At 48.1% G+C, this 72,089-nt stretch overlaps 1 protein-coding gene across 1 annotated transcript; it reads right to left on the minus strand.

The window, feature by feature from the left end:
• Positions 1-382: 382 nt before the first annotated feature.
• On the minus strand, positions 383-36,837 carry SEMA3B (semaphorin 3B). The gene is made up of 18 exons (XM_073562556.1): positions 35,162-36,837; positions 29,997-30,114; positions 27,523-27,677; positions 27,243-27,305; positions 24,944-25,063; positions 24,654-24,747; positions 8,154-8,273; positions 7,770-7,912; positions 7,549-7,666; positions 7,006-7,075; positions 4,068-4,212; positions 3,768-3,987; positions 3,591-3,682; positions 3,358-3,399; positions 3,118-3,275; positions 2,928-2,983; positions 2,531-2,670; positions 383-2,210 (listed from the first exon to the last, which is right to left on the minus strand). The coding sequence occupies exons 2-18, from the start codon at positions 30,094-30,096 to the stop codon at positions 1,728-1,730; spliced, it is 2,319 nt and encodes a 772-aa protein (XP_073418657.1). The 5' UTR covers positions 30,097-30,114; positions 35,162-36,837; the 3' UTR covers positions 383-1,727.
• Between the last annotated feature and the right edge of the window lie 35,252 nt (positions 36,838-72,089).

Consider the following 72,089-nt stretch of genomic DNA (forward strand, 5'->3'; position numbering starts at 1 on the left):
GATCAGTAGGCTATTTAACCCTTACACTACAGGTAAGAGGATCAGTTTTATTTTTGGGATATGCCTGTAAACTCCACAGCATTTCAGGGGAACGCACGGCTTATTGCTACGAGGCCTCCTGTCATCATTTCATGCTCCTCTGGTTCCCTTTCTGGGGAATTCCTGCACAGAAACACTGCAGAATAATTAATATCAGTGGTGAGACTGTAAAGTTGTGGCCTCCGGCCGCCCGAAGCATCGCGTGAAGCATCGCATGTAGCATCGCATGTCGCATCACATGCAGCATCACATGCATGTAGCATCGCATGCAGCAACTGAAGAGCCAAGAAGTCGGAGCAGGTCCTTCCACTATCCACAGAGGGTCCACAATAATCCACGCGGCTCTAAATAATTGCTTTTATTGTGTTAACTTAATAGTTCATTTTCTGTCTCCAGTCCGCACACAATATTATCCAGTACGTCTCCCACCGTGCCAGTCCCCAGCCGGACTGGACTCTTAGACCTGTAGCAGCAGAAAGGGTTAATTTATATTTAAAGATATTTACACTAATAAAAATAATCTGAGAGTACTGGGGAGGGGTCTGGTGAGGGGATGGGGGTCTCCGTAATCTCACTGGACGCTGAGGAGTTGTGTGAAATGTAGCGGACCGTGCAATATATACTGTGCCGCGTCACGGACGGCCGGGCGTCAGGCACTGGCACTGACGGTGCCAGATAAATCATTGTATTTACAATAAAAAGAGGAGTTCTAGGCGCGCGGCGTCTCCAGAATTGTAACAACAGTGATGGACAGCTGTGTGCTGCGACAATGCGGACAACCCTCATCATTGTATAGGACGAGCAGAGACTGAGTCCGTGTAACAGTCCCGATACCCTGGGAGCACAAGGATGGCCCCCGGGGATGACGCCGGCCACTATCCAGGAGAACGGACCACGGCTTACACCTCTTTGTTCTCCTCTCATCACCTTTCCACATCGACAATGAACACATCTTAAGTTTTCTTCAAATATTTTAAAGTTTTTGAACTTTGGAGAAATTTGCTGTAATCCAAACACGGAGATGTCAGATATAACCTGAGATCAGATCTCTGACGTTATAAACGTCTTTCACGATGGAGACAGAGGAAATCGCGTGTCTCATGGATAATTTTCAGCGAGCTTCTACTTTGTCCTCACTTGTCCCATTGTCCCAGGCAGTGAGGGTCCAAGCACGGTCAGTGGTGGCAGATGGGTCAGGCATCAGTTTACTTGGCGGTGTAAATCGTATTGGTGCCGATCTATGGATTGGCTTTTGCGCCATGAGTGATTTGAGATTCTCTCTACAGAATAGTGGATTTCTCTAATAAACTTGGGTCCAGACTTGGAATGAATTAGCTGTCGTTCAGCTGCGGTCCTATCACATGGGGTCTGTATTCCACAAGTGCTGTCCAGCTCAGGGCCACAGCCCTTCGTCTGCATACTCAATGACATTGCGGCTTGCTGCCGTAGAATGATTGGAGTGCTCATAAATGGGGGGATCCGGAGTGTGACCCAAGGGCTGAGCTCGTATAGGACATATTCTGTATTCCCACCTTGACCAGCAGTTATGGGGCAATGAAGTCTTCACGCTGTTCCATCGCTCCGCATTACAGTGGTACAGCCCACCCTCCACCCCTCACAGGTTACCCCCTACCAGCTCTGGCACCATGTACAGTTTAGAGGTTCATAAGTCCATGAGATGTCACCATCTAACTTGGGGCACTTCTGGGTCCGCGTTCAGCCCTCTGGTGTTCATGTGTCCTGCGACTCCGCACGTTAATCTTTTCCTCCAGGTGCTTCCATTTTTGTGCTTTTGCCTTCATACTGAGTGGAGGCAGAGGCCTTCCGGGGACCTTTAAGCCTGGTGGTATCTGTGGTGCACCCTGGGGACCGGAAGGGTGGGTTGTGCGGCCCCTTCGAGCCCATAGCTCCTCACACATTTGCTCTCCTTTGGAGCCTGGCTGCTGAACAAGACGCATAAAGTCATGATACCATCTCATTTGTGATCCACGGTGGACACCCAGAGTCTCCTCGGCCCGAGAAGGTGGAATGACCTCGAGATCCAGCTGAAGAAGAAGCTGCGTAAACCCATGCTCTGAGGAATGGCAGAGATAACTCCCAGCATCACGCCTCATTACACTGCGCAGGAGGACACCACGCTCCGTCTTTATAACTCGCTCATCAAACTGCACCTGGAAAGAAACCAAAAATTACTTTGATGTAAAAGGAAAAAATAAAGTGACAGAGAGGGGTCCTGAGGGCTGACCCCTCATATGGATGTGACTGGATCATGAGACGGAAGTAAAACTAGTGCAACGTTCGTAAAGCAGAGATATATAACATTATATGGAGATTATATCATCATATGAGGACTATGGAGAAAGCAAGGGCTGTGCTGGCCGTGCAGACATCCAGCACGTGTAGACAACCAGCACGTGGAGCCACGTATCGCACGGAAGGTTTCATCAATTATCTACTTGGTAAAGGAAATATGGAGGATTGGAGTTCTTACCTCTTTTCTTGGCGTTTCTGGTGCCTTTTGGTGGATCCACGTGACTTGAGCTCGTAAAGATTTAGGGAGACACTCGAGGAAGACTGTGCTCCCCTCCACGCCGTACAGACGCTTCTTCTGGACGCTGAGCCTCTGCTGCTCTGTATGGAGAGATGGTGATGGAAGAACGGGAATCTGTCACAATAAACCTCACCTACAGTAGTAATAATACTGCAGTACGGCCGAGCGGTGACCCCAGTGTGGTGGCACACGGACACATCCGTCCCGTGTACAGGCTCAGCCCATGGCTGTCTATTGATCTGAGATAAACGATTGTTCAAGTCATATCCTGGAAATGCCAAAATCAGGTGACACTGAACCTGCGTACGAGGTGGAGAGAGTGGTGCGTAAAACTCACCTCCAGAACACAGCAAGTTGGGGTCTCCATTCCTGACGTCCTGACGACGAGACCTCCTGTGTGAGACATGACGAGCACATAGTTGTGATGGCGGCCCATCCACCCTGGCAGTGGTAGTTGCTATACACGTATGTTAGGGTGGAATTATTAATATTCTGGGGGGTGGTATAGTTTTGGTGTCAGGCTTTACCTCTTGGTGTTGGGCAGGTAACGGGTACAGCTGGCGCCATCCCAGGCACAATATGGATCCCTGGCCAAGCAGCACTCGGCACAAGCCTTCCCGTAGATCCCACAGCGATGCAGGGGCACCTGGGACACGCCGCTCGCTGACCCCACATACAGTTGTTGCTGTGGAGAAGGTAAAAGCAATGTAAATACGGCAGGAACAAACAGTGACCGAGAGAAGTGCAAACTGCGAAATCCTTCTTACCCGCTTAGATGAGAGCTGCATGCTGGTGACGGGGGACGCATCCTGCACCAAGGGAGGAACCATGTCAGGAGCAACCAACACAAGACTTTACCCCCCACACAATTAGTGACTATGTCTGCCTTACATTTATAGCCAACACCATCTGTCGTTATAGCACCACCAATAAGAGGGGCCCCCAAACTTGTGTGGTGGCATCGGACCACCTGAAACCCTTACGTCTTTGCAGCTCCTACCTTGAAGACATGAAGCTCCTCCAGCACCAGCTCTTCCCTCTCGTTCCAGCTCTGTTTCGGCACAGAAATCACTTTCAGTACGGTGCCCACATCTAGCAGAGCGAGAAAGCAAGGTGTGAGAGGTGGAGGCACCAGGGGACGTTACTGACCTCACAAGACGGCGGACTCAGCTGTCACCTGTGCCGATGAACATGACGTCATATTCTCCATCCGCTGCCGTCACTCTGTCCACAGCAAGCTGGGTGGAGGTGAAGTCGGCATGACTCTGCAGGAAGATCGGCTTCCCAGTGCCAGGCGTTACAGGGTTAAACATGAGCGGGTGATTCCGCGCAAACTGCAGCACGTCGTCCGGAAAGTTCTTTGTGGATTCAAAACTTCCGAAAGTTTTACTGGGACACTAGAAACAGTAGAGACCATTGAACACGACGCTGCAAAACATGCGCCCCAGAAATCATCAGTCTCCCTCTGATCACTCACCATCCCTGGGCGAGGATAGGGCACTCTGCCCTGATAGGACACCCACTGGTAGTTCGGTCCTTCCTTGTGTGCGAAGGGCCCCAGGAAAGCTCTGCGGACATCATTCATGGTGTAGACACAGATTGCCGAACCTCGAAATACAGAACTGAGGGCAAAATGCAGAACATAACTCAGGAGCCGTAATGTGTGCACACAGCGACCGCACCAGCAGAATAGTGAGTGCAGCTCTGGAGTATAATACAGGATGTAACTCCGGATCAGTAATGTAATGTGTGCACACAGTGCCTGCACCAGCAGAATAGTGAGTGCAGCTCTGGGGTATAATACAGGAGGTAACTCAGGAACAGTAATGTAATGTAAGTACACAGTGACTGCACCAGCAGAATAGTGAGTGCAGCTCTGGAGTATAATACAGGATGTAACTCTGGATCTGTAATGTATGTACACAGTGCCTGCACCAGCAGAATAGTGAGTGCAGCTCTGGAGTATAATACAGGATGTAACTCAGGATCTGTAATGTAATGTATGTATACAGTGACTGCACCAGCAGAATAGTGAGTGCAGCTCTGGAGTATAATACAGGATGTAACTCAGGATCTGTAATGTAATGTATGTATACAGTGACTGCACCAGCAGAATAGTGGGTGCCGCTCTGGAGTATAATACAGGAGGTAACTCAGGATCAGTAATGTAATGTAAGTACACAGTGACTGCACCAGCAGAATAGTGAGTGCAGCTCTGGAGTATAATACAGGATGTAACTCAGGATCAGTAATGTAATGTATGTACACAGTGACTGCACCAGTAGAATAGTGAGTGCAGCTCTGGAGTATAATACAGGATGTAACTCAGGATCAGTAATGTATGTACACAGTGACTGCACCAGCAGAATAGTGAGTGCAGCTCTGGGATATAATACAGGAGGTAACTCAGGATCAGTAATGTAATGTATGTATACAGAGACTGCACCAGCAGAATAGTGAGTGCCGCTCTGGAGTATAATACAGGAGGTAACTCAGGATCTGTAATGTAATGTATGTACACAGTGACTGCACCAGCAGAATAGTGAGTGCAGCTCTGGGGTATAATACAGGATGTAACTCAGGATCAGTAATGTAATGTATGTACACAGTGACTGCACCAGTAGAATAGTGAGTGCAGCTCTGGAGTATAATACAGGATGTAACTCAGGATCAGTAATGTAATGTAAGTACACAGTGACTGCACCAGCAGAATAGTGAGTGCAGCTCTGGAGTATAATACAGGAGGTAACTCAGGATCAGTAATGTAATGTAAGTACACAGTGACTGCACCAGCAGAATAGTGAGTGCAGCTCTGGAGTATAATACAGTATGTAACTCAGGATCAGTAATGTAATGTATGTACACAGTGACTGCACCAGCAGAATAGTGAGTGCAGCTCTGGAGTATAATACAGGATGTAACTCAGGATTAGTAATGTATGTACACAGTGACTGCACCAGCAGAATAGTGAGTGCAGCTCTGGGGTATAATACAGGAGGTAACTCAGGATCAGTAATGTAATGTATGTATACAGAGACTGCACCAGCAGAATAGTGAGTGCCGCTCTGGAGTATAATACAGGAGGTAACTCAGGATCTGTAATGTAATGTATGTACACAGTGACTGCACCAGCAGAATAGTGAGTGCAGCTCTGGGGTATAATACAGGATGTAACTCAGGATCAGTAATGTATGTACACAGTGACTGCACCAGCAGAATAGTGAGTGCCGCTCTGGAGTATAATACAGGAGGTAACTCAGGATCAGTAATGTAAGTACACAGTGACTGCACCAGCAGAATAGTGAGTGCAGCTCTGGAGTATAATACAGGATGTAATTCAGGATCAGTAATGTAATGTATGTACACAGTGACTGCACCAGCAGAATAGTGAGTGCAGCTCTGGAGTATAATACAGTATGTAACTCAGGATCAGTAATGTAATGTATGTACACAGTGACTGCACCAGCAGAATAGTGAGTGCCGCTCTGGAGTATAATACAGGAGGTAACTCAGGATCAGTAATGTAAGTACACAGTGACTGCACCAGCAGAATAGTGAGTGCAGCTCTGGAGTATAATACAGGATGTAACTCAGGATCAGTAATGTATGTACACAGTGACTGCACCAGCAGAATAGTGAGTGCAGCTCTGGGGTATAATACAGGAGGTAACTCAGGATCAGTAATGTAATGTATGTATACAGTGACTGCAGCAGCAGAATAGTGAGTGCCGCTCTGGAGTATAATACAGGAGGTAACTCAGGATCTGTAATGTAATGTATGTACACAGTGACTGCACCAGCAGAATAGTGAGTGCAGCTCTGGGGTATAATACAGGATGTAACTCAGGATCAGTAATGTATGTACACAGTGACTGCACCAGCAGAATAGTGAGTGCAGCTCTGGGGTATAATACAGGAGGTAACTCAGGATCAGTAATGTAATGTATGTATACAGTGACTGCACCAGCAGAATAGTGAGTGCAGCTCTGGGGTATAATACAGGAGGTAACTCAGGATCAGTAATGTAATGTATGTATACAGTGACTGCACCAGCAGAATAGTGAGTGCCGCTCTGGAGTATAATACAGGAGGTAACTCAGGATCAGTAATGTAATGTATGTACACAGTGACTGCACCAGCAGAATAGTGAGTGCAGCTCTGGAGTATAATACAGGAGGTAACTCAGGATCTGTAATGTAATGTATGTACACAGTGACTGCACCAGCAGAATAGTGAGTGCCGCTCTGGGGTATAATACAGGAGGTAACTCAGGATCAGTAATGTAATGTATGTAGACACAGTGACTGCACCAGCAGAATAGTGAGTGCAGCTCTGGAGTATAATACAGGATCAATAATCTATGGACACAGTATGTGGGTAATACCTGACCCCTTCCCGGGGTGGTGGCCTCTTACCTGGCGGTGGAGAACAGGGCATATATCAGTGGGTTCCTCCTGTCCCGCGTTTGCAGCAGGAATACATCCTCTATAGGAGATAAGCACAGGCCTCGGTCATTCCTACGATTTTGGGCTCTTTTCCGATTATTTTGCAGCAATATTAATGTCGCAGTGAATAATCCCTGTACTACGGAGGACGGGTGTTTTACACGTAGTATATTTTTTGCCTTTCTCGTGTCGTCTTTATGTTGTCATCATATATAACATCTGTGATTGCCGCTTCGCCTCAGCTTTATCTACTGCAGAGAAATCTGCCATGGCTTCTCTCCGTGTCCTTTATGACTATCCGGACACTACAAGTCCCAGCGTCGTGCTTGTCCAGTGAGCGGGGCTGTGACCTGTTGGGGTTATTGTGGGCGATGCCTTGTGTGTTATATTCTTACGTTATTTATGGAGCACATATAAGTAATGTTTAACCTCAGCGCCATAAAAGCCGTCAGCCGCGTCCTCACGACCTCATATTACACAGTTGCTGCCAACAAACCCCAAACAACAACTCACTCAGCTCGTCAAAGTAAGTGTCGCCCCCTGCCTCCTTCCCCGGCACACTGCACACGAGGCGCGCCTTCAGGAACGTGGTCCATTTATTCACAAGTGTCCGCTGGCCGCCCATGTCGTTCTGTAAGACACAATGGACCCCGACAAATGAGCAGTGCATTCCACGGAGCGGGGTGGCGAGCCGGCAGGTGAAAGATTAGCCATAGCTCACGTCTAGTAATTACCCGACAGATCTGCCCTATCCGGGCGTAGGACTGCTTCACCCCTCCCAGGCCCTCCACCGGGGTCTCCCGGAAAAAGAAGTAGATTTTATCATCATCTGGGTTCTCGCTCTCCGGAATCCAGAAAACTTTCACAAACTTTGGTTCTAGAAGGAGAAGGTTAGACAGGTCGTCTTACAGAAGAGTGCTGTGGCATGTAGTAATCACCTGATCGCTCCCAGACAGTCACATGCCCCCTCACATGGCACGCACTCAGTAGGGCCTCTCCAGCACCTACTCCACAGTGAGGCGCTCTCCACCACTGCGTCCTTCACATTCCACTGCACCACCGCCCCTAGATCTACCCTGGGGCCACGCTGCCTTCCCGGAGAAAAAATGACGGCTCACCGTTCAGCCAGCGCGAGTCGTGCTGCTCGGTGCGCAGAGGCGGCCTGCGGCCCAGGCTCCTGAATATGGTGAAATCTCGCCCCATAAGATCAGTGGCCACCCCAGAATATAGCTCATCTCCTATAGGGACCAAGAGTGGAAGAGAAATGGTTAAATCAGCTGAAAGTCCCAGGAATGCGGAAAAGATTAATGCGCCGACATGTTATCAGCAGTATATAGGGGATACAGTGCAGAGTATATATCATAGTCATGTGCTACATGTATATAGGGGATACAGTGCAGAGTATATATCATAGTCATGTGCTACATGTATATAGGGGATACAGTGCAGAGTATATATCATAGTCATGTGCTTCATGTATATAGGGGATACAGTGCAGAGTATATATCATAGTCATGTGCTTCATGTATATAGGGGATACAGTGCAGAGTATATATCATAGTCATGTGCTACATGTATATAGGGGATACAGTGCAGAGTATATATCATAGTCATGTGCTACATGTATATAGGGGATACAGTGCAGAGTATATATCATAGTCATGTGCTACATGTATATAGGGGATACAGTGCAGAGTATATATCATAGTCATGTGCTTCATGTATATAGGGGATACAGTGCAGAGTATATATCATAGTCATGTGCTACATGTATATAGGGGATACAGTGCAGAGTATATATCATAGTCATGTGCTACATGTATATAGGGGATACAGTGCAGAGTATATATCATAGTCATGTGCTACATGTATATAGGGGATACAGTGCAGAGTATATATCATAGTCATGTGCTTCATGTATATAGGGGATACAGTGCAGAGTATATATCATAGTCATGTGCTTCATGTATATAGGGGATACACTGCAGAGTATATATCATAGTCATGTGCTTCATGTATATAGGGGATACAGTGCAGAGTATATATCAGTCGTGCTACATGTATATAGGGGATACAGTGCAGAGTATATATCATAGTCATGTGCTACATGTATATAGGGGATACAGTGCAGAGTATATATCATAGTCATGTGCTTCATGTATATAGGGGATACAGTGCAGAGTATATATCATAGTCATGTGCTTCATGTATATAGGGGATACACTGCAGAGTATATATCATAGTCATGTGCTTCATGTATATAGGGGATAGAGTGCAGAGTATATATCAGTCGTGCTACATGTATATAGGGGATACAGTGCAGAGTATATATCATAGTCATGTGCTACATGTATATAGGGGATACAGTGCAGAGTATATATCATAGTCATGTGCTACATGTATATAGGGGATACAGTGCAGAGTATATATCATAGTCATGTGCTTCATGTATATAGGGGATACAGTGCAGAGTATATATCATAGTCATGTGCTACATGTATATAGGGGATACAGTGCAGAGTATATATCATAATCATGTGCTACATGTATATAGGGGATACAGTGCAGAGTATATATCATAGTCATGTGCTTCATGTATATAGGGGATACACTGCAGAGTATATATCATAGTCATGTGCTTCATGTATATAGGGGATACAGCGCAGAGTATATATCAGTCGTGCTACATGTATATAGGGGATACAGTGCAGAGTATATATCATAGTCATGTGCTTCATGTATATAGGGGATACAGTGCAGAGTATATATCATAGTCATGTGCTACATGTATATAGGGGATACAGTGCAGAGTATATATCATAGTCATGTGCTTCATATATATAGGGGATACAGTGCAGAGTATATATCATAGTCATGTGCTTCATGTATATAGGGGATACACTGCAGAGTATATATCATAGTCATGTGCTTCATGTATATAGGGGATACAGCGCAGAGTATATATCAGTCGTGCTACATGTATATAGGGGATACAGTGCAGAGTATATATCATAGTCATGTGCTACATGTATATAGGGGATACAGTGCAGAGTATATATTATAGTCATGTGCTACATGTATATAGGGGATACAGTGCAGAGTATATATCATAGTCATGTGCTTCATGTATATAGGGGATACAGTGCAGAGTATATATCATAGTCATGTGCTACATGTATATAGGGGATACAGTGCAGAGTATATATCATAGTCATGTGCTACATGTATATAGGGGATACAGCGCAGAGTATATATCAGTCATGTGCTTCATGTATATAGGGGATACAGTGCAGAGTATATATCATAGTCATGTGCTTCATGTATATAGGGGATACAGTGCAGAGTATATATCATAGTCATGTGCTACATGTATATAGGGGATACAGTGCAGAGTATATATTATAGTCATGTGCTACATGTATATAGGGGATACAGTGCAGAGTATATATCATAGTCATGTGCTTCATGTATATAGGGGATACAGTGCAGAGTATATATCATAGTCATGTGCTACATGTATATAGGGGATACAGTGCAGAGTATATATCATAGTCATGTGCTACATGTATATAGGGGATACACTGCAGAGTATATATCATAGTCATGTGCTTCATGTATATAGGGGATACAGCGCAGAGTATATATCAGTCGTGCTACATGTATATAGGGGATACAGTGCAGAGTATATATCATAGTCATGTGCTACATGTATATAGGGGATACAGTGCAGAGTATATATTATAGTCATGTGCTACATGTATATAGGGGATACAGTGCAGAGTATATATCAGTCATGTGCTTCATGTATATAGGGGATACAGTGCAGAGTATATATCATAGTCATGTGCTTCATGTATATAGGGGATACAGTGCAGAGTATATATCATAGTCATGTGCTACATGTATATAGGGGATACAGTGCAGAGTATATATTATAGTCATGTGCTACATGTATATAGGGGATACAGTGCAGAGTATATATCATAGTCATGTGCTTCATGTATATAGGGGATACAGTGCAGAGTATATATCATAGTCATGTGCTACATGTATATAGGGGATACAGTGCAGAGTATATATCATAGTCATGTGCTACATGTATATAGGGGATACAGTGCAGAGTATATATCATAGTCATGTGCTACATGTATATAGGGGATACAGTGCAGAGTATATATCATAGTCATGTGCTACATGTATATAGGGGATACAGTGCAGAGTATATATCAGTCATGTGCTACATGTATATAGGGGATACAGTGCAGAGTATATATCAGTCGTGCTACATGTATATAGGGGATACAGTGCAGAGTATATATTATAGTCATGTGCTACATGTATATAGGGGATACAGTGCAGAGTATATATCATAGTCATGTGCTTCATGTATATAGGGGATACAGTGCAGAGTATATATCATAGTCATGTGCTACATGTATATAGGGGATACAGTGCAGAGTATATATCATAGTCATGTGCTACATGTATATAGGGGATACAGTGCAGAGTATATATCATAGTCATGTGCTACATGTATATAGGGGATACAGTGCAGAGTATATATCAGTCATGTGCTACATGTATATAGGGGATACAGTGCAGAGTATATATCAGTCGTGCTACATGTATATAGGGGATACAGTGCAGAGTATATATTATAGTCATGTGCTACATGTATATAGGGGATACAGTGCAGAGTATATATCATAGTCATGTGCTTCATGTATATAGGGGATACAGTGCAGAGTATATATCATAGTCATGTGCTACATGTATATAGGGGATACAGTGCAGAGTATATATCATAGTCATGTGCTTCATGTATATAGGGGATACAGTGCAGAGTATATATCATAGTCATGTGCTACATGTATATAGGGGATACAGTGCAGAGTATATATCATAGTCATGTGCTACATGTATATAGGGGATACAGCGCAGAGTATATATCATAGTCATGTGCTTCATGTATATAGGGGATACAGTGCAGAGTATATATCATAGTCATGTGCTTCATGTATATAGGGGATACAGTGCAGAGTATATATTATAGTCATGTGCTACATGTATATAGGGGATACAGTGCAGAGTATATATCATAGTCATGTGCTTCATGTATATAGGGGATACAGTGCAGAGTATATATCATAGTCATGTGCTACATGTATATAGGGGATACAGTGCAGAGTATATATCATAGTCATGTGCTACATGTATATAGGGGATACAGTGCAGAGTATATATCATAGTCATGTGCTACATGTATATAGGGGATACAGTGCAGAGTATATATCAGTCATGTGCTACATGTATATAGGGGATACAGTGCAGAGTATATATCAGTCGTGCTACATGTATATAGGGGATACAGTGCAGAATATATATCATAGTCATGTGCTACATGTATATAGGGGATACAGTGCAGAGTATATATCATAGTCATGTGCTACATGTATATAGGGGATACAGTGCAGAGTATATATCATAGTCATGTGCTACATGTATATAGGGGATACAGCGCAGAGTATATATCATAGTCATGTGCTACATGTATATAGGGGATACAGTGCAGAGTATATATCATAGTCATGTGCTACATGTATATAGGGGATACAGCGCAGAGTATATATCATAGTCATGTGCTACATGTATATAGGGGATACAGCGCAGAGTATATATCATAGTCATGTGCTACATGTATATAGGGGATACAGCGCAGAGTATATATCATAGTCATGTGCTACATGTATATAGGGGATACAGTGCAGAGTATATATCATAGTCATGTGCTACATGTATATAGGGGATACAGTGCAGAATATATATCATAGTCATGTGCTACATGTATATAGGGGATACAGCGCAGAGTATATATCATAGTCATGTGCTACATGTATATAGGGGATACAGCGCAGAGTATATATCATAGTCATGTGCTACATGTATATAGGGGATACAGCGCAGAGTATATATCATAGTCATGTGCTACATGTATATAGGGGATACAGTGCAGAGTATATATCATAGTCATGTGCTTCATGTATATAGGGGATACAGTGCAGAGTATATATCATAGTCATGTGCTACATGTATATAGGGGATACAGTGCAGAGTATATATCATAGTCATGTGCTACATGTATATAGGGGATACAGTGCAGAGTATATATCATAGTCATGTGCTACATGTATATAGGGGATACAGTGCAGAGTATATATCATAGTCATGTGCTTCATGTATATAGGGGATACAGTGCAGAGTATATATCATAGTCATGTGCTTCATGTATATAGGGGATACAGTGCAGAGTATATATTATAGTCATGTGCTACATGTATATAGGGGATACAGTGCAGAGTATATATCATAGTCATGTGCTACATGTATATAGGGGATACAGTGCAGAGTATATATCATAGTCATGTGCTACATGTATATAGGGGATACAGTGCAGAGTATATATCATAGTCATGTGCTACATGTATATAGGGGATACAGTGCAGAATATATATCATAGTCATGTGCTTCATGTATATAGGGGATACAGTGCAGAGTATATATCATAGTCATGTGCTACATGTATATAGGGGATACAGTGCAGAGTATATATCATAGTCATGTGCTACGTGTATATAGGGGATACAGCGCAGAGTATATATCAGTCATGTGCTACGTGTATATAGGGGATACAGTGCAGAATATATATCATAGTCATGTGCTTCATGTATATAGGGGATACAGTGCAGAATATATATCATAGTCATGTGCTTCATGTATATAGGGGATACAGTGCAGAGTATATATCATAGTCATGTGCTACATGTATATAGGGGATACAGTGCAGAGTATATATCATAATCATGTGCTACGTGTATATAGGGGATACAGCGCAGAGTATATATCAGTCATGTGCTACGTGTATATAGGGGATACAGTGCAGAGTATATATCATAGTCATGTGCTACATGTATATAGGAGATACAGTGCAGAGTATATATCATAGTCATGTGCTACATGTATATAGGGGATACAGCGCAGAGTACATATCAATCATGTGCTACATGTATATAGGGGATACAGTGCAGAGTATATATCATAATCATGTGCTACATGTATATAGGGGATACAGCGCAGAGTATATATCAGTCATGTGCTACGTGTATATAGGGGATACAGTGCAGAGTATATATCATAGTCATGTGCTACATGTATATAGGAGATATAGTGCAGAGTATATATCATAGTCATGTGCTACATGTATATAGGGGATACAGTGCAGAATATATATCATAGTCATGTGCTTCATGTATATAGGGGATACAGTGCAGAATATATATCATAGTCATGTGCTTCATGTATATAGGGGATACAGTGCAGAGTATATATCATAGTCATGTGCTACATGTATATAGGGGATACAGTGCAGAGTATATATCATAATCATGTGCTACGTGTATATAGGGGATACAGCGCAGAGTATATATCAGTCATGTGCTACGTGTATATAGGGGATACAGTGCAGAGTATATATCATAGTCATGTGCTACATGTATATAGGAGATACAGTGCAGAGTATATATCATAGTCATGTGCTACATGTATATAGGGGATACAGCGCAGAGTACATATCAATCATGTGCTACATGTATATAGGGGATACAGTGCAGAGTATATATCATAATCATGTGCTACATGTATATAGGTGATACAGCGCAGAGTATATATCAGTCATGTGCTACGTGTATATAGGGGATACAGTGCAGAGTATATATCATAGTCATGTGCTACATGTATATAGGAGATATAGTGCAGAGTATATATCATAGTCATGTGCTACATGTATATAGGGGATACAGCGCAGAGTATATATCAGTCATGTGCTACATGTATATAGGGGATACAGTGCAGAGTATATATCATAATCATGTGCTACATGTATATAGGGGATACAGCGCAGAGTATATATCATAGTCATGTGCTACGTGTATATAGGGGATACAGTGCAGAGTATATATCATAGTCATGTGCTACGTGTATATAGGGGATACAGCGCAGAGTATATATCAGTCATGTGCTACTTGTATATAGGGGATACAGTGCAGAGTATATATCATAGTCATGTGCTTCATGTATATAGGGGATACAGTGCAGAGTATATATCATAGTCATGTGCTACATGTATATAGGGGATACAGCGCAGAGTATATATCAGTCATGTGCTACATGTATATAGGGGATACAGTGCAGAGTATATATCATAGTCATGTGCTACATGTATATAGGGGATACAGTGCAGAGCATATATTATAGTCATGTGCTACATGTATATAGGGGATACAGTGCAGAGCATATATTATAGTCATGTGCTACATGTATATAGGGGATACAGTGCAGAGTATATATCATAATCATATGCTACATGTATATAGGGGATACAGCGCAGAGTATATATCAGTCATGTGCTACGTGTATATAGGGGATACAGTGCAGATTATATATCATAGTCATGTGCTACATGTATATAGGGGATACAGCGCAGAGTATATATCAGTCATGTGCTACGTGTATATAGGGGATACAGTGCAGAGTATATATCATAGTCATGTGCTACATGTATATAGGGGATACAGCGCAGAGTATATATCAGTCATGTGCTACATGTATATAGGGGATACAGTGCAGAGTATATATTATAGTCATGTGCTACGTGTATATAGGGGATACAGTGCAGAGTATATATCATAGTCATGTGCTACATGTATATAGGGGATACAGCGCAGAGTATATATCAGTCATGTGCTACATGTATATAGGGGATACAGTGCAGAGTATATATCATAGTCATGTGCTACGTGTATATAGGGGATAAAGTGCAGAGTATATATCATAGTCATGTGCTACATGTATATAGGGGATACAGTGCAGAGTATATATCAGTCATGTGCTACATGTATATAGGGGATACAGCGCAGAGTATATATCAGTCATGTGCTACATGTATATAGGGGATACAGTGCAGAGTATATATCATAGTCATGTGCTACATGTATATAGGGGATACAGTGCAGAATATATATCATAGTCATGTGCTACATGTATATAGGGGATACAGTGCAGAGTATATATCATAGTCATGTGCTACATGTATATAGGGGATACAGTGCAGAGTATATATCATAGTCATGTGCTACATGTATATAGGGGATACAGTGCAGAGTATATATCATAGTCATGTGCTACATGTATATAGGGGATACAGTGCAGAGTATATATCATAGTCATGTGCTACATGTATATAGGGGATACAGTGCAGAGTATATATTATAGTCATGTGCTACATGTATATAGGGGATACAGTGCAGAGCATATATTATAGTCATGTGCTATATGTATATAGGGGATACAGTGCAGAGTATATATCATAATCATGTGCTACATGTATATAGGGGATACAGTGCAGAGTATATATCAGTCATGTGCTACATGTATATAGGGGATACAGTGCAGAGTATATATCATAATCATGTGCTACATGTATATAGGGGATACAGTGCAGAGTATATATCATAGTCATGTGCTACATGTATATAGGGGATACAGTGCAGAGTATATATTATAGTCATGTGCTACATGTATATAGGGGATACAGTGCAGAGTATATATCATAGTCATGTGCTACATGTATATAGGGGATACAGTGCAGAGTATATATCATAGTCATGTGCTACATGTATATAGGGGATACAGTGCAGAGTATATATCATAGTCATGTGCTACATGTATATAGGGGATACAGTGCAGAGTATATATCATAATCATGTGCTACATGTATATAGGGGATACAGTGCAGAGCATATATCATAGTCATGTGCTACATGTATATAGGGGATACAGCGCAGAGTATATATCAGTCATGTGCTACATGTATATAGGGGATACAGTGCAGAGTATATATTATAGTCATGTGCTACATTTATATAGGGGATACACTGCAGAGTATATATCATAGTCATGTGCTACATGTATATAGGGGATACAGTGCAGAGTATATATCATAATCATGTGCTACATGTATATAGGGGATACAGTGCAGAATATATATCATAGTCATGTGCTTCATGTATATAGGGGATACAATGCAGAGTATATATCATAATCATGTGCTACATGTATATAGGGGATACAGTGCAGAGTATATATCATAGTCATGTGCTACATGTATATAGGGGATACAGTGCAGAGTATATTCAAATTCAAAGAAGCTTTATTGGCAGGACTAAATTCATATTAGTTTTGCCAAAGCAAGTGTACAAAAGGGAATAGGGATAGGGACTGTAGGGATGTCGGGTAGGGGCTGTAGGAAAGGTGGATGGGGGCAGATCCAGGGTGGGGCTATAGAAGTCCATGGCATAGGGAAGGTGGATGGGGGGATGGGGCAGATGCAGGGTGGGGGCCATAGAAGTCCATGGCATAGGGAAGGTGAATGGGGGGATGGGGCAGATCCAGGGTGGGGGCCATAGAAGTCCATGGCATATGGAAGGTGAATGGGGGGATGGGGCAGATGCAGGGTGGGGGCCATAGAAGTCCATGGCATAGGGAAGGTGAATGGGGGGATGGGGCAGATCCAGGGTGGGGGCCATAGAAGTCCATGGCATAGGGAAGGTGAATGGGGGGGATGGGGCAGATCCAGGATGAGGCTATAGATGTCCATGGCATAGGGAAGGGGGATGGGGCAGATCCAGGGTGGGGGCTATAGAAGTCCATGGCATAGGGAAGGTGAATGGGGGGATGGGGCAGATGCAGGGTGGGGGCCATAGAAGTCCATGGCATAGGGAAGGTGAATGGGGGGATGGGGCAGATCCAGGGTGGGGGCCATAGAAGTCCATGGCATAGGGAAGGTGAATGGGGGGGATGGGGCAGATCCAGGATGAGGCTGTAGATGTCCATGGCATAGGGAAGGGAGATGGGGCAGATCCAGGGTGGGGGCTATAGAAGTCTATGGCATAGGGAAGGTGGATGGGGGGGATGGGGGCAGATCCAGTGTGGGGGCCATCGAAGTCCATGGCATAGGGAAGGCGAATGGGGGGGCATGGGGCAGATCCAGGATGGGGGCTATAGAAGTCCATGGCATAGGGAAGGTGAATGGGGGGATGGGGCAGATCCAGGATGGGGGCCATAGAAGTCCATGGCATAGGGAAGGTGAATGGGGGGATGGGGCAGATCCAGGGTGGGGGCTATTGAAGTCCATGGCATATGGGAGGTGAATGGGGGGATGGGGGCAGATCCAGGGTGGGGGCCATAAACGTCCATGGCATATGGGAGGTGAATGGGGGGATGGGGCAGATCCAGGGTGGGGGCTATAGAAGTCCATGGCATAGGGAAGGTGGATGAGGGGGATGGGGCAGATCCAGGATGGGGCTATAGAAGTCCATGGCATAGGGAAGGTGAATGGGGGGCATGGGGCAGATCCAGGGTGGGGGCTATAGAAGTCCATGGCATAGGGAAGGTGAATGGGGCAGATCTAGGGTGGGGGCTAGAGAAGTCCATGGCATAGGGAAGGTGAAGGGGGGGGATGGGGCAGATCCAGGATGGGGGCTATAGAAGTCCATGGCATATAGTTCTCTTTCTCAAATTCGCTCACATATTGTGCTGCTATCTCCACTGCTCTCTCGTCTTCCCCCAGCAGGATATAGGTTTTCTCTTCCTCCTTCATGGTGGTGAAATCCGGGAAGAGATGTGAGAGTCTCCTGAAGTGAGTGTCCCTCACTGCTGAGTATTTGGAGCAGTGTAGCAGGAAGTGGGTCTCATCCTCCTGGTCACAGTGTTGGCATAGTCTTTCCTCCCTGGGCTTGTAGCTCTGCCTGTGTCGGCCGGATTCGATGGCCAGACTGTGGGCACTGAGTCTATACCGGCTCAGGATCTTGCGGTCTCTGGGGTCCGGGAGTTTCTCCAGGTATGGGGCCAGTCTGTAGTCTCTCTGTAGACTCTGGTACATGGTCAGTTTCTGTGAGCTGATGATGTCGTTCTTCCAGTCACTTATGTACCTCTCCTGCCCCTCGTCTACCATCTTCCTGATTCCGGCTTTTGTCAGGTTGCTGTGATTGGTGGTCTGGTCAGGTATATATTATAGCCGTGTGCTACATGTATATAGGGGATACAGTGCACAGTATATATCATAGTAATGTACTACATGTACTGTTGTGCTCAAAAGTTTACATACCCCGGCAGAATTTTTGCTTTCTTTGCCTTTTTTTCAGAGAATATGAATGATAACACCAAAACTTTTTCTCCACTCATGGTTAGTGGTTGGGTGAAGCCATTTATTGTCAAACTACTGTGTTTTCTCTTTTTAAAATATAATGACAACCCAAAACATCCAAATGACCCTGTGCAAAAGTTCACATACCCTGGTGATTTTGGCCTGATAACATGCACAGAAGTTGACACAAATGGGTTTGAGTGGCTACTAAAGATAACATCCTCCCCTGTGACCTGTTTGCTTGTAATCAGTATGTGTGCATAAAAGCTGAGTGAGTTTCTGGGATCCAGACAGACTCTTGCATCTTTCATCCAGCCACTGACATTTCTGAATTGTGAGACATGGGGAAAGCAAAAGAATTGTCAACAGATCTACGGGAAAAGGTAGTTGAACTGTATAAAACAGGAAAGGGATACAAAAAGATATCCAAGGAATTAATAATGCCAGTCAGCAGCGTTCAAACTGTGATTAACAAATGGAAAATCAGGGGCTCTGTAAAAACAAGTCCACGGTCAAGTAGACCAACACAAATTTCATCCACAACTGCCAGGATAATTATTCGGGATGGAAAGAAAACTCCACAAATAACATCAGCTGAAATACTGGACTCACTGAAAACTAGCGGTGTGGCTGTTTCAAGATGCACAATAAAGAGGCACTTGAAGAAAAATGGGCTGCATGGTCGAGTTGCCAGAAGAAAGCCATTACTGTGTAAATGCCACAAAGTATCTCGTCTAAAATGCACAAAACAGCACAGAGACAAGCCTCAAAACTTCTGGAACAAGGAAAAATGGAGTGATGAGACCGAAATTGTACTTTTTGGCCACAAACGTGTTACATTTAGAGAGAGGTCAACAAGGCCTATGATGAAAGAAACACCATTCCTACTGTAAAGCACAGAGGTGGATCGCTGATGTTTTGGGGATGTGTGAGCTACAAAAGCACAGGAAACTTGGTCAAAATTAAAGGAATGATGAATGCAGCACGTTATCAGCAAATATTGGAGGCAAATTTGCAATCGTCAGCCCGGAAGCTGCGCATGGGACGTACTTGGACGTTCCAAAATGACATTGATCCAAAACACAAGGCCAAGTTTACCTGTCATTGGCTACAGCAGAACACAGTGAAGGCTCTGGAGTGGCCATCTCAGTCTCCTGACCTCAATATCATTGAGCCACGCTGGGGAGATCTCAAGCTGCAGTTCATGCTAGACAGTCCAGGAATTTACAGGAACTGGAGGCCTTTTGCCAAGAAGAGTGGGCAGCAATACCAGCTGAGAAAATAAAGAACCTCATCCACAACTACCACAAAAGACTTCAAGCTGTCATTGATGTTAGAGGGGGCAATACACAGTATTAAGGAATAGGGTATGTGAACTTTTGATCGGGGTCATTTGGATGTTTTGTGTTGCCATTATGATGCTTCACCCAACCACTGACCATGAGTGGAGAAAAAGGTTTGGTGCTATCAGTCATATTCTCTGAAAAAGGCCAAGAAAGCAAAAATTCTGCCGGGGTATGTAAACTTTTGAGCACAAATGTATATAGGGGATACAGTGCAGAGTGTGTGTGTATATATATATATATATATATATATATATATATATATATATATATATATATATATATATATATATTATAGTAATGTACTGCATGTATATAGGGGATACACTGCAGAGTGTGTAGAGATATATATATATATATATATAGATATATATTCGACACTGTGGATCATCAGCTCCTCCTCACTATGCTCCCCTCCATTGGCCTCAAGGACACCGTTCTCTCCTGGTTCTCCTCCTATCTCTCCGACCGCTCCTTTACTGTTTCTTTTGCCGGTTCCTCCTCCTCTCACCTTCCCCTTACTGTTGGGGTTCCTTAAAGATCGGTTCTAGGCCCCCTCCTCTTCTCCTTGTACACTGCCCCTATTGGTCAAACAATCAGTAGATTTGGTTTCCAGTACCATCTCTATGCTGATGACACCCAATTATACACTTCTTCTCCTGACATCACGCCAGCCTTTCTAGAAAACACTGGCGATTGTCTAAACGCTGTGTCTAATATCATGTCCTCACTATATCTGAAACTGAACCTGTCAAAGACTGAACTCCTTGTGTTTCCTCCCGCTACTAATGTACCTATACCCGACATTGCTATTTCTGTGTGTGGTTCCACTATTACTCCCCAGCAACATGCCCGCTGTCTTGGGGTCATACTTGATTCCGAGCTTTCCTTTGCCCCCCACATTCGATCACTGGCTCGCTCTTGTCATCTGCACCTCAAAAACATTTCTAGAATTCGACCTTTTCTTACTTTTGACTCTGCAAAAACTCTTACTGTTTCTCTTATTCATTCTCGTCTCGACTATTGTAACTCTCTTCTAATCGGTCTCCCTCTTACCAAACTCTCCCCTCTCCAATCTGTCTTGAATGCTGCAGCCAGGATCATATTCCTCACCAATCGTTACACCGATGCCTCTACCTTGTGCCAGTCATTACACTGGCTACCCATCCACTCCAGAATTCAGTCTAAACTTATTACCCTCACCCACAAAGCCCTCCATGGCTCAGCACCACCCTACATCTCCTCCCTTGTTTCAGTATACCACCCTACCCGCGCCCTCCGTTCTGCTGATGACCTGAGGTTAGTATCCTCAATAGTCAGAACCTCCCACTCCCGTCTCCAAGACTTTACACGTGCCGCGCCAATTCTTTGGAATGCACTTCCCAGGTCAATACGATTAGTCCCCAATCCCCACAATTTTAAGCATGTCCTGAAAACGCATTTATTCAGACTGGCCTATCGCCTCAACACATTAACCTAACCTATCCCTGTGTGGCAGAGCCAAAAGTTTTACCATAACCAGGTTCCCAGCATCATGTTCCCACATGCTTTATGCATCCATTAGCCCTCTGTGTCTGTACTGTTACACACTTAACATTATGGCTGGTCCATACAATCAGAGCAACTGTTACCACCCACCTTTCGTGTCTACCTCTTTCCTCATAGACTGTAAGCTTGCGAGCAGGGCCCTCACTCCTCTTGTTATTTGTTATAATCTACTGTATGTGATTATTGTTATGCTGTAATGTCTATTGTCTGTACAAATCCCCTCTGAAATGTAAAGTGCTGCGGAATATGTCGGCGCTATAAAAATAAAATTTATTATTATTATTATTATATATATATAAAATATGTGTGTGTAGTCCAACTGTTTCCTCTTAGCCATTCTTGGGTGTTTTTAGCTGTGTGTTTTGGGTCATTATCCTGTTGCAGGACCCATGACCTGTGACTGAGACCAAGCTTTCTGACACTGGGCAGCATATTTCTTTCTAGAATCCCTTGATAGTCTTGAGATTTCATTGTATCCTGCACAGATTCTAGACACCCTGTGCCAGATGCAGCAAAGCAGCTCCAGAACATAACAGAGCCTTCTCCATGTTTCACAGTAGGGACAGTGTTCTTTTCTTGATATGCTTCATTTTTCCATCTGTGAACATAGAGCTGATGTGGCTTGCCAAAAAGTTCCACTTTTGTCTCATCTGTCCATAGGACATTCTCCCAGAAGCTTTGTGGCTTGTCAACATGTAGTCTGGCTTTTTTTATGATTTTTTTCCAACAATGGTGTCCTCCTTGGTCGTCTCCTATGAAGTCCACTTTGGCTCATACAATGCCGGATGGTGCGATCTGACACTGATGTTCCTTGAGCTTGAAGTTCACCTTTAATCTGTTTAGAAGTTTTTCTGGGTTCTTCTGTTACCATTCGTATTATCCGTCTCTTTGATTTGTCATCAGTTTTCCTCCTGCGGCCACGTCCAGGGAGGTCGGCTACAGTCCCATGGAGCTTACACTTCTGAATAATATGTGCAGCTGTAGTCACAGGAACATCGAGCTGCTTGGAGATGGTCTTATAACTTTTACCTGTAACATGTTTGCCTATAATTTTCTTTCTACTCTCCTGAGACAACTCTTTCCTTCGCTTCCTCTGGTCCATGCTGAGTGTGATACACACCATGTCACCACACAGCAGAGTGAGGATCTGTAGCCTCTATACCGGCCGCTCACTGACTCCAGGATTGTAGACCCCTGTGATGATAATTAGTGGACACATCGCGATGTAACATGTCCCTTCTGTCACATTATTTTCAGGGGTGCCATCATTTCTGTCCAGGCCGATTTCATGAGTTTTACTTTATTAAAATTCTGTGGACGCATGGCTGAAAAGCAATGTCTGACTTTCACTTGTTCATTTTCATAGATTTTTGATTATTACTTTTGTCAGATTCAAATTATTTCTGTGACCACTGTGGGTGTTTGTCATTAAACGAGGGGTACCAACAATTTTGACCGTGTGTAGGGGATACAGTGCAGAGTGTATATATTATGTCTGTATACTTTGTACAGTTTTGCTTTATATATACTCTGCACTGTATCTGTGTATGTATTCTAGCAGAGCCAGGCAGGACAGGGTTAAGTCCTAGCTCTCCAGGAGTTTATCAGATGCACCTGCCCAGTTTTTTACTAGAACCAGGGCCTGTGGTCACTAGATGCCAGTCTGCTGGATGATGCAGGGTTAAGTGTGTTGAAGCTGGTGAGTGACCAGCTAAAATGTGAGCTGTAGCTGGGAGACATAGCGGAGTCACTCTGAATGGAGACTGCACGGGTCAGCTAGGAAAGATGAGCAGTCTGTGTGTGGAAACTGCAGCCTGTTCAGCGTGAGCTGTAGCCGGAGTTGAACACTTCTGTTTGGCGCTGAAGGTGATACAGATACTGGGGTTCTGCCTTTTCTGTGCATGAAGCCTGCTCTTGGAGAAAGGACTGTGCTCTGTTGGGATGATCTGCACTGATATATATATATATATATATATATATATATATATATATATATATATATGTGGTTATTGGCTGCGTTACCTTTGTGCCCAGAAGAGACTGGTTTTGTTTCTGTTTTGGTTTTGAATTCCTCATAGTTTTATGAAAGCAATAAAATCTGCACCTGTGTGAACACTGCCTAATGCCCACCTAAAAGCATGAATCAATGCTATGTATATACAGTATTTCTGTAGCGGGGGTTGTACATGGTGTATATAGCCTTACGCTGAATGTATATAATAGCAAGGTGCAGAGTATACGGGCGTGTACTGGCTGTATACAGGGAACGTATCATGTTACTGTATGTAGTGGGTTGGCTCGTATATGTGGGGGTGATCACACAATGTGTGGCCCTTCCTGCGGGGGTCCTGGGGGGCCAGGCACCATTCTGTGAGATATGGTCCGCAGTGCGTGCACCGTGTGGGGCTTTATAGATCATTACAGATGATAAATGACATTTCTGAGGAGTCAGATTAATTTCTTCTCACCCACAAGTATGGCGGCCGCAGCATGTTTGGGGTCATACGGGCAGCGTCCCTTCCCGTCCTCCAGCCTCTTGGTGTCCAGCTTAAACACTGCGTCCTGCAGAGAAGACGATGCACATTAACAGCGTCCACTGTAGCTGCACAGAACGGCGGCGCGGCCGTGGTCGTCCTTTGTCTCTTCTCCTTCTGGTGTTAATGCTACAAATGAATGTGGCTCCCAATGTCCTGGAGTAACACGTCTGCATCTCTTCATTACAGGCGCAGGCGCTGACTCCACAAATATGGCTACTTACATCAGCTCTTTGTCCCACGTGCAGGAAGCCACAGACCGGGTGAAACGCGCCCGTCCCACAGGTGAACAGGTGAGTGCGGTTATATAGCTGCAGGACTTTCACATAGTTCATACATTCCAGCTGCAAGAGGAAAAATGGAATGAGGCTGCAATGTCACAACTTGTAGAAAATGACAATTTACAGCCCAGAGAGCCAGCTGGTGCCATATAGAGCGAGCGCGTCCCTCCCACATGTCTTACAGATCACTGGCATAACTCACACATGGAAAGGACCTCACTGATTAAGAGAGGAGGGGGAGTCACACCTTCAAGCTGGAATGCACTAAATCACAGACACCCCCCCCCATACGTGACCTTGAATGCTCAGCCCATGCAGGGTGCTGAGGGCTTCTCTCCATACCAAGTACTACCTCCGGCATCGATGGAGGACGCTGGCATCGAGGGGGGACAAAGGCATCGAGGGGGGTGCCGGCATCGAGGGGGGGGGGACGCGGGCATTGAGGAGGGACACCGGCATCGAGGGGGAATGCCTATTCCTGGCGTTGCTTTGGCCATTGCCAGGGATGTGTAAGAGGCAGGAGCCATTGCCGCCCATAGCTTCTCCTATATCCAATCTAACCTCCGAGCTGGGACCTGCTGTCCTAGATGGGACTCACATCCTTCCATCGCCTGCACCTTTATTTAATCAAATGCACTTTAACCCACTGAACCCATTAATGGCCCAGAAAGTAAACAGACCGCCGAGCATGCTGGAAGATGGCGTGTGAGCCGCTCGGGTGGCAGCGCAGGACTTGATAAGTGTTGCCTCATATAACCTGGAGTTTAAATCTTTGTTACCGGCAAAAGTGGAGCAAAGGAGTTACGTGTAATGAGAAGCTCTGAAACCTTCAATGGGCATTTAGTTTCCATTACGTTTCAAGGTCTTCGCTTGCTGTCAGAGCCGGGTTATTGCAGAAAACTCAGGATCAGGACAGTTTTTAGCGTTTGGATATCAGCAATAATTGGTTCCTTGGGGTACCAGAAGGCTCGATCCTGGCCCCGTGTTTCAAGTGGGGTACCACAAGGCTCGATCCTGGCCCCGTGTTTCAAGTGGGGTACCACAAGGCTCTGTCCTGGCCCCAGTGTTCAACATTTTTATAAATGATCTAGATAAAGGAACTGAAGGTTAACTAATCAAATTTGCAGACGATGCAAAGCTAGGAGGGAGAGCTAACACTAGAGAAGACAGAGAGATGATTCAGAAGGACCTAGATAAGCTTTAAAAATGGGCAGCGACTAATAGAATGGTATTTAACAGGGAGAAATGCAAGATTCTACATCTGGGCAAGAAAAACAAAAATTACATGGAATGGGAGGAATAGAACTAAGCAACAGCACGTGTGAAAAAGACTTGGGTATACTAATAGATCACAGACAGAACATGAGTCAACAGTGTGATGCAGCAGCAAAAAAGGCAAATACAGTTCTGGGATGTATGAACAGAAGCATACAGTCTAAATCACGTGAAGTCATTATTGCCCTCTACTACTCTTTGGTCAGACCTCATCTGGAATATTGTGTCCAGTTTTGGGCACCACATTTTAAAAAAGACATCAACAAACTGGAGCAAGTTCAGAGAAGAGCAACGATGATGATAGGCGGACTGCGAAGTATGTCGTACGAGGAACGGTGAAAGGATCTGGGAATGTTTAGCTGCAAAAGAGAAGACTGAGAGGAGACTTAATAGCTGTCTACAAATATCTAAAGGGCTGTCACATTGTAGAAGGTTCAACTTTACTCTCATTTGCACAAGGAAAGACTAGAAGCAATGGGATGAAACTGAATGGGAGGAGACACAGACTAGATATTAGAAAAAACTTTTTGACAGTGAGGGTGATCAATGAGTGGAACAGGCTGCCACGAGAAGTGGTGAGTTCTCCTTCAATGGAAGTCTTCAAACAGAGGCTGGACAGACATCTGTCTGGGATGATTTAGTGACTCCTGCTTTGAGCAGGGGGTTGGACATGAGGACCCCGCGAGTCCCTTCCAACTCTACGATTCTATGATTCTGACAGCAGAGTCGTTGAAAACGGTGAAAACATCTTAATAAAAAAGTGCGAGGAAGTTGCAGAGCTTCATATGATCGGATGATTCAGCTTTATGTGCATAAATGGTAGACGTCTGATTCACCAGTGATGATACGGATACTAATATCTGGAGGGGGGGGGGGGGTTGACAGCGCTGAGTTATAGAAGATCCCACATCTGGTAACCCACAGAATATATTCTCCCAGTAGGGGGCGCCGATGCATGAGCACTCACATTAATGTCCTTTCCTGCCCAGTTGCACTCTTCCCTCCACTCTACGGGCGCGTGCCATGGAATCTGCGGGGAATGAAAGGTCACATTATTACACATCAGTGATGACCGCTGCAGCACATGTGCGATGAGCTGGGGAGTCTAACATCTGCCTCGGTCACACAGCGCTGTTCTCCAAACCGAGCAACACATGACATGGCGGCACAGCCGGCATCATATTGCCACATGTGGGGCATCTATACATTCATAGATCACTGGTAATAATGAAGCCAGTGGATCTTACCAGCAGCTCGTTCTGTGTGATGTTATCCAGACTCAGCGACACCAGGTAATTCTTACCCCCCACGAACAGGCGGCTGCGCTCCTCATCCAGCAGCAGCGCATCGAAGCAGCAGGAGCGATTGATGGTGTACGTGCGCAGACCGTGGAGAGACAGATCTGGGGGACACAGAAAATCACAGGGTTAATTATATCAGTGTACAAAGGCATCATGAGCCATGGGTCTGAGGGAATATTACTATACTCCAGTCACATCCAGAGCTGCAGTCACATCGGGTCTTATCCTACAGAGCTGCTGTTACATCACGGCTTATAATTCAGTCACCTCCAGAGCTGCACTCACTATTCTGCTGTTACATCATGTCTTATCCTCCAGTCACCTCCAGAGCTGCACTCACTATTCTGCTGTTACATCATGTCTTATCCTCCAGTCACCTCCAGAGCTGAGGTCACTATTCTGCTGTTACATCATGTCTTATCCTCCAGTCATCTCCAGAGCTGAGGTCACTATTCTGCTGTTACATCATGTCTTATCCTCCAGTCATCTCCAGAGCTGAGGTCACTATTCTGCTGTTACATCGTGTCTTATCCTCCAGTCACCTCCAGAGCTGCAGTCACCTCCAGGTCTGGATAGACCCTGATGCAGTCGCACCGGTTTCCTAGTCTGTGTTGCCGGATGGAGGAAGGAGAGCGGCCATTCTCCTCCATCCTAGCCGATACCTGGCAGAATACCACAAGATAAAGTAAGAAGTAGCGCAGCAGCTCCGTCCCACAAGGTGTCATCAAATAAACCTTCCCATTCCCCATCGTGCGGTATATTTTGTAGACCGGGGTCATCGCAGCCCCCATCTACATGGGGAGATCTTCCCGCATTTACAATAAATGCACCAGACAAATGGAGGATGTTTTTCCTACATTGCCTCTGTGGGGTCAGTGGATAACCAGGCGCCCGTCCCCGGCATCAGTGCCCAACCTCACAGGCAATAGTCTTTCCCCAAAAGTCATTTAAAGGTCAGAGGTCAAGTGTGCGTGGGCTGTGGGCAGAGTGTCTTTCATGATGGTGCTTTATATCCCCCTATTACTGCATCAGTGCTCTCAACAAGATGAATGGCGGACCTCCCTATACAGCCACTCACCCAAAGAGCAAACAGACAGACGTGATCCGCTAAGAGGGAGAGTAGAAAGGAAAATTCTAAAGGAAGTGTAAGTCCTGATGTCGCCCTCGTCTGGCGCACTGCTAAACCCTGGAAGAACCCGGAGACACCCGGCGTGACCAGCGTTGGCATTCCCACGGTCACCGACTTTCCCAGGGATAACTAAGAATGACGCATGTAGTGTGCAACAGTCACCGTACTCACTGTGATAGGACAGCTTCAGGCGCGGGGTCACCGTACTCACTGTGATAGGACAGCTTCAGGCACGGGGTCACCGTACTCACCGTGATAGGACAGCTTCAGGCACGGGGTCACCGTACTCACTGTGATAGGACAGCTTCAGGCGCGGGGTCACCGTACTCACCGTGATACGACGGCCTCAGGTGCGGAGTCACCGTACTCACCGTGATAGGACAGCTTCAGGCGCGAGGTCACCGTACTCACTGTGATAGGACAGCTTCAGGCGCGAGGTCACCGTACTCACTGTGATAGGACAGCTTCAGGCGCGAGGTCACCGTACTCACTGTGATAGGACAGCTTCAGGCGCAGGGTCACCGTACTCACTGTGATAGGACTGCCTCAGGTGCGGAGTCACCGTACTCACCGTGATAGGACAGCTTCAGGCGCGGGATCACTGTGCTCACCGTGATAGGACCGCTTCAGGCGCGGGATCACTGTGCTCACCCTTATAGGACCGCTTCAGGCGCAGGATCACTGTGCTCACCGTGATAGGACAGCTTCAGGCACGGGGTCACCGTACTCACCGTGATAAGACAGCTTCAGGCGTGGGATCCCCGTACTCACCGTGATAGGACAGCTTCAGGAGCGGGGTCACCGTACTCGCCGTGATAGGACCGCTTCAGGTGCGGGATCACCGTACTCACTGTGATAGGACAGCTTCAGGCGCGGGGTCACCGTACTCACCGTGATAGGACAGCTTCAGGCGCGGGGTCACCGTACTCACCGTGATAGGACAGCTTCAGGCGCGGGGTCACCGTACTCACCGTGATAAGACAGCTTCAGGTGCGGGGTCACCGTACTCACCGTGATAGGACAGCTTCAGGTGCGGGGTCACCGTACTCACCGTGATAGGACAGCTTCAGGCGCGGGGTCACCGTACTCACCGTGATAAGACAGCTTCAGGCGCGTGGTCACCGTACTCACCGTGATAGGACAGCTTCAGGCGCGGGGTCACTGTACTCTCCGTGATAGGACAGCTTCAGGCGCGGGATCACCGTACTCACCGTGATAGGACAGCTTCAGGCGCGGGGTCACCGTACACACCGTGATAGGACAGCTTCAGGCGCGGGGTCACCGTACTCACCGTGATAGGACAGCTTCAGGCGCGGGGTCACCGTACTGTTCCCTTTGACGCCCCAGCACAGTAAAGCGCTGATCAGCAGGTGACTGCAGAAAACTTTCATCTTGCAGGTGCAGGCAATCTGCAAGATATAAGACGGCCATCATCACAGAGCCAGAAGAGCATTGCTTCATTATTTCCTGCCAGAAGCCTCCCCCGCTATTACACCGTCTCCAGCACGAGCCTCTCGTATCTGCGTGTGGCCCCGAGCCAGGGTCCTCCTCATCACAACACATCCCTGGACACTCTCCAGCCAGGATTCCCCCGGGAACACAACATGGTCGTCGTCTTACTGGGGCGATCACCTGCTTCCCTACATACACCGATGTGCCAAAGCCATACCACACACGATGGGATCCACCGGACGAGCAGGAGTCCTCGCGATCCCACCGTCACCTGCAGGTTGCACCTCATGTGCCCACCATATAACATGAGGGCATTACTAACACAGCTGAAACTCCCAAAATCAAAACCGTCATACTTTACACTGCAGGCTGCAGCCGAGCTTATTTATAACCAGCTTTAGGCCCTATCACCCTTTTATTAATTAAACGTTTGGCATTTATGAATTTTTATTTTTGTGCCAGATACATTGTAATTTTTCACCAATTTTACGACTTTTTCTTTTTTTTTTTTTTGCTTTTTTATTCTCCAAATCAATTTTTTCGCTATTGAAGATTCATTTGCAACATTTTAAAATGTATTAAAACATTTGTGCAACACTTTACTCAAAGAAGATGCAAAAGAGCCGAAAAAAAAGAAAGCATCTGCTAGTTTGTAGCAAATTTATGAAATATTTTGCTCCATTTTGATGAATTTGGCACAGAAGGTGAGCCGGCAATGGTTGCCGCATGACCACAGGGTTCCTCTCAGAGGACGGCGGGCGTCAGGTGTAATGGACGGTACAAGATGAGCAGGTTCTGGGATTTATAGGGCGACCATGATAAAGGAACGTAGGTGTGCGGAGCCAATGACCAGCCGCCATTATATTCCACAAGCTACCGGGGAAGCTTGTATCATGGAGGCAGGTGGGAAACGACAGGACTGGGATCACAGGTATAAGGTGACACGGGCCCCTGCGGCGGGCGGGCGGGGGATGGGGAGATAGCCCGCCTACGTTTGGGATCCAGTAGCATAAAGACCAGTGTTTACTCCGCCACTTGCAGATAACGAGGGCGGCAGATGGAGAACTGCGGCTTTTGAAGAAATCTCAATATAAGTTTCAAAGTGAGATTCCCCTTTTGATGTCCTGGTGAAGTGTAGCGGGCGCTGGCGGCCATCCAGCCATTACTGTAACCCTTCTTTATTAGCACAATATAAAACACGATCAGTAAAAAGGAAAGATTAATGCGGAACAGAGAGCAGGGCCAGCGGACGAGCGCCATGATTAATGACAGGCGGTGGGGCGAAAGCAACCCAAAACACTGGAGACCATGGAGTAATGAGAGTGGCCACATGTATGCGGGGATAGGGGATAATGGGGTCCTGAGAGGGCACATGTATGGGAGGGATAGGGGATAATGAGGTCCTGGGTTCTATTCTATGTCTAGGGGAGATAACGGGGTCCTGAGGCCACATGTATAGTGGGGCATAGGGGATAACTGGGTCCTGAGAGGCCACATGTCTCCGGGGGATAGGGAATGACGAGGTCCTGAGTGGCCACATGTATGGGTGGGATAAGGGATAACGAGGTCCTGACTGACCACATGTATGGGGGAGGTGAGGGGATAATGGGGTCCAGGAGGCCACATGTCTGAGGGGCACATAGAGGTTAATGGGGTCCTGAAAGGCCACATGTCTAGGGGGATAACGGGGTCCTGAGAGGTCACATATCTAGGGGGATAGGGAATAACGGGGTCCTGAGAGGCCACATGTATGGGGGGGGATAGGGGATAATGGGGTCCTGAGAGTGGTCACATGTCCAGGAGGGGATAGGAGATAATGAGGTCCCAAGAGGCCACATGTATGAATGGGATAATGGGGTCGTGAGAGGCAACATGTATGGGGCCATAGGGGATAATGGGTTTCTAAGAGGCCACGTGTATGGGGATAGGGGATAACAGGGTCCAGAGAGGTCCCATGTCGTTGGAGGGGATAAGGGGGCCCTGAGAGTGGCCACATGTCTGAGGGGGGAATAGACGATAACGTGGTTTTGAGTGGCCACAATTACAGGTCTGGGGGGATAGAGGATAATGGGGTCCTGAGTGGCCACAATTACATGTCTGGGGGAGTAGAGGATATTGGGGTCCTGACAGTGGCCACAATTACAGGTATGGGGATAGAGGATAATGGGGTCCTGACAGTGGCCACCCTTACAGTTTTTTTGTTTGTTTCTCTCATTGTAACATAATATGGACAGATAATCTGTTGTGGATTTTGCAGTGAATTTGGTAGTAAGGCCGGGATCACACATGTGAGTGTAATGCGAGAAACTGGCGCGAGTCTCTTGCATCAATACCCAGCACTGCTGCCGGCACTTGAGACCGGAGGGTGCAGCTGCATAGAAATACATGCACACTCCGGTCCTGAGTGATGCAAGAGACATGCGCGAGTTTCTCGCATCACACTCGCAAGTGTGACTCCGACCTAAATCTGCATACAATTCTTATAAATTTGGCTTTGCTGCGGATTTTACTTTTTGCTTTATGAAGGGTAAAATCTGCAGAAACCACTGATTTGACATCTGCTGCGGCGCAGGTGACTTTTCCTGTTGATTATTCTGCAGTGTACAGATAGGATGTAACTTCTCGTGCGCTGTAGCAATGCTAGGTATGAACAGAGCCCTGCGCACTTTCTACAGGTGCTGAGGATCCAGCACATTTGTCCTGTCCCAGTGAAGGGCTTTTGTAGTGTGTTGTGCGCACAGCCGGCTCTGCTACATACACCATCACAATGATTGCTACGCAGCAGGCCTAATTCCCTCTGTCATCTGGTCCAGATTTCCGGATGATGCACGGACGAAGGTTTCAGCTTTTGTAATAACGCAGACTCTTATCTTGAGTAATTCGAGCATATAACGAGCTATTGTTGTTGGGTTCAGCCTACGTCACATACAACAACAGGGTCTTTGAGGATGAATTGGTGGTCACCCAGCACACACAGTATGTGACTCCGTGACCGCACATGAGAGCCCGCGCCGAGATCAGGAGAACAGTATTAGCTGCTAATTCCTACATCTCCATTATTTCAAGATTAGCATTGTCCAAGATTTTTTTTCCTTTCCTCGTAGCTCCACGGTTATGAAAATTCCAGAGATTGTAACCCTATGGATTAGAAGCTGGCCTGCCTAGAAGTGGCCCCTCCAGGCCACCGCACCTGAGAGAACCGAGGCGAACCACGACGTAAGGGGGATGAATCCGAGTGCAGCATCGTCTGAGACGGAGCCAGGTGATACACGACTACAGATAAAGGTATGCCTCCGAATAATGGCCGAGCGACGTCACGTGACCTGCAGGAACTGTAGCGCAAATGTCTTGGAGTCCAGTGGTCGATGCAGGAGCGGGGTGAGGGTGACACAAAGGTACTTTTTTTAAAATAAAAATTTTCTTTTTTATTGAGTCCTAATATTTTAGAAATCGGTTACACACGTGATGTAATATACTGGGAGCGCCCCTTGTCAGCGACGATTCCCACGCTGCAGATTTGGTACCAAACCAATGATTCTCGGTTGCAGGAACTCCCACCTCTGAATTTGGAGGTTTGGTTGTGATTGATGGGAAAGTCGTAGCACAAAATCCACAATGTGGGAATTCGCCGCTATGGTTTAACAAAGCGGATTTGCTGCTGAAATATAAACACGACTAAACATCATTATTGAGTTTCTAGAAATTCGGCTGCGGAAAAGATGACATACGAGTCCTTTACAGCATGTGCCATCACTTAGCTCCTGATGTGGCCTAAACTGCACACGGGCAAATCTGCGCCAACCCGTACTCTGTCCTCATAAATGGCACAAAATCTGCAGGTCCAAGAACCGACCACGGTGGGGTGGCCGCGATGCCCGACAGCAGAAACTTCACAGCACAAATTCATCTTCCACATTTTATCCTTTCTGAATAGAAAACATTGCACTCACTATAAATCAGTGTACATGTAGCATCCGTGCAGCGTCCATGCAACATCCGTGTAGTGTCAGTGCGGCATCGGTGTGGTGTACATTCATCATCTGTGTGGTGTTTGTGCAGTGTACATTCAACGTCCGTGTGGCGTCCGTGCAGTGTCCTTGCGGCATCGGTACAGAGACCATGCAGGTTCCATGCGGCGTCCGTGCAGTGTCAGTTCGGCATCTGTGCGGTGTCAGTTCAGCATCCTTGCAGTGTACATTCAGCATCCATGTGGTGTCAGTGCGGTGTCAGTACGGTGTCTGTGTGGTGTCCGTACGGTGTACGTGCAGTGACAATGCGGCATCTGTGCGGTGTCAGTTCAGCATCCTTGCAGTGTACATTCAGCATCCATGTGGTGTCAGTGCGGCGTCAGTACGGTGTCTGTGTGGTGTCCGTACGGTGTACGTGCAGTGACAGTGCGGCATCTGTGCGGTGTCAGTTCAGCATCCTTGCAGTGTACATTCAGCATCCATGTGGTGTCAGTGCGGCGTCAGTACGGTGTCTGTGTGGTGTCCGTACGGTGTACGTGCAGTGACAGTGCGGCATCCGTACAGTGTCCGTGTGGTGTCCATGCGGCAAACCTGCCGAGTATTTACAGAATGAGTGCAAGTTACGGCACGAACACTGGATCATTCACACCACGGCGCCGCCCGTGACGTCCATAACATGACAAACAAAACTCCCACAGATGTGCGGAGAAGAAGGACACGTCGTAAGGAGCCCATTATATAGCGTTAGGGGGCCAGCGCGATCACACACTAGGTATGATGGGGGTAGTAGTACACCCAGCTCTGTATAAACACACAGACTGGAGTAGATCGCAGTCTCCCCACCGCTCACATGTGAAGCAAAGGTCACATTATACACACAGCACAGTACAGCGCCACAGCCTCAGCATACGACACTGCACATATGCACCTGCACACCGAGTGCCCTCCTCTCCACACAACCATGCTAAGCACTGCTGTCCCCAAGAGCTGACAATCCCAGCATGGATCTCCAATGTCATCCCATAGCACAGCTTACCTGCTCCCACCACTCCAGGGGAAAGAAAGGGTTAAGCAGCAGATGGGATAGCGGTGGTCCTGTGCCCGCTGCTGTGGGGTCTGCCTGCCAGCCCTGAGGTGAGCACTTTACTTCTTCATCTGAGAGTCTCCCACTCCCCTCCCACTTGTACGTACCATTCCCAGCCCCAGCGAGACAGCGAGAGGGAGGAGAGACAGCAGTGGGGACATGAGAGTGCAGGATTGTGAGAAGTTCACTGTCCCAGCACCCGAGCCCACCGCCCTCCTGGGGTTAGAGGGTCCTGGTTTTATATAGATGGAGCACAATCGCTGTCTAACACGGTCACATTTGTGCCGTTTGCACCATTTCCAGGACCTCCTCTTCCCATCAGTGACTGGGAATGCTTCCGTACACCCCTGAGGTTGCGGACAGAATTGTGCGCCCGTATCACGGATGACGGGTCGGTCCCAACCGCAGGTCCAAGGATCTGAACCGGCCGCGTCATAGGGATCCTGCCGTAGTCAGTGTATGGGCATGTTCACACATGGCGGTTTTGCAGCAGGTTTTTTTTCCTTTTTGAACAGTGACAGAATCTGCACATTTGTCACATTTTTACTTGCGATTTTCAGTAAAAATTGATCTGCTGCATCTTGGTAAAAACACCGGAGGGCTCAATGGCGTGGGAGAAAACGTCATCAAGTGCCTGAGAGGTGCGGAATCTCTGTGATTGTGCTGGTCCTGTACTTTACATACCACATATACTGCGTAAAAAAACTCCACGTGTGAACGGGCTCCATCAGTCCCGGCCGACAAGAGACGAGCCCAGCCTGGACCCATGCTGCCGGATGTGTACCTCAGATAGATGAAGCAGGCTGGAGGCCGGGCTGATGGCCTGACCAATGTCCAGGCTGGATACACAGTAACAAACCCTCAGCTGTGGGAAGTAAGAGGTTAAGGGAAGAGTCTCTGCATTTGCATGGTCTGACATGTTGGCACTACTGATGTGGCACCGGGTAGATACCGGCACAACCCTCGCCAGCAGTGGCACCATGGACCCCCTGGAAGAGAGTCCTCTCTGTCCATTCTCTCCCCTGATGTCCGGGCCATGCACGAGACTCAGACCAGCTGCGCCAGACACATGGACGCCAGCCACAAATTCTCAGCATGCCCTCCATTCCCACAACGCCCACCGCCTGGCAGAATATGACGACACATTTGTGCACATTGCAAAAAAATTACCCAAAGAGTCAACTCCTAATACAAAGGACGTGGGGGCTAACAGTGGAGGCCACCCCCCATGTGCTGCAGAGCCCCAACAAGAGCCCGTCACTGACTGTCTACGCTGCCCGGTATCGCAGGAGGGGCGGGCCCGGTATCGCAGGAGGGGCAGGCCCGGTATTGCAGGAGGGGCAGGCCCGGCATCGCAGGAGGGACAGGCCTGGGATCACAGGAGAGGGGCAGGCCCGGTATCACAGGAGAAGGACAGGCCCGGTATCACAGGAGGGGCAGGCCCGGCGTCGCAGGAGGAGCAGGCCCGGTGTCGCAGAAGGGGCAGGCCCGGTATCGCAGGAGGGACAGGCCCGGCATCACAGGAGGAGCAGGCCCGGTGTCACAGAAGGGGCAGGCCCCGTATCGCAGGATGGACAGGCCCGGTATCACAGGAGAGGGGCAGGCCCGGCATCACAGGAGGAGCAGGCCCGGTGTCACAGAAGGGGCAGGCCCGGTATCGCAGGAGGGACAGGCCCGGCATCACAGGAGAGGGGCAGGCCCGGTATCACAGAAGGGGCAGGCCCGGCATCACAGGAGGGACAGGCCCGGTATCACAGGAGAGGGACAGGCCCGGTATCACAGGAGAGGGGCAGGCCCGGTATCACAGGAGAGGGACAGGCCCGGTATCACAGGAGGAGCAGGCCCGGTGTCACAGAAGGGGCAGGCTGGCACATGATCAGGGCGCAGCCCCCCACGCCCGTATGTAATGTGCATTCCTACATGCCCATGAGGGGGTCACACAACAGGCGACAGCGTCCACTGCACAGAAAGAGGCGCATTCCTGCCAGTGACAAGTGTGGGCACCATTCACCCCTAAACAAAGGGATCAAGCGAGGAGGACAAGAAATGAGAGGAGCCGACACTTACAAAGAAGGCCGGGAAGATGGAGAGTGGCAGGAAGTAATTAATGTGGAAGGAAAAACCAAAATCAACAGCAACTGAGGTGATAATTAGTAATAGACAAGGACCCCGAGGATGAAAAGATGGAAATAACAGCAGGGGAGAGGCTCCTTACTAAAGATGGCAGCAATTAATGTGCACAGGTCGCTGTGATGTACAGATTTCACTAGTAAATCCTGTGACTGGTCAGTCACTGCGCTCGTATATATGGTGGACGGCCACACGGTTTCCCAGCGTTCAGTTCTATAACGCCATAAACGCTGTGCAAGATGCTGATATTTACTGCATGCGTCTGAAGAATGTCAAACTAGACGCAAAGCATACGGAGGAAAAAGCACACAGAGGAAAGGCATAAGGAGCGTAGGGATTCATGATCTCAAGCATTAGGCAGTGTTCACACAGGCAATGCAGTTTTGTAAAATCAGGCGCAGTTTTATTGCTTTCATAAACGTCACAGCAAATAATCAGTTCACCCAGCAGCACACACACATATATATAGGCTTCATGCACAGAAGAGGCCGATCTTCCAGTATCGGCATCACCTCTAGCCCGAGCTCCAGCGCCAAACAGAAGTGTTCAACTCCGGCTACAGCTCACACTGAACAGGCTGCAGTTTCCACACACAGACTGCTCAGCTTTCCTAGCTGACCCGTGCAGTCTCCATTCAGAGTGACTCCGCTATGTCTCCCAGCTACAGCTCACATTTTAGCTGGTCACTCACCAGCTTCAACACACTTAACCCTGCGTCATCCAGCAGACTGGCATCTAGTGACCACAGGCCTTGGTTCTAGTAAAAAGCTGGGCAGGTGCATCTGATAAACTCCTGGAGAGCTAGGACTTAACCCTGTTCCGCCTGCCTTTGCTGTGGGAGGTATTGGCCCAATAGAGGCTTCCAGGGGACGTGAACAGCCAGCAAACCCACCTGTCACCCTGCCTTATATCTGCCTCACTGATGGACACAGAGGGCTGCAGTACAGAACATGAGAACCACTATGGTTCTGTTATCAGCCATTACTGGGGGAGGCTCACTGCTAGTCTAATGTCTCTGCTTGCTGTCAGTGAACAGTAACTGGTTGCATTCTGTCCTGAATACTAAAAGTTGGTTTTGGCCGGGGTATGGCGGCGGCTCATGTACCAGTCACATAGGGGCGCACAATCCTCTTCGGCCTGGTGGTCTCATGTACAGTGGGTACAGGGTACAGGTTTGGGGCGGAGGGCGTGGGGATAAGCAGGTGCATTAGTGTGGGGGAGGGGGGACGCTTACAGAGCATTTCCCCCCTCCTTGGACACAGGAGATATTAAGTGTCGCTCCTGGGTCAGAGGTAATTTACTGTGCATTTAGCACATTGTCACCCCAGTGACCCGCAGCGATGAGTGGGGTCAGAGGTGGCGGCTCCTGGTGACCCAGCCACTCTCCATCCGCAGGGAATGCACTGGGTGCAGGGGGTCGGCGGGCGCCTATTCTCTGCTGGGACATGATGAGAGGCATGAACACATTAAGGTGACAGTAATGCCCGGCTTGGCAGGTACCGCCGCCTCCAGAGCCTCGCTCACACAGTGTGTCCTCCGTCTCTGCCCGCAGCTGCCGCACACATGCCTGGATCTCCCCCAGCAACTTACAAAGAACATTCTTTTGATGCCTCGGATTTTCCAGCCTCTTTTTCCAGCAAGTGCAAAACCAGAAACAACCGAGCGTTCTCCATTCCCTGAAAGTCCCCCCTCCGGTGACAACACTGCATTCACCGTGAGCCCCCAGCCCTGCGGCAGCGCCCTTGTGTGCATGTCATCTGCGGGGGGCAAAGTGCAACTAATGAAAAAAGCGGGGGAGGCGGAAACGATGATTGTCACCATGATGTCACTGACCGACCTGTGACCTCGCTCCCGGGATGAGTGACGGGCCCTATGGATGTGATTCCTGCGGAGCCAAGGTCGGCCCCATCCACCTGTACAGTGCCGCAGAATATGCTGGCGCTATAGAAGTGTTATGGCTCTTTCTACATCGTATGGGACGAGGCGTCCGAGATTGGGGCAGCAGCGGGGTTGTGACCCCCCATCCTTGGTGCACCCCTCAGTGATTAGGTCACAGAAATGAGGGGATATGACTAAGGCGAGACCCTTAAGACAACGCAGTGTGGGCATCCATAGTACACCATCTCGTCCGATAATCGACTGATAGCGGCTCACAAACCCAAATAATCAGCGGATTGACGCGGGGCAGCGGCGGCTTCTCCTTGACATATACGTGTATGTATAAAACAATGTGTCCTCGGCTGTCTACGCCGCTCAGGGTCACGCTGCGTTAACTCCTTCCCTGCTCACGTTCAGGACAGTGCCGCGGAATATGCAGGCGCTATATAAGTTAGGACTAATCCAGCATCCTGAGAGTTAATGATCCCGCCAGTGTTCAGGCAACGATTGGGTTAAACTGTCAGTAGTGATGGCCATGGTCCGCACCGGACGCCACACATCTGCCAGGACCACATGGCCGCCTGCGGGCACCTAACCCTGCAAATGCCAGGACGGCCGCAGCTGAACGCTCTCATTGGCCCGGTGAACCTCGCGCCATTGGCAAGAATATGGTGCAAGCAAGTCTGGAAAATGGCGGCCGCACAATGCGGCAGATTTACTCTGCTAAATGCCACCAATTGTCAAACTGTTCTTCGGTCGGGCGCCAGATTCGAGTTTCCCGTGTGATGAAGCTTCGTCCCTGTGTCAGATCCACCATGTCTCTGTGGTTTTCTGGTGTCGGGCTAATTGCTCTGGTGTCGCCCCGCCGCACACTCATCATCACGCGGTGTCCCCAGACGTTTAACATCAGTTACATATTAATAAAATTAACAGCTAGTTCAAGAGCTGCGATCAATTACAGAAGCAGATCCCACGAGCCTCGTACACCACAGATCACAAGCCTCAGTCCTTCCTGTCCAATCCACACACTTGAATGGGGGCGAGAACCGTCTGCAACACCCTCCAAGACCCCCGATCATATCTCTACCTGGTGACAAGATCATACGGACCCCAACTAAGGAGACCGTGCAAATTCCCCAGCCTGGGATGGCTGATAACGGGGAGTAATAGATTGTAGTCTCCTGCCCTACAGTCTCCTCCCCCAGTAATGGCTGATAACAGGGAGTAATAGATTGTAGTCTCCTGTCCTACAGTCTCCTCCCCCAGTAATGGCTGATAACAGGGAGTAATAGATTGTAGGTCTTTTTTATTATTATAAAATCCTTCACGACGTTACAAATAAAACACAACAGAACAAACATAGAACAAAAACTCCAATCAGAAACAATATGACAAAATCAGACACAAACACAAAGAAATAAACAAGAAATGGAAACAATAAGGGAAATTCTCGACCTACAAAACGGGAAAAGAAAATTAAATTAAAGAAACAAGAAATTAAAAACTAAAAAAAAAAAAAAAAAAAAAAAAAAAAAAAAAAAAAACGAAAAAGGAACAAAATTACAATAATTACACCAGCACCCCCTTAAAATAATAAATAAATAAAATCATGTAAAACCCCCGACCCAGCTCCATTCACACTATTATATACACCCCATGAACTACATTTACACCGTCCTATATACAATACTATATACACTATATACAATATAAACATATGACACCAGTCCAAATATTGTACAAGACACACCTAATACCCTCTGGTCCCACTGCCTTACCTCACAGCCTCCCCCTTACACCGCCACATTCACACTTACGACAAACCTAATTACAAACATAGTATAGAAAATTAACAATATTTATATATTTTTTCCTTTTTTTTCCTTTTATTTATTTTTTTTTTATTTTTTCCTTTTTTTTGGGATTTTTTTTTTTTTTTTTTTTTTAACACTATATATAAAACACACATCTACTCTAACTATCCCACCACCCCTGATCCAGCTCTGGCCACAAAGTTCAGGATTTCTCCGAGCTAGGATCAGGCCCCAAAGTTTTTCCCCAGGCGGGGCCTGGACCAGGCCAGATCAGTCTCTTATCACCGCTGTTGAAAACCCCCCATCCCCCCAATCCCCCCACCCAACCTAACTAAGACCCTCTATTATACACAATATATACAATACACTATATACAATATATACATAAACCAACGTTACAGAACATAACCTACGTACTCACCACTTAAGGCTCAAGTTCGATGCTTGCAAACCTTCTATCCAGGAGACTGATATTCAAAACAAAACTCTAGAGTGAAAAGGCATCAGCCCACCACCAGGATATAGGAGTACTAACGGACTAAGGCACCCCGAAGGAGAAACCCCTCCAGAGATGGGCCGCCCTCCGGGCACCCAGTCTTTCATACTCCAGAGAACGGACCTTCACCAGGGCACCTAGGATGCTGCTATAAACTTCGTCTACACGGAGGATTTTACTCTGCGTCGAAACTAAAACTCGTGCGTTCCACGTGAAGTACCTGACCACTGCGCTGACTATAAATAAAGTGACTCTGTCCCTTCTCCCGAGGTCTCCAAACGCTCCATAGGCCCACTCGGCATAGGACAGAGTAGCCAGCCGCGGCCAACCAATGGAAGCTCCCACCCTGTTGTACACCTCTGTATTAAAGGGACAATGAAGCAGGAAGTGCTCCATGCTTTCCAGCATGTTAGCACAAGCCTCACGGGGGCAATTCCTGTCCTCGGAGCTCCTGTACTTCAGATTGTCCCTCACATACAACTTACCTTGGAAGCAGCGCCAAGTCAAGTCCCAGTACTTCTTGGGGATCCTATTAGAATTTAACAAACTCAACCCAACCTCTAGATCCCGACTTGGGCAGTCCTTGAGGACCAATGGACTCTGAAAATGCGAAAGCAAGACCCGCATGTCGAGGAGTTTCCTCGGGAGGGACCTCACTTCCCACATTCCCAGACCCCACCGGCGCATCATCTTCAGAACCGGGGTAACATAAGCCGGGAGATGCCCATGCGGTGTGCGAAGATCCTTCAATCTTCCCCCTGTCTCCCATTCCTGGAAGAAAGGCTGAAACCATCCCTTGCAGGAGAATACCCACGGAGGAGCCCTCTCTTTCCAGAGGTTTGCCACGTTGACCTTCAAAAAGGTGTTCACTAGGAACACCACGGGGTTCACCATATTCAACCCCCCTAGTCTCCTCGTGCGGTAAGTGACCTCCCTCTTGACTAGGTTCAGTCTATTCCCCCATAACATCTGAAAGAACAGACTGTAGACCCGAGTCCAGAGAGGCTCTGGCAAGACACAGACGCTGCCCAGGTAGATTAGTAAGGGGAGCAGGAAAGCTTTGCACAGGCCAACCCTTTCCCTCAGGGTCAAAGACCAACCCTTCCATTGGTCCACTTTTTGAGCGACACCTTTGATTCTGCCTTCCCAGTTTTTCGTGGGGTAATCACCCTGGCCAAATTCGATGCCTAGGACTTTGGCGTGTTCTTGGGGTTCGGGGAGGGTGTCCGGAAGATCAAACCCGGGATCCCCGCCTCCCAGCCAGAGACTCTCACACTTGTCCTGGTTGACCTTGGACCCGGAAGCCTCCGAGTAGCTCTCCACTTCTGACATCACCACCATCGCCTCCTCTCGCGAAGAAACAAAAACGGTGACATCGTCCGCGTAGGCCACTACCCTCAGGATAGCCTCTGGCACCACCCCGCCCATCCCCACCCCCGCCAACGGTCCACACTCGATCCTTCTGAGGAAGGGATCGATCGCAAACGCGTACAGCAATGGGCTAAGAGGGCAGCCCTGACGGACACCAGATCCTACCCCGAAAGGTTGTCCAATCCACCCATTTACCAGAGGGAAAGTCTCAGCCCCAGCGTATAAGGTCTTAAGCCAGTCCACAAACCCCCCAGGCAGACCGTACCTCAAAAGAGTGGACCAGAGGTACTCGTGGTCAACCCGGTCAAAAGCCTTTGCCTGATCCAGGGTCAGCAGGAACCCCTTCCAAAGGCCCGCCCTGCCTTGCTCCACGGCCTCTCGGACACCCAGAACAGCACTGAAAGTGCTACGGCCAGGAACGCAACAGTTCTGAGCCTCTGAAAGGAGCCGCGGCGCAAACTTCACCAGCCTGTTGAAAAGTATCTTAGCCAAAACCTTCCTGTCCACATTGAGAAGTGCTATGGGACGCCAATTCTCAATGCGTGACGGATCCTTACCCTTTGACAAAATGATCAAAGCTGACCTCCTTAATGATCTCGGCAGGGTGCCCGAGGAGAGACACTCATTAAACACCTGAGTCAAGAGGGGGACCAAGGAGTCCCTAAAGGTCCTAAAGAACTCGGATGTTAAGCCATCCGGACCTGGTGATTTTTTGGGCCTGAGCCCATCGATCGCCAGTCTCACTTCCTCTTCTTTGATCTCTTCTGCCAAAACGTCCAGCGAGAGGTCAGCCCCTGGCTCCGGAACAGCTTCAGCCAGGAAAGCCGACATCCTGTCACGATCCAGTTCCCTCCTTCCCAAAAGGTGTGAGTAGTATGAACTGACGACCTCCAAGATCCCTGATCTGGACCTCTTCAGGGATCCCGTACTGTCCATCAGCCCCGTCACTATCTTACTATTCACTGACATCTTGCAGCTTCTGTAAGGGTCGGGCGAGTAGTACTTCCCGTAGTCCCTCTCAAAAACCAAAGATGCGTGCCTATCGTACTGACACCTCTTCAGCAAGGACTTCACACCGGAGATCTCCTCGCGGCTACCTCCAGTCGAGACAAGATGCTCGAGTCTCCTCCTCAGGCTCTGATACAGGCGATCCCTGTTCAGGCTTCTGAGGTTCGAGAGTTGCCGGAAGAATTTCGCCACCCGATGTTTGAACATCTCCCACCACTCTGACTTAGTGTTACTTAGGCCCAGCAGCGGTACCTGGCTCTGAAGAAAATCCTCAAAAGACTGTCTTACAGCTTCTTCCTCAAGGAGTGATGAATTCAGCTTCCAATAACCTCTTCCCATCCTAGGAGTCTCTGCAACGTTCAGAGAAAACATAATCAAACAGTGGTCGGAGAACTCCACCTCCACAACCGACAACGGCGAGGAGACGGCTTCCTCCTTCAAATAAAACCTATCTATCCTAGACCTGCACTGACTACCTCTAAAAAAGGTGAATCCCGTGCTGCCTGTGTTGTGCCGGATGTGGACATCCACTAGGCGTGCCTCACTTACTATCCTGTTTAGCGCGACGCAATCATAAGTCAGCCGGTCCCCAGAACCTCCTCTATCACAGGGTCTCGTGACGTTGTTGAAATCCCCTCCAAAGACCACCTGCCGACTTGAAAATAAGAAAGGTTTGATCTTCAAGAAGAGACATTTGCGGTCCCACTTGGATTGGGGACCGTAGATGTTAATGAGCCGAAGCTCCTGTCCCCCCATGGAGACATCTAGGATCAAGCATCTCCCCATTTCTAATTCAATTAATCGTCTGCATTCAACCGCTGCGGTCTTAAAAAGGACCGCCACCCCGCTATACGGCTCGGCCGCAAGAGACCAGTAGGAGGGCCCATGCCTCCACTCCCTCCTTGCTTTATGCATGGTTGATAGGTCAGTCAACCTGGTCTCCTGCAAAAACAAAATGTCGGCATCAAGTTGGCCGAGAAAATGAAAGGCCGTGAACCTTGCCGCTTCTGACTTTATGCTGGCAACATTAATGGTTGCCAGCGTCAACGGTGTGGGTGCCGCCATCATGATTGATTGGATTAGATAGCCTTTTTCTTCCCACCCCCAACAGCTTCACCCTCTTCCTCAGACAATGATGAGCTTTTAGTGCGCTTAAGACACACAGACTCATCCATTCTCTCCTTACATACACTCTGGCCCTTGTCTGGTGGTCCCGAGGTAGTCCCCCCCCCAGAGGGCCCTTTAATTGCTCCCTGAGAAGAAGACTCAGCGACCCCCTGAGCCCCAACATCCTTGTCCGCAACCTCCGGCTCCGGGCTCCCGTCCTCCCCCTCTGCAGGGGAGTCCTGGAGGGCCCCGAACCGGTTGGAGAGATCCACCAGAGGGGGGGCGGCTGGACCTTCCAATGGCACCTGGATCAGGGCTAGAGAATCAGAGGGGTCGCACTCCAGAGCGGAGGCTCGAGACCCGGACCCACTCCTACCCTTGGTTGTTTTCCGGTTACCCTTTTTCCTTTGTTGTGACCATTCCCCCTCTCCCTCATCCAGACTGTCACCGGATGAGGGTTCCTGGGAGGACATGGCGTCCGCCTGCTCCTCCCTTTCAAGTCTCCTGACTTCCTCACTCAATTCACTGTCTTTAGGATCCTCAGCTGCAAGTGAAGTACCTGGGTCAGGGTTTAGGGTCATTACTCCCTGCCCCCTGTTCCCATGGCGTTGCTCCTGCCGCCTGATGTTGGATGGCGGCAGCTTGCTCCTCACCGGTTCCCTGCCTCCTCCGCCCCTACTGGTCCCTTCACCGGCAAGATTAGTCCCGGCTTTCGCCTGTCCCGCACTCGCCGCTTTCAGGACCGCATTGGCAAAGGAACGCGGACAGCGACTGAATGGATGACCGAGGTCACCACACAAGTTACACCTAATCCTGCCACAGGTAGCAGCGAGATGGCCAAGGTCCCCACACAGTGCGCATTTTTGGGTGGTACACTGCGCACTGAAGTGTGTGGGGCTGCCGCACCTGTGACAGACCTTAGGCTGCCCCTGGTAGAAAATCAGGATCCTGTCCCTCCCCAAAAATGTAGAGGAAGGTATATGGGTAACAGTGTTTCCTGAAACCTTCAATTTCACCATGAAGGTCCAGGCCCCTGACCAGATACCATGGTCGTCGCGGGTCTTCTCAGGAATGCCGACGATGTCGCCATATCGACCAATCCAGGTGGAGATGTCCATGCAGGAAAGTGACTCGTTACTGGTCAAAACGGTCACCTTCCTGACCGAGTTCTGGCGGGATATTGCGACAGGGACAAAACCTTGCCATTCGGGGCGACCACGAGCCAGCTCATGGCGAGACCAAAAAAGCTCAAGGCCCTCCGGTCTCACGAAGCTGACATCGAAGTAGGAGGTCCCATAGGGATGGATCAAGGCAAAGATGTCGTATGCCGCGAAGCCCATCCCCAGCAGGAGCTCAGCAACCTTTGACCGATCAGGACAGGCATCCTTGCTTACCCACTGGAGACGGGCCACGTTCCTACGGTTACTCCTCTGCCCCGGTGTCGGCAGAGACCAGACAGTCTCTGCCCCTCTATCTCGGAAGGCGGAAAGACCATGTCTCTCTATCCAGAAAGACAGATCAACCTCCCTCCCCTCTACATTGATGGAACTCTCCCCTTTCTTCAGGGCGTCCAGGAAGCGCTGCTGCAAGTCACCATCCTCGGGGCCACCAGACAAGGGCGCACTACTACCCCCAGCAGTGACAGCTCCCGAATAGCTAGGGGCTGAAGCCCTCGCCACCACTGGGGGGGCAGTGGGACCACTACCTACTTCCCCTCCACCAACACCAGTGCTGCTCTCCTCATTCACTCCACCAATACTCCCATCATTTGCGGCACCACAACTCCCATCATTCACTCCACCACTATTCCCACCATTCACTCCACCAATACTCCCAACGTTTGCGGCACCACATCTCCTATCATTCACTCCACCACCTGTCCCATCATTCACTCCACCAATACTCCCAACGTTTGCGGCACCACAACTCCCATTATTCACTCCACTACTACTCCCATCATTCACCCCATTACCACTGTTCTCTGCACCTTCCACAGTCACCTCCATTCCCTCCTCCCTTGTGTCTGCAATCTCTGCACTCACACCTGCTGGGTCGGGGGAGCGGTGCAGCACCACACCCGTTTTAATTAGCTCAGTGCTGACATTGTGCAGTTCTTTTGGAGCACTGTGCCCCTTATTGTCCTGGGCTGCCTGCCCTGTAGCCACAGACTTCGGGGTGCTGGTATCATTTTTTGGGGCATGCTGTCCCCCCGTCACAGCAGAGCGCACAGTGTTCCTTGCTGATGATGTTCCCTGCTTTTGCTGTGTATTTTTTTTTTTTTCCCGTGGCTCTGTCTCAGCTGCGCGCCTCCTTTCCTCTGTTGAGGCGCACTGCGCCCCTCTCACAACAGTGCGCCCCCCTTTCGCCGCACCATGCTCCTCGGCCCTGCCCCCCACAGCCCCGGCGTCGGCCGGCTCAGCTGCAGTGAGCAGGGATGGAGTCTGCCCACACCGTCCCCCTTTCGCAACGGCGTGGACATCCCCCCCGCTCTCCTCGGCCCCGGTGATAACTGGCTTAGCCGCAGCAGGCAGGGAGGGAAACTCCACGGGGTCCCCTATGTCCGGCGCCGTGAGTACCTCCACAGCCTCACCCCCTGCACTGTTCCCCGCACAGACGGCAGCATTGCCGGACGTCCTCCTCCTCTCCCCACCTTGCCTATGCCCCGGACCCACTGCAGAGCCCGTGCTTTTAGGTTTGGTGGGGTTTACACAGGAGGTGGTAGGTGTAACATCAGACATTGGTACATATTTGTAACTCACCACCTCCTGTGTCATCTTTTTTTTCTTCCTCCTCTTTTTGGTCTCCTCCGCTGGCTCGTCCTCCCCGAAGGAGAATGTGGTCAGGTCCACAGGAGACTCCAGCTCTCTGATCTCCCTCAACAGACCGCACTCCTCCTCTTCCTCCGCTGACACTCCAGCATGGGTTGTCGGAGTCCTCTGCCGTGCCGGGAGGCCGCTTCCTTGCTGGCTCTGCGACTCTTTCTCCCGGCTTGTTCCAGCACGAGAGACTCCAGCCACGACTTCATCGTCCTCCTCCTCCTCCTCGCTTAGGACGCCGGCTGGCAGTTCTCCCGAGGTATTTAACCCCTTCATTTCAGAGAACCGCCGCTGGTTCTTAAACCTCTCCAGGAAGGGACCTGCGCTTTTCTCAATCCCCTCCCGGAGGAGCACTAACCGGACCACCTCATCTCTGAGGGCTTTAAACCTCTGGGAGGTCGCGGGTCTTTCCTTGTTAGAGGCACGGGTGTTCAGGATCCGTGCCTCCCGCAGCTGCTCCTTCAGCCCGGTCAGTGCTTTGCCGGCGTCCTCGTACTCTCGCAACATGGCGACCACTCGGGAGGAGAAGGAGCTCGTGGACTCGCTGGAGGTCATCTCGCCCCATGATGTTGCTGGGCTCTTCTTCCTGGGGCCTGGGGTGCCTCTGTCTCCCTCTCTGGGCGGACGATGAGCCGTCTCGGGGTTGGAGTAGGTGGGTACGGTCTTTCTCATCCGACCAGATCTCCTCACGCCCTCCTGGGCCGGTTGCTGCTGCTCTCTGTCCCCCGCCGGCACAGACCGGGGAACAGAAGCCTGGGAAGCCATGCCTGGCTCCCAGGAAGCCTGCCTCTCCCTGGGGAGAAGAGAGGCAGACTCTGGGCCTCCTCCTGGAAGTCCTGGAGCTCACAAGACAGGTGCTGCTCTCAGCAGGGTGTGACTGATTGTGGGCACCTGTCCTACAGTCTCCTCCCCCAGTAATGGCTGATAACAGGGAGTAATAGATTGTAGTCTCCTGTCCTACAGTCTCCTCCCCAGTAATGGCTGATAACAGGGAGTAATAGATTGTAGTCTCCTGTCCTACAGTCTCCTCCCCCAGTAATGGCTGATAACGGGGAGTAATAGATTGTAGTCTCCTGTCCTACAGTCTCCTCCCCAGTAATGGCTGATAACGGGGAGTAATAGATTGTAGTCTCCTGTCCTACAGTCTCCTCCCCAGTAATGGCTAATAACGGGGAGTAATAGATTGTAGTCTCCTGTCCTACAGTCTCCTCCCCAGTAATGGCTGATAACAGGGAGTAATAGATTGTAGTCTCCTGTCCTACAGTCTCCTCCCCAGTAATGGCTGATAACGGGGAGTAATAGATTGTAGTCTCCTGTCCTACAGTCTCCTCCCCAGTAATGACTGATAACAGGGAGTAATAGATTGTAGTCTCCTGTCCTACAGTCTCCTCCCCAGTAATGGCTGATAACAGGGAGTAATAGATTGTAGTCTCCTGTCCTACAGTCTCCTCCCCCAGTAATGGCTGATAACAGGGAGTAATAGATTGTAGTCTCCTGTCCTACAGTCTCCTCCCCCAGTAATGGCTGATAACAGGGAGTAATAGATTGTAGTCTCCTGTCCTACAGTCTCCTCCCCCAGTAATGGCTGATAACAGGGAGTAATAGATTGTAGTCTCCTGTCCTACAGTCTCCTCCCCCAGTAATGGCCTATAACAGGGAGTAATAGATTGTAGAATGATCCGCAGCTTCGGTAACAGGTGGGAGAATGCAGAATGTTGCAGAATCAGTAGGGTCTCGTTCTGAAAATCGTACTTCATTGTCACAATGTGGATGATTTATTTGTCACTACCTCTGCTACCTGTACAATATGGCAGACACAACCTGACACATTCCTGGCTTTCCGCAGTAGAATAGTCCTTCGCGCCTGTGTCTGGCTGCTGTTGGTTGGAGGCCAGGTGTGCACAGATTTCCCAGAGATCTGACACGGACAGTCGCTGATATCGGACGATTACACATCTCGCTCCCTATGATGCATATCCCTCTTAGACGCTGGTAACACAACAGCTCCGCGGGCTCTGGCAGGCAGGTTTATAATTGCACAGATCCTTTACCTGGCAGATGAGATTTCAATCAGATTGATTAACCATTTACAGCCTTCGGAGAGCCTGAGATCCTTCGGAGTTAGGGGGGCACTCCTTGCATCCTTCTTCAACTCTGTTGTGGCATCAGTCATCTTCTTTGGTGTGGTGTGCTGGGGTAGTGGCATATCAGCCAGGGACAGGAATAGGCTGGACAAACTGATTAGAAGGGCCAGCTCTGTCCTGGGATGCCCCCTTGACCCAGTTCAGGAAGTAGGCGACAGGAGGATACTGGCCAAGGTGAGCTACATGGTGCAGAATGATTCCCATCCCATGCATGAGACCGTGACAGAGATGTGCAGTACTGTCAGTGACCGGCTACTTCATCCTAAATGTGAGAGGGAGCGCTATCGAAAGTCCTTCCTTCCTGCTGCAGTTAGGCTGTATAACCAGCACTGTCCAAAACCGAGAACGACCCAAACAGAGAACTGATAGATCCAAAGTTGTGATAGTCCGGTTGCATTTTTTTTTTCCCCCGTATATGTACCTACCTACTGTCAATGTAATGCCTTTATGCATCTGTATCTGTACTTGTTCCTGCCTTGCTGCTGTAATGCTCTGAATTTCCCCATGGTGGGACGATTAAAGGATGATCTTATCTTATCTTATCTTATCAATTTCGATGGACAATGATCTGGTTGGAAAGAAACTGGTCATTATCTTTACATGAAAAATGCACCAGCAACAATTAACAGCATAAAACCAGATCTACTGTCATGGTGCAGGCTAGGTGGGCACAGCACGCCCGTCTGGTGTCGGAAACACCTCACTGCCCCCAGTCTCCCTTCGCCATCCCCTCATCTCCCCTCGTCGTCCGCTCGTCTCCCTTCGCCGTCCCCTCGTCTCCCCTCGCCATTCCCTGGCGTCTCCCTCTGCCGTCTCCTCTCCATCCCCTCTTCTCCCCTCGCCGTCTCCTCATTTCCCTCACCGTCCCCTCGCCGTCCCCTCACTGTCCCCTCATTTCCCTTCGCCATCCCCTCTTCTCCCCTGTCGTCCCTTCACTGTCCCCTCGCCGTCTCCTCGTCTCCCCTTGCCATCCCCTCTTCTCCCCTTGTCTCCCCTCGCCGTCTCCTCGTCTCCCCTTGCCATCCCCTCGCCATCCCCTCGCCGTCCCCTCGTCTCCCCTTGCCGTCTCCTCGTCTCTCCTCGCCGTCCCCTCGTCTCTCCTCGCCGTCCCCTCGTCTCTCCTCGCCGTCCCCTCGTCTCTCCTCGCCGTCCCCTCGTCTCTCCTCGCCGTCCCCTCGTCTCCCCTCGCCGTCCCCTCGTCTCCCCTCGCCGTCCCCTCGTCTCCCCTCGCCGTCCCCTCGTCTCCCCTCTCCGTCCCCTCATCTCCCCTCTCCATTTCCTCGCCCGCCATCGTTCAGTAGGTGACGAACTGATGGTAACAACATTGTGTAATGAAGGCTCTTCTCCGCACTGATACATTGTATCATGCCTGAGAGCAGGACTATTCCATTCACTGGCAGGAAGCAGAAATCCTCATTTTTAGGACAGTGATGAGCGTTGTCAGTGACGCCCCCTCATTATAAGGGTGCGTTTTGCTAAACTTGCAGATGCAGCAGAGCTGGAGTGTCACCTTCCTGTCTGTGCGGCATCGTGTGCTGGTCTGTAAATCATCACCTACCTGGTGCTGGTGTGACCACGGCCATTCCTGCGGCGAGGTGACCCCCACTGTGGGCGTCGGCTGTGACCTCTGGTCTCTGACTGTTCTCAGGTCCTAGGACACCGAGGTCTGGGGGGCAATGTCTGATCGGCGGGGTCTTGGTCTTGTTGCTGCCTGTTCGCCCCTAGGCAGGGACATCTGGTGGTTTCCTAAGGAGAGAGGAGAGACGGAAACAAGGTTCTTCTTCTTCCAGACTCTCACATGAATTTACCTGAAAGGTAAAACCACAGGAGATAAGATTCCCCAACACCGAAGCACGCCGATGGACACTGCTCAACCTGTGTACTGCCGGAACGCCGGCGGACACTGCTCAACCTGTGTACTGCCGGAACGCCGGCGGTCGCTGCTCAACCTGTGTACTGCCGGAATGCCGATGGACGCTGCTCAACCTGTGTACTGCCGGAACGCCGGCGGACGCTGCTCAACCTGTGTACTGCCGGAACGCCGGCGGACGCTGCTCAAACTGTATACTGCCGGAACGCCGGCGGACGCTGCTCAAACTGTGTACTGCCGGAACGCCGGCGGACGCTGCTCAACCTGTGTACTGCCGGAACACCGGCGGACGCTGATCAACCTGTGTACTGCCGGAACGACGGCGGACGCTGCTCAACCTGTGCACTGCCGGAACGCCGGCGGACGCTGCTCAGCTTGTGCACTGCCGGAACGCTGGTGGACGCTGCTCAACCTGTGCACTGCCGGAACGACGGCGGACGCTGCTCAACCTGTGCACTGCCGGAACGCCGGCGGACGCTGCTCAACCTGTGCACTGCCGGAACGCTGGTGGACGCTGCTCAACCTGTGCACTGCCGGAACGCCGGCGGACGCTTCCCAACCTGTGTACTGCCGGAACGCTGGCTGACGCTGCTCAACCTGTGCACTGTTGGCACGCCGAAGTCACAGGACCCCTACCCACCTGGTCAGAGAGAAACCGGGGGCATAACTCAAATGTAACAGGTGGGAAACCGCCGTGAGATGGTGGTACTGACCCCCTCCACGCAAGATAGAGGATACTCCGAGCACAGTATCACACGTCATAGGCTTAGCCACAGCGGCTCAACATCACACATCATAGACTTAGATACTTCACTTCAGCATCACTCATCATAGACTTAGATACATCACCTAAGCTTCACATGTCATGGGCTTAGATACAGCAGCTCAGCATCACACATAATAGGCTTCGATACAGCACCTAAGCATCTCACGTTGTAGACTTAGATACAGCAGCTCAGCATCACACGTCATAGGCTTACATACATAGGCTCAGCATTACACCCCATAGGCTTAGATACAGCAGCCAAGCATTACACATCATGGGCTTAGATACAGCGACTCAGCATCACACATCATAGGCTTAAATACAGCAGGTCAGCATCACACGTCATATGCTTAGATAAAGCGGCTCAGCATCACATGCCACAGGATTAGATACAGCAGAATAGTGAGGGCAGCTCTGGACTATAATGGAGGATGTAACTCAGGATCAGTAATGTATGTACACAGTGACTGCACCAGCAGAATAGTGAGTGCAGCTCTGGGGTATATTACAGGATGTAACTCAGGATCAGTAATGTAATGTAATATATGTACACAGTGACTGCACCAGCAGAATAGTGAGTGCAGCTCTGGGGTATAATACAGGATGTAACTCAGGATCAGTAATGTATGTACACAGTGACTGCACCAGCAGAATAGTGAGTGCAGCTCTGGAGTATAATACAGGAGGTAACTCAGGATCAGTAATGTATGTACACAGTGACTGCACCAGCAGAATAGTGAGTTCAGCTCTGGAGTATAATACAGGATGTAACGCAGGATCAGTAATGTATGTACACAGTGACTGCACCAGCAGAATAGTGAGTGCAGCTCTGGAGTATAATACAGGTGTAACTCAGGATTAACGTTGAACTTGAGCAGACGTTGTAGTGACTGTAGTTGTGGAACTACAGCTCACAGCTTGTTGTGAGCAGATAGGTTTCCATGTCATTGTGTGGATATAATATTGGGGGCCTGTAGAGGATTGTTATGGCATGAACGGTGCAGCAGGGGATCATCCAGGGGCTGCAGATCTGCTATAGTCATCACATATACAGGTCAGTGACCGGCCGCTGCCAGGCTCCTCGCCCTCCTCCGTCTTTTCTCGAGTTGTTTTCCTCCTTTTTTCTTTCCTTCTTTCTTTCTGAATATTTGACACAGATTGAAAAGTCATCACTGACGTGTTCCTGACCTCAGTGTACAAGTATGTGTGTTCCCTGCAGAGCATTACTCCTGTGCACACTATCCCTTCACACGCCATGTGTACACTGTCAGTGCCAACCTCCGCCCCACCAACAAACCCAGCAATAGCAGGCTGAGAGGCAACATGGCCTCCATGTATACACCGAAGGGAATATACATCATAACGTGCAGAGGATGGACTGTGTACATGTAATCACATACTGTATACCTGAATGATTCCAGCGCCTCTGACCCTCCCCAGAGCGGGCACTGCGATGTTACAGAACCGGCTGTGTACATGTAAGCACATATACCTGAATGATTCCAGCCCCTCCGACCCTCCCCGGAGCGGGCACTGCGATGTTACAGAACCGGCTGTGTACATGTAAGCACATATACCTGAATGATGCCAGCGCCTCCGACCCTCCCCAGAGCGGGCACTGCGATGTTACAGAACCGGCTGTGTACATGTAAGCACATATACCTGAATGATTCCAGCCCCTCCGACCCTCCCCGGAGCGGGCACTGCGATGTTACAGAACCGGCTGTGTACATGTAAGCACATATACCTGAATGATGCCAGCGCCTTCCACCCTCCCCAGAGCGGGCACTGCGATGTTACAGAACCGGCTGTGTACATGTAAGCACATATACCTGAATGATTCCAGCCCCTCCGACCCTCCCCGGAGCGGGCACTGCGATGTTACAGGACCGGCTGTGTACATGTAAGCACATATACCTGAATGATGCCAGCGCCTCCAACCCTCGCCGGAGCGGGCACTGCGATGTTACAGGACCGGCTGTGTACATGTAAGCACATATACCTGAATGATGCCAGCGCCTCCAACCCTCGCCAGAGCGGGCACTGCGATGTTACAGAACCGGCTGTGTACATGTAAGCACATATACCTGAATGATGCCAGCCCCTCCGACCCTCCCCAGAGCGGGCACTGCGATGTTACAGAACCGGCTGTGTACATGTAAGCACATATACCTGAATGATGCCAGCGCCTCCAACCCTCGCCGGAGCGGGCACTGCGATGTTACAGGACCGGCTGTGTACATGTAAGCACATATACCTGAATGATGCCAGCGCCTCCGACCCTCCCCGGAGCGGGCACTACGATGTTACAGGACCGGCTGTGTACATGTGAGCACATATACCTGAATGATGCCAGCCCCTCCGACCCTCCCCAGAGCGGGCACTGCGATGTTACAGGACCGGCTGTGTACATGTAAGCACATATACCTGAATGATGTCAGCCCCTCCGACCCTCCCCGGAGCGGGCACTGCGATGTTACAGGAGTGGCTGTGTACATGTAAGCACATATACCTGAATGATGCCAGCGCCTCTGACCCTCCCCGGAGCGGGCACTGCGATGTTACAGGACCGGCTGTGTACATGTAAGCACATATACCTGAATGATGCCAGCGCCTCTGACCCTCCCCGGAGCGGGCACTACGATGTTACAGGACCGGCTGTGTACATGTGAGCACATATACCTGAATGATGCCAGCCCCTCCGACCCTCCCCGGAGCGGGCACTGCGATGTTACAGGACCGGCTGTGTACATGTAAGCACATATACCTGAATGATGTCAGCCCCTCCGACCCTCCCCGGAGCGGGCACTGCGATGTTACAGGAGTGGCTGTGTACATGTAAGCACATATACCTGAATGATGCCAGCGCCTCTGACCCTCCCCGGAGCGGGCACTGTGATGTTACAGGAGTGGCTGTGTACATGTAAGCACATATACCTGAATGATGCCAGCGCCTCCGACCCTCCCCGGAGCTGGCACTGCGATGTTACAGGAGTGGCTGTGTACATGTAAGCACATATACCTGAATGATGCCAGCCCCTCCGACCCTCCCCGGAGCGGGCACTGCGATGTTACAGGACCGGCTGTGTACATGTAAGCACATATACCTGAATGATGTCAGCCCCTCCGACCCTCCCCGGAGCGGGCACTGCGATGTTACAGGACCGGCTGTGTACATGTAAGCACATATACCTGAATGATGCCAGCGCCTCCGACCCTCCCCGGAGCGGGCGCTGCGATGTTACAGGAGTGGCTGTGTACATGTAAGCACATATACCTGAATGATGTCAGCCCCTCCGACCCTCCCCGGAGCGGGCACTGCGATGTTACAGGACCGGCTGTGTACATGTAAGCACATTTACCTGAATGATGCCAGCGCCTCCGATCCTCCCCGGAGCGGGCACTGCGATGTTACAGGACCGGCTGTGTACATGTAAGCACATATACCTGAATGATGCCAGCCCCTCCGACCCTCCCCGGAGCGGGCACTGCGATGTTACAGGACCGGCTGTGTACATGTAAGCACACATACCTGAATGATGCCAGCCCCTCCGACCCTCCCCGGAGCGGGCACTGCGATGTTACAGGACCGGCTGTGTACATGTAAGCACACATACCTGAATGATGCCAGCCCCTCCGACCCTCCCCGGAGCGGGCACTGCGATGTTACAGGACCAGCTGTGTACATGTAAGCACATATACCTGAATGATGTCAGCCCCTCCGACCCTCCCCGGAGCGGGCACTGCGATGTTACAGGACCGGCTGTGTACATGTAAGCACATATACCTGAATGATGCCAGCGCCTCCGACCCTCCCCGGAGCGGGCACTGCGATGTTACAGGAGTGGCTGTGTACATGTAAGCACATATACCTGAATGATGCCAGCGCCTCCGACCCTCCCCGGAGCGGGCACTGCGATGTTACAGGAGTGGCTGTGTACATGTAAGCACATATACCTGAATGATGCCAGCGCCTCCGACCCTTCCCGGAGCGGGCACTGCGATGTTACAGGACCGGCTGTGTACATGTAAGCACATATACCTGAATGATTCCAGTGCCTCCGACCCTCCCCGGAGCGGGCACTGTGATGTTACAGGACCGGCTGTGTACATGTAAGCACATATACCTGAATGATGCCAGCGCCTGCTACCCTCCCCGGAGCGGGCACTGCGATGTTACAGGACCGGCTGTGTACATGTAAGCACATATACCTGAATGATGCCAGCCCCTCCGACCCTCCCCGGAGCGGGCACTGCGATGTTACAGGACTGGCTGTGTACATGTAAGCACATATACCTGAATGATGCCAGCGCCTCCGACCCTCCCCGGAGCGGGCACTGCGATGTTACAGGACTGGCTGTGTACATGTAAGCACATATACCTGAATGATGCCAGCGCCTCCGACCCTCCCCGGAGCGGGCACTGCGATGTTACAGGACCGTTGTGTACATGTAAGCACATATACCTGAATGATTCCAGCGCCTCCGACCCTCCCCGGAGTGGGCACTGCGATATTACAGAACGGGCTGTGTACATGTAAGTGTCACGGGTTTACAATGACAGAGAAGAGCCAGAAGACCGCAGCGTCTGATTTCTCCTACTCCTGCACTGATTAGAAGGACTTCACCTTCTTATTTAATGGTGCAGATTTCTTTTAGCAGTGCAGGGGTTAATCTGCTCATCTGAGAGCTCCTAGAAGCTTTCCTGCATTAAGGCTCTCAGCTGTGCACTGTTGGCCCCTCCCATCTCCTATATTACCTGGGCCATGGCTAGCACTCATTGTCAGAGCAAGCTTATGCTGCTTGGCTGGAGGTTGTTGGTGGTTGTTATTGGAGAAGGCGTTTGGTGGATTTCTCTCTGACTGTTTCTAGGTTTTGAGTGTGTGATTCCCTTCTTCTCTTACTTTGATTTAACCCGTCCTCCACTACCCAGTGCATTCCTCTGTTGTCTGTGTGAGTGTATATTTGTATGATTGGTATTTTCTGTTTCCCCTGTTCATATTACCATGTTAACCTGGTTGGTGTATTACGGTATACTACTACTCCCCTCTTCCCTGGGTGGGGGAAGGGTACAAACAGAGGGCGGATTCAGGAGCTAAGACAAGGTACGCGGCACCGGCATCTTCACCATCAGCAGTAATCCAGGGAAGAGGGGAGCTAGGTCCCCCCTAGTGTTAGGGACAGGGAAGGAGCCCCTGATCCCGGGACACCAACAACAGATCCGTGACATTAGCACATATACCGTGACATTAGCTCTGACCGAAACCATTTTTTTAATCCATTATGGATCCTATTACTGTTCTTACAGAGCAACTGCAGCAGGTCAGCCTGGAGGTGTCAGGTCTACGTACTGTCATTTTTCAGCACTCTAACACATCAAGTCAGGGGCCCATGACTCCAAAGAAACTGCTACGCCGTCTCTGCGTACTCACCTGGCCATCGCTCCCACGCCGCAGCCGCCCGACATCCACGGAGGTCGCCTCTAGCAGGTGCGCGGCCGGCGGCGTCCCTGCATGCAATGCGCATGCGCCATAGGCCGCGCCTCCCTCCTGCTTCTTGTGCTCCGGCTATGCCCTGATCCGGAAGCACCTCCCTGACCAATGGCAGACCAGACAGGAGCATATCAGGCCGCTTCCCCCTGAGGAAGGTGCCTGATTGTTGTTGTCACTGTCCTGTTAAGGTCGGCGTGCAGCCACCGCTGAGCAAGGACTCACCCACACTGCAGAGGGGCCCGGGGTCAGACACGGCCGGATAGTTCAGGCAAACAGGACCTGGAGAAGCTAAAGTTAGTGAGAAGTGAAGGACCTACGGTCATGTGACCACAAGGGGGCGGGGCTTAGCGTCCTGCTGTCAAGAGATGGCAGAACACTAGTACAGGAATTCTCAAAGTCAGACAAACCGGGTCATACATAGAGATAACAGTAAAGTGCCAGGGATGAGACAGAATGGAGAGTCGGGGCCAAGCAGAGATCAAAACCAAACAGACATAGAAGGTACCAAGCATAATCCAACAAGCAGTATCCAGAGAACAGGCCGAGTCATACACAGAGAATCAGATAAACCAGAACACAGCACAAACACACTCAGGGGTCACCACACAATGCCAGGGCGAAAGTATAACTGACGGGGATGGGAGCGTCCTGAGGCTACAAGAAGCCTCTCCCAGAACCAAGGAGCAGCCACAATCATAGCCCCAGGTGTGCAGGTAAGCCTGCACCGGGATCACAACCTTTAACCCCAGAAATGCCAGTCATCAGCACTGGTTCCAGAAATTAACCCCACGTGTGGAAGTCAAACCCGCACTGAGATCATGACAGTTGTGTTTCCTAGCACACTGGGCCTCGCGTCATCGTGTGCTCTCAGCTCCTGCAGTTCCGTTCTCGTCTGCTCCCTGCAGCAGCCTCTCAGTCCTGCTACCCGTGTTCCTTGCTGTCTTCTGCAGTCCTGCCTCCGGTGTTCCTGTTCCATCCTACTCCAGTCCTGCCTCCAGTGTTCCTGTTCCATCCTGCTCCAGTCCTGCCTCCAGTGTTCCTGTTCCATCCTACTGCAGTGTTCCTGTTCCATCCTGCTCCAGTCCTTCCGTCCTACTCCAGTCCTGCCTCCGGTGTTCCTGTTCCATCCAGCTTCAGTCCTTCCGTCCTACTCCAGTCCTGCCTCCGGTGTTCCTGTTCCATCCAGCTTCAGTCCTGCCTCCAGTGTTCTTGTTCCATCCTGCTCCAGTCCTTCCGTCCTACTCCAGTCCTGCCTCTGGTGTTCCTGTTCCATCCAGCTTCAGTCCTTCCGTCCTCCTCCCATCCTTTCTCCTGTGTTCCTACTCCTGTCATCCCTCCTCGTCCCAGTCTACTGTCTTACTCCATTCCTGCCTCCTGGTTCCAGCTCTGTTCTGTCATCTATACTTCAGTCCCACAGTAATACTCCAGTCCATCCTGAGCCGCCCCTCTCGGTACTGGCTACCGTGGTACTCGAACCCCTGGGCCTGCTCCTAACGGTCCCTGTATAGGGGTCGGTTCCACCTGGCAGCTCGCCCGGGGCCCCTCAGGGCCAGGTCCAGAGGGTCCACTCCTGGAGTTTCCGGCCCCAGACTACCCACGCTAACAGAAACCCTTAGTGGAGCCCAAGATCGCTTTGACTGACAGGTTCTCTGGGGCGGGTGACAAGTTCGTAGCTTTCAGGGAGGCCTGTAAACTGTACTTCAGGAACCGAGGAGCAATGTGTGGGGATAATATCGCTCCTTCAGGGGGACCCCGAAGCATAGGTGTTTTCTCTCCTATCTGACTCCCTGTTGCTCCAGACGGTGGAGGATTTTTTTCTGGCACTGGGTCATACAAGTGCTTCTCACAAAATTAGAATATCATCAAAAAGTGAATTTATTTCCGTTCTTCATTATATAAAGTGAAACTCTTATTAGATAGTCATTACACACAGAGTGATCTATGTCACGGGTTTATTTCTGTTACTGTTGATGATTACGGCTTACAGCCAATGAGAACCCAAAAGTCATTATCTCAGTAAATTAGAATATAACACCAGCCTGAAAAATGATTGTAAAATCTGAAATGTCCTACTGAAATGTCTGATCAGTAAATGCCCTCAGTACTTGGCCGGGGCTCCTTCTGCATCAATTACTGCATCAATGCGGCGTGGCATGGAGGTGATCAGCCTGTGGCACTGCTGAGGGGTTATGGAAGCCCAGGTTGCTTTGATAGCAGCCTTCAGCTCGTCTGCATTGTGGGGTCTGGTGTCTCTCTTCTTCCTCTTGACAATACTCCATAGATTCTCTATGGGGTTAAGGTCAGGCGAGTTTGCTGCCAATCAAGCCCAGTGATACTGTTGTTCTTACACCAGGTATTGGTACTTTTGGCAGTGTGGACAGGGGCCAAGTCCTGCTGGAGAATGACATTTCCATCTCTATAAAGCTTGTCGGCAGAGGGAAGCATGAAGAGCTCTAACATGTCCTGGTAGACGGCTGCGCTGACTTTGGTCTTGATAAAACACAGTGGACCTACACCAGCAGATGACATGGCGCCCGAAACCATCACTGATGGTGGAGACTTCACACTAGACCTCCAGCAGCTTGGATTGTGGCCTCTCCACTCTTCCTCCAGACTCTGGGACCACTGACAACAGTCCGATTCTTCTTCTCCTTGGCCCAGGTAAGACGCTTCTGGCGATGTCTATTGCTCATGAGTGGGTGACACAAGGAATGTGACACTTGTGGCCCATGTCCTGGAGACGTCTGTGTGTGGTGTGAAGCAATGACTCCAGCAGCAGCCCGCTCCTTGTGAGTCGCCCCCACATTACTGAATGGCCTTTCCTTAACAATCTTTTCCAGGCTGCGGTTATCCCGGTTGCTTGTGAACCTTTTTCTACCACACTTTTTCCTTCCACTCCACTTTCCATTAATATTCTTAGATCCAGCACTCTGTGAACAGCCGGCTTCTTTACCAATGACCTTTTGTGGCTTCCCCTCCTTGTGGAGTGTGTCAATGACTGCCTTCTGGACATCTGTCAGGTCAGCAGTCTTCCCCATGATTGTGGAGCTACTGAAACAGACTAAGGGACCTTTATACACGCTTAGGAGCCTTTACAGGTGTTTATTAATTATTCTAATTTACTGAGATAATGACTTTTGGGTTTTCATTGGCTGTAAGCCGTAATCATCAACATTACCAGAAATAAACCCGTGGCATAGATCACTCTGTGTAATGACTCTATAGAATAGAGGAGAGTCACTGTCTGTATTGAAGAACTGAAAGAAATTAAATTTTTGATGATATTCTGATTTTGTGAGAACCCCCTGTATATATGATGACCCTGGCCGTGACTCGCTGGCTGAGTCCACACTTCTGGACAGTGGGGCAGATTTAACTTCATCGACGTTAGGTTCGTCCAGGTCTGGGGCCTTAAACCACACTCACTGCCCAGACCCATACGCATAATCGCCATCGACTCTGCACCCATAAAACAGGTAGTTTACTCAAGCTGTCCATGGGTTTCATCTACAGGTAGGGGCCATGCACTCTGAAGTAATAGAGTGTTATGTGCTAGAGGGTCTGCCCTCTCCTGTGGTTCTTGGACTTCCTTGGCTTGCTCTGCACAACCCTGTGGTAGACTGGCAGACTTGGGAGGTGGTAAAGTGGAGTGAGTATTGTCAAGTACACTGCTTGGGCACCCGGTTAGCTAGGGTGGATATTCAGTCTATGCCTAAATACCTGTCGGAATTTGGGGATTTGTTCTCTTAGCAGGGGTGCCAAGAACTTCCTCCACATTGTCGTTATGACTGCGCCGTAAATCCTGTCCCTGGTGCCAAGCTGTCTAACAGCAGACTATATAACATCTCTAGTTCAGAGAGGCAGGCCATCAAGGACTATATTGCTGCAAGTTTGGCAAACAGTCATATCAGATCATCCTTATCCCCCATTGCTGTGGGGGTTTTCTTTGTAAAAAAGAAAGATGGGGGGTTACGTCCGTGCCTATATTTCCGCGAACTCAATCACATCCCGGTCCAGATCCATATCTGCTCCTTCTCATCCTGGACCTCATTAATAAGATTGTGGGGCGAAATGGTTTTCTAAACTGGATCTCTGGGGGGCGTATAATCTCATTCGTATTAAAGGGCGATGAGTGGAAAGCAGCTTTCAATACACCTGAGGGACACTATGAGAACCTTGTGTTCCCTTTTGGGTTGACTAATGCTCCCACCGTCTTTCACCACTTTGTAAATGACATCTTTAGTCACCCAGTAGGTAGACTTGTGGTAATCTACCTTCATGTCATAATAATTTATTCACTTGACCTTGACTCACATCAGGTACATGTCAGGCAGGTCTTTGATATACTCAGAAACAATCAATTATTTGTCAAACCAGAGAAGGGAATGTTCTCGGTTGACGAGATACCTTTTCTAGGATGTGTTATCGTCCATCGGTTTTCGCACGGATCTGGCGAAAGTCCGGGCGGTATTGGATTGGGATCATCCTGAGGATGTTAAGAAGTTACAAAGGTTTTTGGGTTTCACCAACTACTGCCATAAGTTCATCAAAAACTTTACTGTAGTGGCCAGACCTCTGACGATATGACCAGGAAAGGGACAGACTTTTTTCAAATGGTCCAGTCCTTCCAGGTAGGCATTCTGTTCCTTGAAGGAGTGGTTTGTATCTGTGTCAATTCTCACACCTTCTGTCACTCAGCCTTTTATTGTAGAAGTTGACGCGTCTGAGGTGGGGGCTGTATTGTCGCAGGGTGCACCTCCTGGAAAATGGCATCCATGTGCATACTTTTCTAAAAAAAACTGTCCTCTTCGGAGAAAAATTATGACAGCGGTAACGGGAAACTCTTCGCAATCAAGTGGGCCTTTGAAGAGTGGCATCATTTTTTGGAGGAGGCAGTACATCCGATTATCACGGATTATAAGAATCTAGAGTCTGCGAAACTTCTAACGGCTTTACAGGCAGGATGGGCATTGTTCTTCACCAAGGTGAATTTTTCTGTCACATATAGACCGGGGAACAAGGACATTAGGCGGATGCGTTATCTCGTTTCCTGTTGTTGGTTTAGGTAATTGTGAACTTTTTCCTATACTACAGAAAGGGGAAGTTCTTGCGTCTATATGCTCCTGCCCAGTAGGTAAACTGTTTGTACCTGTGAATCTCCGTCCGAGAGTTCTTAGTGAAAATCATGATTTGGTCTTGGCCAGACATCCCGTTAATAAAGTCACTGCTGATCTTTTTTAGAATAAAGGAGAGGCTGGACTCAGATAAAATTTGTTTTTTTTTGTTTCACATAATAAAAAAAAGAAAACAAATTGTACAGAAATATTAAAAAGGAGAAGTGATCATTCTAACGCGTTTCTGGCCGTAGCCCTTATTTGTAGAATTCTAAAACTACAACTAAAGGCCCTTTTACATTTAGCGATGCACCAGCGATCCGACCGGCGATCCGACCCGGTCAGGATCGCTGGTGCATCGCTAAATGATCGCTAGTGAGCTGCCACACAGGAAGATCTCACAGCGATGCAGCAGCGACGCAGCGCACGATACTCACCTTTCACACACAGCGATCCTGACGTCCTCCCGCCCGCATCCAGCGTCGCTCGTCTCACACAGCAGGAAGCCTCAGCAGGAAGCGCCCGACGAGAAATGGAGCTGCCCGATCTCGCGCGATCAGCGATGGATAGCGGGGGAGCCGGTCGGAGGTAAGTATCACACATAGCGATATCGCTAGCAATATCGCTATAACGTCACAAAACCAGTGACGTTTTAGCAATATTGCTAGCGATATCGCTATGTGTAAAACCCCCTTTAGTTGATCGTCTCCTCTTGGAAACTGGGTCCCAGGTTCATCAGTCCTTATAAGATTGTGGCCGTCGTCAATCCCGTCACATTCCACCTTGCTTTGCCGCCCACATTTAGGATTCATAATGTGTTTCATCAATCTCTGCTCCAAAAATATGTTGCATCTTCAGTACCATCACCGCTATCACCATCTCCTGTCATTGTGGATGGAAATTTGGAATTTCAAATAGCCAAAATCATTAATTCTCGCTTAGTTCGTCGGTCGCTTCAGTATCTGGTACACTGGAGGGGATACGGTCCGGAAGAGAGGATGTGGGTACCAGCATCTGATGTCCATGCAGCCAGGCTGATCCGGTCTTTTCAAGCTGCATACTCTGATTAACCCGGTTCTGAGGTTCCGGAGGTCCCTCATAGAAGGCGGGGTACTGTCATGGGTTTTCTGCGACAGACAGGGCCAAAAGTCCACAGCGTCTGATTTCTCATAGTCCTGCACTGATTAAAAGCACTTTACCTTCTTATTAAACGGTGTAAAAAATTTTGGGCAGTGCAGGGGTTAACCTGCTCCATTGAGAGCTCTTGGAAGCTTTCCTGCTCTCAACTGTGCGCTGTTAGCCACTCTCATCTCCTATATAATCTCGGCCCTGGCTAGCACTCAGTGTCAGAGGTAGCTTATGCTGCTTGGCTGGAGGTGGTTGTTATAGGAGAAGGCGTTTGGTGGATTTATCTGTGACTGTTGCTAGGTTTTGAGTGTGTGATAATTCCCTTTCTTCTCTTACTTTGGTTTTTCCCCCATCCTCCACTCCCTGGTGCATTTCTCCTGTTATATGTGTGTGTATATTTGTATGTTTGGTATTTTCCTTTATCCCTGTTCGTATTACCTTGATAGTCTAGTGGGGGAAGGGTACAGACAGAGGGCAGATTCAGGAGGTAAGACAATGTTCGTGGCCCCGGCGCCTTCAGTTGTAACAGTAAGCACTTATAACTGAGTTGTGCCAGCGCCTCCGACCCTCCCCGGAGCGGGCACTGCGATATTACAGGACTCGCTGTGTACATGAATGCACATATACTTTCTAATAGTCTTCAGTGAGTTTCCTTGTTCTCAGGATCTCTGCTTGCTGTTAGTGAATAAGACACAAATCATGATGAGAACCCGTCTTGCCCCGGAGGGTTCGGTACATGTATGAGGGCGGCTAGGAGCTTTGAGCATGGGACCCCCTGATTGTAAGCAGGACAGGCTACTTTCTCTGACAGCAAGCAGAGATCTATTAGGGCAGTGATGACGCATTTTACATCGGATGGGCACTGCCGCTCTGTGATCACTTTTTGTTAGATTTTGGGTGGACACCCGTTCTGTGGACTGAGGAGACTGGGATCATCCCCTCTGAGTCTCTATAGAGTGTAAGCTTCTGGGCTCGGGATTAGATTGGTGACTCATCTGTGAGGAGCGGCTCCCCCAGGGGTCCTCCACCAGTCACTTCTTGTGCTGCGGCGTGGGGTGAAAAGTGCAAATGAAAAGTCTCACCTGCGGGGACAGAATTCCGAGCGGAGCGCCATCAATCACCTGCGTGACGGTGTCCACATCAGATTAGCAATGCCACTGTATACCGCTGATATGCACCCCCTGACGTGTACCGCTGATTTGCGCCCTCCAACGTGTACCGCCAATGGACGTCCTCCGATGCGTACTGCCGATATGCGATCCCCCGATGTGTACCGCTGATGTGCACCCTCGTCGTGTATTGCTGATATCCGCCCCCCCGTCGTGTACCACCGATGTGCGACCACCCCCCCCGATGTGTATCACTGATATCCCCCCCCCCCCGTCGTTTACTGCCGATGTGCGCCCCCCCTGACGTATGCCGCTGAAGTGCCCCCCGTCGTACACCATTAATCCCTGCTGCCTCCAGCTTCTCCAGTTGCCAGCAGGATGGACACAACCATCAGATGACGATCACTGGGAGGGAGACGGGAGATCATACACGTCTGTGCGATGTGTGGAGCCCGGCGAGGGCCATAAGAGCAACACAAGGGGCTGCACACCTGCACTGACACAGCTGCAGGGCTGTTACAGTGTGTCAGTGTAGGCTTCCTATGGCAGCTAAGCACAGCAGCAGCTTTCTCCTGAGAGTCTGCTACAATGTGTCAGGACAGGTACCTAGACTGGATACAACTGTGACAAATCCTTAGCTGTGTGACCAGGGCAGAATGAAGTTTTAGCCTCTAAACAGTAAATGTTTAATTTCACTGACTGCAGGCAGAGTTGTTAAAAGTGGAGAAAATCTAGAACCCAAGGATCCGATTCATCATTTGTGGATTTTTTATTCTTTTCTAGTTCCCGTGGTTTCTGGATGTCACGCAGGAGCAGAACAGTTCTTTATTTTTGTCTGATACCTTTTTTTCTTAGTCGCCCGTTATTCTATAATAATATATCTATTATTATTCTATTATGTTGCAAACTTTCCTGAAAAATTTGTGTTGTACATAAAACCACTTCGGGGGGAGAGGAACCAGCCGAAAATATCTGTAAGCCCCCGAAGGCAGCGGTGAACGTAGAATGCAGACTTCAGAGAGGCGCAAAGTAATGCAGCAATTTGGTGAAAAGCAGCAAAAATCGGAAGTAACATGCAAAGAGAATGATGCATGGGGCTGCAGGACATGGGTGGGCTGTGGGTCGGGGGGCTGTGGGTCGGTGGGCTGTGGGTCGGGGGGCTGCAGGACATGGGTGGGCTGTGGGTCGGGGGGCTGTGGGTCGGTGGGCTGTGGGTCGGGGGGCTGCAGGACATGGGTGGGCTGTGGGTCGGGGGGCTGCAGGACATGGGTGGGCTGTGGGTCGGGGGGCTGCAGGACATGGGTGGGCTGTGGGTCGGGGGGCTGCAGGACATGGGTGGGATGTGGGACGGGGGTCTCCAGCCATTATTAACGCCTGTCTTCTCCGCAGGTCAGCGGTTTGCCCCCCGGTCCCATGGGCAGGATTCTGGCACTGCTGTACCCGCAGGAGAAGGACCCTGAGAAGCCCCCGGACCTCCGATCTGGCATTATTGGCTGAGTTCACTTCAGTTCACAGCCGCTGGTGCCCCCGTCCGATCCTTCTCCTCTGTGGGTACCCGGCCGGCACAGCCCCCCTCGCCCACCAGCGGGATCTCTCATTAATCACTTAAAACGGGCCGAGAGGGGGCTAGAGGAAGGGGATTCCTGTGCCCCCCTCCAAAGCTCCATGGCACCGCGTCTCCCCTCCAAGGAACAGCAGCTCTGCCCTGACCAATCCTGGGCTGGGACTGGAACAGGCCACGCTGCCACCCACTCCCACACCTGCAGAGCATCGCACCCTACACACGCCCCACACACTGGTGTTTCTGTAAATAATATGAGCAACCGCGCTAGCACATTATAGCGATATAATACACGGGACACTATATAACATGTAACATTATAGCCATATAATACACGGGACACTATATAATATGTAACATTATAGCCATATAATACACGGGACACTATATAATATGTAACATAGCCATATAATACACGGGACACTATATAATATGTAACATTATAGCCATATAATACACGGGACACTATATAACATGTAACATTATAGCCATATAATACACGGGACACTATATAACATGTAACATTATAGCCATATAATACACGGGACACTATATAATATGTAACATTATAGCCATATAATACACGGGACACTATATAATATGTAACATTATAGCCATATAATACACGGAGACACTATATAATATGTAACATTATAGCCATATAATACACGGAGACACTATATAATATGTAACATTATAGCCATATCATACACGGGACACTATATAACATGTAACATTATAGCCATATAATACACGGAGACACTATATAATATGTAACATTATAGCCATATAATACACGGGACACTATATAATATGTAACATTATAGCCATATAATACACGGGACACTATATAACATGTAACATAGCCATATAATACACGGGACACTATATAATATGTAACATTATAGCCATATAATACACGGGACACTATATAACATGTAACATTATAGCCATATAATACACGGGACACTAGATTCAAGATTCAAAGAAGCTTTATTGGCAGGACTAAATACACATTAGTTTTGCCAAAGCAGGTGTACAGAAGGGAATAGGGATAGGGACTGTAGGGATGTTGGGAAGGGGCTGTAGGAAAGGTGGATGGGGGCAGATCCAGGATGAGGCTATAGAAGTCCATGGCATAGGGAAGGTGGATGGGGGATTGGGGCATATCCAGGGTGGGGGCCATAGAAGTCCATGGCATATCATAGTTCTCTTTCTCACATATTGCGCTGCTATCTCCACTGCTCTCTCTTCTTCTCCCAGCAGGATGTATGTTTTCTCTTCCTCCTTCATGGTGGTGAAATCCGGGAAGAGATGTGAGAGTCTCCTGAAGTGAGTGTCCCTCACTGCTGAGTACTTGGGGCAGTGTAGCAGGAAGTGGGTCTCATCCTCCAGGGCCTCCTGGTCACAGTGTTGGCACAGTCTTTCCTCCCTGGGCTTGTAGCTCTGCCTGTGTCGGCCGACCTCGATGGCCAGACTGTGGGCACTGAGTCTATACCGGCTCAGGATCTTGCGGTCTCTGGGGTCCGGGAGTTTCTCCAGGTATGGAGCCAGTCTGTAGTCTCTCTGTAGACTCTGGTACATGGTCAGTTTCTGTGAGCTGATGATGTCGTTCTTCCAGTCACTTACGTACCTCTCCTGGCCTTCGTCTACCATCTTCCTGATTCCGGCTTTTGTCAGGTTGTTGTGATTGGTTTTCTGGTCAGGTTGGGTTTGGGTGAGCTGTTCCGAGGGTCCTGGTTTTTCTGTTTCCCCTACATGTGTCAGGGCTTTATGGTGATGGGAGCTTGGATTGCTCCTACGTAGGTGAGCCCGGAATGACAGTGCCCTCTTTAGAACCGTTAGGTGTAGAGGGACACTATATAATATGTAACATTATAGCCATATAATACACGGGACACTATATAATATGTAACATTATAGCCATATAATACACGGGACACTATATAACATGTAACATTATAGCCATATAATACACGGGACACTATATAACATGTAACATTATAGCCATATAATACACGGGACACTATATAATATGTAACATTATAGCCATATAATACACGGGACACTATATAACATGTAACATTATAGCCATATAATACACGGGACACTATATAACATGTAACATTATAGCCATATAATACACGGGACACTATATAACATGTAACATTATAGCCATATAATACACGGGACACTATATAATATGTAACATTATAGCCATATAATACACGGGACACTATATAACATGTAACATTATAGCCATATAATACACGGGACACTATATAATATGTAACATTATAGCCATATAATACACGGGACACTATATAACATGTAACATTATAGCCATATAATACACGGGACACTATATAACATGTAACATTATAGCCATATAATACACGGGACACTATATAACATGTAACATTATAGCCATATAATACACGGGACACTATATAATATGTAACATTATAGTCATATAATACACGGGACACTATATAATATGTAACATTATAGCCATAAAATACACGGGACACTATATAATATGTAACATTATAGCCATATAATACACGGGACACTATATAATATGTAACATTATACCCATATAATACACGGAGACACTATATAATATGTAACATTATAGCCATATAATACACGGGACACTATATAACATGTAACATTATAGCCATATAATACACAGGACACTATATAACATGTAACATTATAGCCATATAATACACGGGACACTATATAACATGTAACATAGCGATATAATACACGGGACACTATATAATATGTAACATTATAGCCATATAATACATGGGACACTATATAATATGTAATATTATAGCCATATAATACACGGGACACTATATAACATGTAACATTATACCCATATAATACACGGGACACTATATAATATGTAACATTATAGCGATATAATACACGGGACACTATATAATATGTAACATTATAGCCATATAATACACGGGACACTATATAATATGTAACATTATAGCCATACAATACACGGGACACTATATAATATGTAATATTATAGCCATATAATACACGGGACACTATATAACATGTAACATTATAGCCATATAATACGGGGGACACTATATAATATGTAACATTATAGCCATATAATACACGGGACACTATATAATATGTAACATTATAGCCATATAATACACGGGACACTATATAATATGTAACATTATAGCCATATAATACACAGGACACTATATAATATGTAACATTATAGCCATATAATACACGGGACACTATATAACATGTAACATTATAGCCATATAATACACGGGACACTATATAATATGTAACATTATAGCCATATAATACACGGGACACTATATAACATGTAACATTATAGCCATATAATACACGGGACACTATATAACATGTAACATTATAGCCATATAATACACGGGACACTATATAATATGTAACATTATAGCCATATAATACACGGGACACTATATAATATGTAACATTATAGCCATATAATACACGGGACACTATATAATATGTAACATTATAGCCATATAATACACGGGACACTATATAACATGTAACATTATAGCCATATAATACACGGGACACTATATAATATGTAACATTATAGCCATATAATACACGGGACACTATATAACATGTAACATTATAGCCATATAATACACGGGACACTATATAACATGTAACATTATAGCCATATAATACACGGGACACTATATAATATGTAACATTATAGCCATATAATACACGGGACACTATATAATATGTAACATTATAGCCATATAATATGTAACATTATAGCCATATAATACACGGGACACTATATAATATGTAACATTATACCCATATAATACACGGAGACACTATATAATATGTAACATTATAGCCATATAATACACGGGACACTATATAACATGTAACATTATAGCCATATAATACACGGGACACTATATAACATGTAACATAGCGATATAATACACGGGACACTATATAATATGTAACATTATAGCCATATAATACATGGGACACTATATAATATGTAATATTATAGCCATATAATACACGGGACACTATATAATATGTAACATTATAGCCATATAATACACGGGACACTATATAATATGTAACATTATAGCCATATAATACACGGGACACTATATAACATGTAACATTATAGCCATATAATACACGGGACACTATATAACATGTAACATTATAGCCATATAATACACGGGACACTATATAATATGTAACATTATAGCGATATAATACACGGGACACTATATCATATGTAACATTATAGCCATATAATACACGGGACACTATATAATATGTAACATTATAGCCATATAATACACGGGACACTATATAATATGTAACATTATACCCATATAATACACGGAGACACTATATAATATGTAACATTATAGCCATATAATACACGGGACACTATATAACATGTAACATTATAGCCATATAATACACGGGACACTATATAACATGTAACATAGCGATATAATACACGGGACACTATATAATATGTAACATTATAGCCATATAATACATGGGACACTATATAATATGTAATATTATAGCCATATAATACACGGGACACTATATAATATGTAACATTATAGCCATATAATACACGGGACACTATATAACATGTAACATTATAGCCATATAATACACGGGACACTATATAATATGTAACATTATAGCGATATAATACACGGGACACTATATAATATGTAACATTATAGCCATATAATACACGGGACACTATATAATATGTAACATTATAGCCATATAATACACGGGACACTATATAATATGTAATATTATAGCCATATAATACACGGGACACTATATAACATGTAACATTATAGCCATATAATACGGGGGACACTATATAATATGTAACATTATAGCCATATAATACACGGGACACTATATAATATGTAACATTATAGCCATATAATACACGGGACACTATATAACATGTAACATTATAGCCATATAATACACGGGACACTATATAAT

The sequence above is a fragment of the Dendrobates tinctorius genome, unplaced genomic scaffold (genome assembly GCF_039654945.1).
Source record: "Dendrobates tinctorius isolate UK_male_01 unplaced genomic scaffold, ASM3965494v1 ptg000357l, whole genome shotgun sequence".
Lineage (NCBI taxonomy): Eukaryota > Metazoa > Chordata > Amphibia > Anura > Dendrobatidae > Dendrobates > Dendrobates tinctorius.

Excerpts from the sequence above, each read along its gene's own strand:
- SEMA3B (XM_073562556.1), bottom strand. The coding sequence starts at position 30,096 with ATGAAAGTTTTCTGCAGTCACCTGCTGATCAGCGCTTTACTGTGCTGG. Across the intron at positions 7,076-7,548 it reads CACTTACTTTGACGAGCTGA|AGGATGTATTCCTGCTGCAA; the intron begins GTGAGTTGTTGT and ends TATCTCCTATAG. Across the intron at positions 2,984-3,117 it reads TACCTGCCCAACACCAAGAG|GAGGTCTCGTCGTCAGGACG; the intron begins GTAAAGCCTGAC and ends TGTCTCACACAG.